This window comes from Salvelinus fontinalis, chromosome 11 (assembly GCF_029448725.1).
Source record: "Salvelinus fontinalis isolate EN_2023a chromosome 11, ASM2944872v1, whole genome shotgun sequence".
NCBI classification, from domain to species: Eukaryota; Metazoa; Chordata; class Actinopteri; order Salmoniformes; family Salmonidae; genus Salvelinus; species Salvelinus fontinalis.
In genome coordinates, this window is record NC_074675.1 from 27,947,333 (window position 1) to 28,019,421 (window position 72,089).

At 42.2% G+C, this 72,089-nt stretch overlaps 2 protein-coding genes across 4 annotated transcripts; both read right to left on the reverse strand.

The window, feature by feature from the left end:
* Positions 1-304: 304 nt before the first annotated feature.
* Positions 305-31,784, reverse strand: vax2 (ventral anterior homeobox 2). The gene is made up of 3 exons (XM_055938243.1): positions 30,686-31,784; positions 26,949-27,136; positions 305-9,393 (listed from the first exon to the last, which is right to left on the reverse strand). Exons 1-3 carry the CDS (start codon positions 30,936-30,938, stop codon positions 8,899-8,901), a joined length of 936 nt encoding a protein of 311 aa, XP_055794218.1. The 5' UTR covers positions 30,939-31,784; the 3' UTR covers positions 305-8,898.
* Positions 31,785-38,878: 7,094 nt separating this feature from the next.
* LOC129865437 (UPF0687 protein C20orf27 homolog) lies at positions 38,879-68,069 on the reverse strand. 3 transcript variants are annotated; one of them, XM_055938245.1, is made up of 7 exons: positions 67,416-67,621; positions 58,012-58,103; positions 53,826-53,916; positions 50,746-50,900; positions 48,937-49,075; positions 48,120-48,245; positions 38,879-40,572 (listed from the first exon to the last, which is right to left on the reverse strand). In XM_055938245.1, exons 3-7 carry the CDS (start codon positions 53,842-53,844, stop codon positions 40,472-40,474), a joined length of 540 nt encoding a protein of 179 aa, XP_055794220.1. In that variant the 5' UTR covers positions 53,845-53,916; positions 58,012-58,103; positions 67,416-67,621; the 3' UTR covers positions 38,879-40,471. The 3 variants fall into 3 exon arrangements, with proteins under 3 accessions (XP_055794220.1, XP_055794221.1, XP_055794219.1); XM_055938246.1 differs by lacking the exons at positions 58,012-58,103; positions 67,416-67,621 and adding an exon at positions 67,972-68,069; XM_055938244.1 differs by lacking the exon at positions 58,012-58,103 and having other exon boundaries at positions 67,416-67,620.
* Between the last annotated feature and the right edge of the window lie 4,020 nt (positions 68,070-72,089).

Sequence of the window (72,089 nt, forward strand, 5' to 3'; positions counted from 1 at the left end):
GCCTTGATATTTAACAGTGGGTTTTCAATACAAATGAAGTATTTTCTTTATATATATTTTTTATTTAACGAGGAAAGTTAAGAACAAATTCTTATTTACAATGATGGTATACACCGGCCAAACCTGGGCCAATTGTGTGCCGCCCTATGGGACAACCCAATCACGGCTGGATGTGATACAGTCTGGATTCGAACCAGAGTGTCTGTGGTGACACTTCCAGCACTGAAATGCAGTGCCTTAGACTGCTGCACCACTCAGAAGTCAAGTGTTGCGATGAAATACAAAGAAGAGACAGACAGAAAGATAATTACATAGACATATATTTATACGCATATGAATACAAATACATATACATATTATACAATATCTTGGCCTTTCAAGCCATAGAGCATGAAAACAGCTCTTTCAAACCAGAACACAAAAAAAATGATCTTTAAATAAGTGCAATTTGTTAGAGACAAAGAATTGTAAAACATATATAAAGTTATTTTTTCCATCATTCTTTTTTTTTTGTTTTGAGTAAAGATCACATGGTACGGACATGGAGATAGTTGTGCAAAGACCTATATATTTACATTGAGTTTGTTCTTCACTGTGAGTAATAGAATGTTGCCGGTTAACTCGACACGGTCAATTACAACTTTTACTTAGCCTGACCCCAGATCACTTTGTGCTTTTATCCAACAGCATGACAAATAATAGTTGGCCTAAGCACATACAGATCTGGAATTAGGTTATAACTTTCATGCCCAAAGGAATTACTGTACTGTATGGCCTATATACCCTTGGATGGCCTATATAACCTTAGTTGTGCGTAAAAACAAAACACTGCCTCTGTATAATAATCTTTTTTTTTCAAATAAAGAAACATTGCCACACAATCTCATAGGACTTAAACCATCAAACTCATGATACAATAGCACCGTGTAGATGGAGAGAGAGAGAGAGTGTGAGAGTGAGAACTGGGCCCATATTTATAAAGTTTCTCAAAACAGGAGTGCTGATCTAGGATCAGCCTTCCTACACTGAGATACTTTGGGAATATGGGCCCTGGAGAGAGCTTGAAGGAAGAGAGGGAACTACTGTATTCTCCAGGGTTGGGGTCAGTTTCATTTCAATGCTATTCAATTCAGAACCTAAAGCAAATTCCAAATCCAAATTGAAAAGCATTGGAATTATAGTCTACTTCCTGAATTGATGGGATTTTAAAGGGAATTGAACTCTGGTATTCTTTATTACCCCCAGTCAATTCTCTCTGGCATGGGTTTCTTTGTATATGATGCTGTATTTTCAGTGCTGCACGGTGTCAGGAGATTGCACATCACAAAATAAACGATTCCATTCAGTCAGTGAGCCCAGAGAAATAGAAAGAGAGAAACAGTTTGATGCTGAGCTATTTGCTATGAAAGCATTATCATCTTCGACCCAGTAAGGCCAAGGGCTAGATTTTCTTATGTGGTCCCTTTGAATGTTTTTTTTTTCTTCATATGAAGCGTTATGTGTTTTTGAACATGAGAATGGCCTCTTATTCAGGGTATCATTCACTATATAGCTTTTTAGTTTTGTGCTGCTTTTCCATGTGGTTACAACACTGCATTTGAACAAGTATAGCGTCTGTTGAACATGCAATACAAACACACGACTGACTGTACAGCTGCAGGAACGGGAGATGCTATTGAAAGGGATGGGGGTCACATGACAGTTACTTCTCTTCTAGGTTAGTTATTATCTGAGGAGGTTTTGAGGGGATGTGCTGGGTGAATATCGGAGTTGGATCCAGATACTGAGACCTGAAGAAAAAAATACCATTTGACATTACAAGAGGAAATGCAGTAATTATTTTAAGGAATACCCCAAACGAAACATAGGCTACTGTGTCTCACTCTCTCTGTATGAAGAGAGAATGCCTTGGGCAAAGCTGCAGGTGAGCAACTGAAAGAGTTTTGGGGGGAAAAGATAGAAAGAAACAAAATAGGAAGTAAAGTAGAAGTGTAAAGCTAGCCAGGTAGTAGAAGTGTGAAGCTAGCCAAGTCAGCCAGGTCACCCGTGATACAAGTCAGTATTCGACATCCATACATGTCCGAGGACGTTGGGAGATGACGTGGAAATCAGCCACAAGGGCAACAGTGAGCGCTGTTATCTTCAAATAGGCATTGGCCTCTGATTTCAAAGGTTGGAAATTCAAATCTAGCAAAAAAAGTTTTCATTTGAAACCTATCCCAAACCTTAACTCTGAATGGTTAAGGTAAGTGTTAACACCTAAACTTCACCCTAACCTTAAAAATCCAGAGTTAATGCCTAAACTTAACCTTAAACACTTAGAAATTTGAAGTTTGCAACAACTTCAAAATTTGATGTTTAGAAACATGGATGAATGTCTAATTGTAACGCGAGACTGTGAGAGCCAGTTGAGCCAAGTAGTAGGAGTGTGAAGCTAGCCAAGTAGTAGTGGTGCGAAGCTAGTCAAGTAGTAGTGGTGCGAAGCTAGCCGAGTAGTAGAAGTTTGAAGCTAGCTAAGTTGCTTCCTCTCTGCCGGCTTCGCTGCCTCTCAGGTCCATCTCTCCCTTCAATATTTGATGGAGGACGGTTTGAATTATGGATGTTGCTTATTGAAAAAAAACAGTGTTCAACAACAGCCCCAGTAGAACCACAGCAACAAGACACAAGCAAAGACGTTTCCACAACTACAAGACCCAAATCGGTGGTACACTACGGTAACGAAAAAGGGACATTGGCTTAGTGGAAACCCCCGCAGCACTCACTCTCCAGGTCATAGAGTGTGCATTGTTCAAGATGGATAAACAAAAAAGCAAGAACAAGTGGGGCACAAAAAGAGTGCAAAAAAGCTTTATCTGATCAAGCTCGTGACAAATTACAGAAGATAACCAGTGCTTGACTTGGACTGACATAGGCGCCGGTACTCAATTTGTATGCCAGTACTGTTTATATCTAGGTGCAGTAGCTCCACAATATCTTTGAGCTAATATTCTATAAGATGAACAGGAGCTCTAGAAGATTTGAGGTGCCGGTACTCAGCTCCGGTGAGCTCCTGACCTAGTCAAGCACAGGAGATAACCACATCAGCAAAGCTACCACCTCGCCCTCGACTGATGAAACACGATCGCAGGTGGAAGCTAGTAGACCTACTTATGCAACAGCTAGCTAGCACTAGCAGCCTCCCAGTCCCGAAAGAGACCTCACTGCCTGGCCCCGGCAATGACAGTAGCCTTGCTCCTCCTCTTCTTCTTCCTCCCCTCGAGAATAGTGACAGTTCCTCTAGTGAGAGTGCCGGCCCTGTTTCTCCTCCTTCTCTCCCCCCCAAAAACCAAGCTGACGACTGCCAGAGACCCAGCGATGCTCAAATCAAATCAAATTCTATGAGAGCAACCCACCTTCTGTGAAAAACTGGTAAGCCTACGAGTGATGAGACGGATAGCCCCGTCAGCGTGTAGGGTGAGTTCCAATGTGTAATATAAATAGGTTACCAGCTAAATACTGTATATAGCTATACATACTGGTTTCATAGACTGGAAGTAACATAGTAAATGTAAATCCAGAACACTCAAATTAGTATGATATGTTACATTTGGTATGGACGGTTGCATAAGGTTACTTAAGGCACAAACGAAGCGGATGTGGTTGGGTTAGTGCATAATGTGAACGTCAGCAACGCAAAGGTTTGTGTGTTCAAATCTCATCACGGACAACTTCAGAATATTTGCAACTACTTACTACTTTTTGTCTACTTCGCAGCTACTTAGCATGTTAGCTAACTATTCCCCTAACCCTAACCCTTTTGGCTAACCCGTCCCCGTCCCCTAACCTTAACCATTTTAGCTAACCCTTCTCCTAACCCTAACTCTTTTAGCTAACCCTTCTCCTAACTCTTTTAGTTAACCCTTCTCCTAACCCTTTTAGCTAACCCTCTCCCTAACCCTAACCCTTTTAGCTAACCCTTCCCCTAACCCTAATCTTAACCCTTTTAGCTAACACTTCTCCTAACCCTAACCCTTTTAGCTAACCCTTCCCCTAACCCTAACCTTAACCCTTTTAGCTAACCCTTCTCCTAACCCTAACTCTTTTAGCTAACACTTCTCCTAACCCTAACCCTTTTAGCTAACCCTTCCCCTAACCCTAACTTTAACCGTTTCAGTTAACCCTTCCCCTAACCCTAACTGGTGTGGCAGGTAGCCTAGTGGTTAGAGCATTGGGCCAGTAACCGTAAAGGTTACTCAATTGAATCCCTGAGCTGACAAGGTAAAAATATGTTGTTCTGCCCCTGAATAAGGCAGTTAACCCACTGTTCCCCGGTAGGCTGTCACTGTAAATAAGAATTTGTTCTTAACTGACTTGCCTAGTTAATTAAATAAAGGTTAAAAAAATAATCCCTAGTACTAGTAAACATTAGTTACAACAAATTGGAATTTGTAACATAATGTGTAATTTGTAACATATTAAATGGATGATGGACATTCACGAATTAATACATACCAAACATAACATATCATGCTAAATGGACTCCTGAGTGGCGCAGCGGCCTAAGGCACTGCGTCTTAGTGCAAGAGGCATCCCTACAGTCCCTGGTTTGAATCCAGGCTGTATCACATCTGGCTGTGTTTGGGAGTCCCATAGGACAGCGCACAATTGACCTAGCATCGTCCGGGGTAGGCAGTCATTGTAAATAAGAATTTGTTCTTAACTGACTTGCCTAGTTAAAAAAATTTAATGTCTTGGTTTTACGTACAAAACAGTACGAAATGCTCTGAGACCACATTGAGCTATTTGTAGGCTAGACTGCATTGTCTGCATAATGAAACAATCCCTAGTAAGCTATTGCTTTGACGGTGGACTGATTCTATTAACGCTCAATAATACACTGGTTTTAAGCAGCACAAACTTTTTACCCAAGCTACGAGAGAGCACAAGGAAGGCTAAGGTAGGCTATAAGACCTAACAGGACAGTTGTATATTCAAACAATAATTTATTGGTTACTGATTAGTGTGCTGTTGCATCGAAAAATTCATATTACAATCTTCAATGTTTGAATTTCCCACTTTAATTACTGAACAAGTAAATACATTATTGCCACCAGCCAGCATTCTAAATAGCAGCACTGCGACACTGTAGGCCTATAGCTTCGTGAAACATAAACATTAGGGATGCACGATATATCGGTAAGCATATCGGAATCGGCCGATATTAGCTAAAAATGCCAACTTCGGCATCGGCCCGATGTCTAGTTTAACGCAAAACCGATGTCAAAGCTGACGTGCATACCTATATAACGTAGGTAGATGACGTAATGACGCCGCGAAAAATACAGCGCTACACGTGCAACACAGCATTCCTAACCTAGCCCCAAATGTCTGCTGTGTGGATCTATTTTGGTGTTTCAAAGGAAGATAACAAAAAGGCCATATGCAATGTTTACGCTGCTATTATTTCCAGAGGGGAGAAAGTGAAATCGTTCAATACCACAAACCTAATTACTCATTTGAAAGTGCATCACCCCCAGACGTTCAGCGAAAAAAAGCTGGGAAAAAATAAGCGCATACTTCCAACAATTAAACTAATTCAAGTCAAGCAGTCATTTGAAAGAGTAGGAACATTTCAGCGAGACAGCTCAAAGGTGAAATCCATTGACGCCAAGATAATGGAATTCATTGCCCTTGACAATCAACAGTTTTCTGTCGTGGATGATGTTGGCTTTCCCCGAATGGTCGAGCACCTAGAGCACCGGTACACACTACCTTGTAGGTGGTATTTTTCAGACGTAGCCCTACCGGAGTTACACGGTATCGTTGAAATGCACATCAATGAGCTACTTGCTATGGGCGTCACTGCTATTAGCGTCATAACTGACATTTGGACCAGCAATGTCAGCCCCATGAGCATGCTTAGTCTGACAGCACAGTGGGTCGACGAGGATTTCGTACTGAGGAAAGCCGTATTGCATGCTCAAGAATGTGCTGGTTCTCATACCGCTGCTGCCATTTCAATGACATTTGGGAACATGTTTGAAACTTGGAAACATGAACACACTCCTAGCTCCATTCGAACAACTGACTTGAGAAATAAGCTCATCAACTGCCTCTGCAGCAGACGTGATACCCTCTGTCACGGCATTGAAATGCCTCCTCAAAAAAACTGCCGACACAGAACGTGGGGTTAAAACTTGAAAAAGTACTCTACTAGAGGCAAGCGATTCGGTGACATTCTCTCTGAGCCTCTTCCCTGTGTCGCCACCATGCTCGATGCTAGGTACCTGGACCGCTACTTCGATGCAGACAAGAAACAGGGCTTACGTGAAATGTTACAGACACAGCTGGACAAGATGGAAATGGACACAGTGACAGTGCGCACCGAGGAAGAGGACCCACGGACAGACAGAGCTGAAACTTCACTGCTTGACATGTATGATGAAATCCTGGTTGAGAATGAAACGACAGAACAAATGAACAAGGAAACAGCACAGCAAGTAAGTGAAAGAAATAGGTTTTGATTATGTTTTACTGGTAATGGGGACATACGTAAATGCCAACAAAATAACTTTTTGGTTAGTGTGTGTGTGTGTGTGTGTGTGTGTGTTTCAACTTTTTAACTGTACAAGAATGCTTAAAAGGCCGCTAAAATGTTAAATATCGGTTGTCGGTATCGGGTTTTTTGGCAAAGAAAATATTGGATATCGGTATCGGCCAAAAACGTAATACTGTATCCCTAATAAACGTTAGGCTTAACATGAGAAAATTACAACCAAACACTGTACCCTACCTCAGCGTTTATTTGTGAGGATGAGGTCGGCCATGTTTTATTGATGTCATCATGTAGCAACCAGGGAACTCACGAGAAGAAGAGATAGGGGGCTCAAGATGGCTCTATCTGTGTGGCCTATTGTGACTCCATGAAGAGAGTCAACTGACAATAAAAGCAAGCAGATATTACGTAGGGAATTAAATATGAATGGCCAGAGCATAGGGAAAAAAGTTGTCTGGTCACAGTCAATACGGCTCAGATCTTCAGGTCTCTTTGGGCAAAATCAAAACATGTGTCCTCCTGCTTCTGTATGTTCAACAACTGAATCCAGAACCTGTAACTAACTCTTAAGCTGTCTTTTTAATTTGACCAGACATGTCAGTTAAGAACAAATTCTTATTTACAATGACGGCCTAGGAACAGTGGGTTAACTGCCTTGTTCAGGGGCAGAACGACAGATTTTTAGCTCACGGATTTGATCTACCAACCTTGCGGTTACTGGCCCAACACTCCAACCAATAGGCCACCTGCCACCTCAATGGGTAGTGGGTAGTCCGAATACATTGCATTTAAAACTGTACCTATGGGAGAGTGACTGTTGGGAGGATTAGTAGTGCACTATATGGGGAAAAGGGTGCCATTTGTGATACAACCTGTGAATATCTGATATCTCAAGATCTCTTTCATGAGAACAAACTTTCAACCAGAAAAAAGGGAGAAAAATGGAGAAAAGCTTCTAGGAACATAAAGTGCTTTATATCAAAGGTAAATTAATGGAAATCAAACAATGGATGATTCTTGTGCACAGGAGAGTGTCTGGGAGGGAATAGCCAAATATCATTGTTAAATAACAACAAGAGAAGGGAAAAAGAAGCAACTGGCTTTGAAAGTACCAATCTGAGTAAAGATTTACATTAAAAACAGATAAAAAGCGATCCTGTGTATGTTGACCTATCAGAACATCACACACAGAGTTCCATGAGATAAGGAGAAGTATTGATATGAACCGGTTAGGAATTCTCTGTGTGTGTCTGTGTCTGTGCGTGTGCGTGTGCGTGTGCGTGTGTGTGTGTGTGTGTGTGTGTGTGTGTGCATGCATGTGCACCAAACCTAGGCGATCAACATTCAACCACAAGGGAAGGAGTGGTGAATACCAGGTGATGTGGTAGTATACGTACCAGATAGATGGGTTGCATCTTATGTACACTAAAAACAAATACACCACCCTCCCTCCCCCCATGATGATAAACCCTTTGTGTTCCAAAACATTCTGAGATTATCTGAACGGGGGTTGTCAGGGTAACCTGCTTGCTTTAATCTAGAGAGTAGTCTCTGTAGCCAATGGTAACGCATACTGCAGGCAAAGTGATACTGTTTCACTGGTGAATTACATATCAAGAGTTAATCTCATGGGAGGGGATAAAAGGTCAGTGGGTCAAGCTCATCAGGTTGATCTCGAATTTACTCCAGTTAATGGTACGACAAAACAACGTGAGGGTGTAGCGCAGAGCAGAGATGAAGCTAACAACGCTATCGCTAACCCGTTACTTTGGCGAGGACATATCCCCAGTACCTTTTCTTTTTACATTTCTTAGCATGGATTTGACCTAAGACTAGCTTTAGTTTACACACCATTTGTCCACATTTTAAAACACACACAGAACCAACCAAATAAAGAATTTACAGGAATCAGTGTTGGACACTATACAATACGAACTAATATTAGAAACTGCTAAAGTGTATGATTATTTTACTTAGAACGTTCTGGCAGAAAGCTGCCACACATGATGATTTTGCTGGGAAGTATGTAATGTATTGAAGGGGTAACTGGTTGCACTCCTTGTAATGTAATCTATAGACAATATTCAGTAGCAAGTAGCTGGAGAACGGGTGGGTACAGGGTGCAACCAATGACACAACACGGCAGTGCAAGGATAGCCCTGCTCCTTCTGGGGTGCACCTCCTCCCAGCTGTCTGTCTGTCCATCCTTGTCAGCCAATCTTGGACAATGATGTTGGTGATCCAACCAACGACGGACAACAATGTTGGTGTGTGGATAGGTGGTGGTAGACCAGAGGCAGGGATGGAGGGAGAGAGGGGGGGAGTCATCCCAACCCCATCCCAAAACCCCAAGTAGCCGCCCCTTAGGAAACTGTCTTCTTCCCAGTCAGATCGCCATCCTTGGAGATCCTGTCCAGCCGCATGTAGGGTTCGAACGCAGAGGACCCGCACCCATACCCGGAAGCCAGTTCATGATGAGCGCCCCCTAGCAGCGGCATGGAGAAGCACAGTGAGTGCAACGGCGGCACGCCCAGACGCGACGAGGGCGGAGTCCCACCCAGGGAGGGCAACGACAGCCCGAAAGTCCCGCCCACCCCATGAACGCCATTTCCCGGTGGTGTGCTGCTACCCGGCGAGGAGGAGGAGCCTCCGGGGCTGCCCAGTAGAGAGCCGTTTCCTGGGTGGTGGGTGCCCAATAGGGGGTTGGGGGGCTGGGCGGAGAGGAGGCGCCCCTGCTCAAGGAGGCGCAGGATGTTACAGGTGGCCAGCGACTCGGAGGTGGAGGAGGAGCGCTTGTCAGAGTCCTTGGTTGTGTCTTTCTTCTGCTTGGTACGACGGTTCTGAAACCACACTTTGACCTGGAAGGACAGAAGAAGGGAGAGAAATGCTAAAGAGTTAAAACATGGTTTTATTAATTAAATGGTTTGGTTCACTAAAACAGCTGACAACAGGGTCAAAAATAACTCTTACTTATGTGCAGTTAAAACCATACAAAACACATTATATTTTGTCACTTATCCAGGGCAGTTGGGGTTAAGGGCCTTGCTCAAGGGAACATTGACACATTTTTCACCTAGTTGGCTGAGGGATTCGAATCAGCGACCTTTTGGTTACTGGCTCAAAGCTCTTAACTGCTAGGCCGCCCCAGATTCTTTCTCACCGATCATCTTAGCCATCACTGGATTTCAGTTAATTCTGTTGCATGAAACTTTAATCCAGAAGTCCCATTGAGATTTAAAAGAGCACATTATCAAGGGAGTCTTTGTCAAGAAGGCAGCTCCAAATTGAGAGAGTTACCCAGTACATTACTAAAGGCTTTCAGTGGAGGCTAGGGTAAAGCACATGATATGCCCACAGTATGCACACGTTGGTGACACACAATGCAAAAGTGCCTCGCCATCCATACACCCACAGACACACACCAACATACATACAAAGGCAATCCCAAGTACACCTCATTGGATCAACACTGTTGTTTCTCTGACTGGGTTTGACCACGATTGGATGGTTTTACCCTCATCTCTCTCACTAAGGTGCCTGACAGAGACAGGGGGGAGGAGTCCGTGTGCGATTTGAAGGCAATGGTGACCTTGTCAGCCAGTGAAAGTTAGAGTTAGTGAATCTGTTTTTTGTCTATGAGTGCAAAGTATACAACACATTACCCAAGTACGACAATACTATAAGCACAGCAATAGCTTTGAAGGGTATATGGGGTGCTGGTGTTTCCTCAACCTGTTTCGACTGAGAGTCAAAGCAAGGGAAAAGTGACGTGTTGTGCTGTGGTAGGTAGGTAGGCAGGGCTACACAGTAGACTTCTCTACACAGCACACAGCGTGCCATTCGTGAGGATAGCTCACTGAACATTGACTGTCCTTGCTTCTGGATGTTTCATTGATGATGCACGAGTGCTTTAATATATAGCGTGTGTGTGGTACTGTCGAGTGTGGGGGCGGGGGGGAAAGGCATGTGCCACACACACAATACACAGGGAAAGGGGGGGTCAGTGGAGGTCAGATGCTTTTGCTCACACAGGTTATCGGGTGAACTTTAGCTCTGATCTTTGCATGCTCTCACAAATGATTGACCTGAATATATTTCGGATTGCCCTTAATTGATTGCACGTGTGTGCTGTGACTTGGAGATGTTCTATGCTTAATTGTGTAAACTTTTTTTTTAATCACCCTCCTCGTGTGATTGGAGCATCCCCTAACTATGCTCTCTCTTTCGTTGCAGTTTTCGCCCTCTGCCTCCTTTATAAGCTGGAGCAGGAGCACAAGACGGAGGCTGTCGGTCCAAACTGCGAAGGTCTGAGCTGCAGCACTCTGGTCGGAGCCAACTCTTTGAGTCAATTTATGCTTGATCCGGAAATGTGGTCGGAGGCGCCGTATGGATGGTGTGACGCAGGCCAAATTGAGCTCTATACCACGTCGCCGTGCGCCTCTCAAATTTTGTAACAATGCGGAGGGCTCCGTATAGCTCCGCATTTACATGATTGGTTGACGGTAGGTGAGGGCGGGAGGTCCTGTATAAACACAAACTCACTTCCTTGACAACTTCCTTCACAACAGCTCTGTGATGCTTGGCGAAGCGCAAGAAGTATGAATGTCCTGACTTCTGCAGAGACCATATCACCGCAAATTCTGCACGGCCAATGCAGACGTCGGATTGACCGTGCAGCGCTTTTAAGTGGTGTCTGACCTAAACATAGTTCGCCCTGCGTTCAGAACTGTCATCTATCATTGTTTTTTTTGTAGGTCTTGCTCCAAGCGTCACTCCCCATGCCCCCCCCCCCCCCCCCATGCTTGCGGTGACGGTGGCTCCGCCAGTCAGCTGTTGTTTATATTTCTTATCAAGTTTTGCCTGGTGAATTGTATTGCTCGTGACACCATCCAATGGGTGACCTGTCATGAACCATCCAATACGCAACCTGTCATGACACCATCCAATAGGTGACCTCCTCATGAACCTGTGTGTTTTATAGTGGAACTCAGTGATTTGTTGTACACTGCTCAAAAAAATAAAGGGAACACTTAAACAACACAATGTAACTCCAAGTCAATCACACTTCTGTGAAATCAAACTGTCCACTTAGGAAGCAACACTGATTGACAATAAATTTCACATGCTGTTGTGCAAATGGAATAGACAAAAGGTGGAAATTATAGGCAATTAGCAAGACACCCCCCAAAACAGGAGTGATTCTGCAGGTGGTGACCACAGACCACTTCTCAGTTCCTATGCTTCCTGGCTGATGTTTTGGTCACTTTTGAATGCTGGCGGTGCTCTCACTCTAGTGGTAGCATGAGACGGAGTCTACAACCCACACAAGTGGCTCAGGTAGTGCAGTTCATCCAGGATGGCACATCAATGCGAACTGTGGCAAAAAGGTTTGCTGTGTCTGTCAGCGTAGTGTCCAGAGCATGCAGGCGCTACCAGGAGACAGGCCAGTACATCAGGAGACGTGGAGGAGGCCGTAGGAGGGCAACAACCCAGCAGCAGGACCGGTACCTCCGCCTTTGTGCAAGGAGGTGCACTGCCAGAGCCCTGCAAAATGACCTCCAGCAGGCCACAAATGTGCAGCAGGACCGGTACACACAATTTCCACCTTTTGTCTATTCCATTTGCACAACAGCATGTGAAATTTATTGTCAATCAGTGTTGCTTCCTAAGTGGACAGTTTGATTTCACAGAAGTGTGATTGACTTGGAGTTACATTGTGTTGTTTAAGTGTTCCCTTTATTTTTTTGAGCAGTGTATAAGAATTTGCCCCAAACATAACGCTTTGTATTCAGGACAAAAAGATCATGCAAACAGGAGGCATGTATTGGAATATTTTTATTCTCTACAGGCCTCGTTCTTTTCACTCTGTCATTTGGGTTAATATTGGGGAGTAATTACAATGTTGTTGATCCATCCTCAGTTTCCTCATAATTCTCAAAACCATTAAACTCTGTTTTAAAATCACCATCATTTCCTTCTTCTCCAGCAACTGAGTTAGGAAGAATGCCTGTATCTTTATCGAGACTGGGTCTATTGATACACCATCCAAATCCTAATTAATAACTTGCTCAAAGGGATATTCAGCGTCTATGGTTTTATATTTACACATCTACCAATCGGTGCAAATCTTTGCGAGGCATTAAAAAACCTCCCTGGTCTTTGTGGTTGAATCTGTGCTTGAAATTCACTACTCTATTGAGGGATCTTACAGATAATTACGTGTAGGATTTTATTTTAAAAATCATGTTAACAATTATTATTGAACATGCAACTCGTGCAATGGAGATCTTCGTGGGCTATACTCAGCCTTGTTTAAGGGTAGTAAGTTGGTGGTCTGTTGACATCCCCTACAGTGTCTCCTAATAGTCTATGTGCCGGGGGGCTAGGGACAGTCTGTTATATCTGATGTAATTCTCCTGTCTGGTGTCCTGCGTAAATTTAAGTATGCTCCCTCTAATTCTCTCTCTCTCATCAGTCTCAACGTCAACAGTGAAGAGGTGACTCCGGGATGCTGACCTTCTAGGCAGAGTTCATCTGTCTAGTGTCTTTGTTCTTTGCCCATCTTAATCTTTTATAGGCCAGTCTGAGATATGGCTTTTTCTTTGCAACTCTGCCTAGAAGGCCAGGATCCCGGAGTCGCCTCTTCACTGTTGACGTTGAGACTGGTGTTTTGCGAGTACTATTTAATGAAGCTGCCAGTTGAGGACTTGTGAGGCGTCTGTTTCTCAAACTAGACACTCTAATGTACTTGTCCTCTTGCTCAGTTGTGCACTGGGGCCTCCCACTCTTCTTTCTATTCTAGTTAGAGCCAGTTTGCGCTGTTCTGTGAAGGGAGTAGTACACAACGTTGTATGAGATCTTCAGTTTCTTGGCAATTTCTCGCATGGAATAGCCTTCATTTGTCAAAACAAGAATAGACTGACGAGTTTCAGAAGAAAGGTCTTTGTTTCTGGACATTTTGAGGCTGTAATCGAACCCACAAATGCTGATGCTCCAGATACTCAACTAGTCTAAAGAAGGCCAGTTTTATTGCTTCTTTAATCAGAACAACAGTTTTCAGCAGTTTTCAACATAATTGCAAAAGGGTTTTCTAATGATCAATTAGCCTTTTAAAATTATAAACTTGGATTAGCTAACACAACATGCCATTGGAACACAGGAGTGATGGTTGCTGATAATTGGCCTCTGTACGCCTATGTCGATATTCCATAAAAAAAATCTGCCGTTTCCAGCTACAATAATCATTTACAACATTAACAATGTCTACACTGTATTTCTGATCAATTTTGTGTTATTTTAATGAACAAAAAATGTGCTTTTCTTTCAAAAACAAGGACATTTCTAAGTGACCTCAAACTTTTGAACGGTAGTGTATATATCTTATTTTTTTTTACATAGAATTAAGTTGATTGATTATGGCTCTAGATTGCAGGAAAAAAGCTGTTTCAGGTATTTGAAAAATGCTGAATTCTCCAGCCCCACAGCTATCCTCACATACTTTCTGCCCCCACAGACTTTTTGGGGTACATGCCGCCCCTGCATAGTATTCACATGCTCTGCAACCATCAACGCATTGCCTGTTTATTTTGAGAACCCTGCCATCTAATTCAGCTAAAAAGGGGATTGGGCTATTGGTACAGCAGACTGAGCACCAAGCGGCTTCCATTTTGCAGCTAGACACCATAAAGTGTTCATGTAATATTATTAACGTTTCACAACAATTTGCTGATTTGACAGTCAGGCAGAATAATGTTAGGATGTGGCTTAGAACATGCCATCTCTGAAGTCAGTGCACACGCCGTATAGCCTAGCCTACACACGGAGGGAGGGATATCATGGGTTGCTGTCACGTTCCTGACCTTATTTTCCTTTGTTTTGTCTTTGTTTAGTTGGTCAGGACGTGAGCTGGGTGGGCATTCTATGTTATGTGTTTCTATGTTGGGTTCATTGTTATTTAGCCTTATATGGTTCTCAATCAGGGACAGGTGTTTGACGTTTCCTCTGATTGAGAACCATATTAAGGTAGGCTGTTCACACCGTTTGTTGGTGGGTGATTGTCTTCCGTGTCTGTGTATGTACCACACGGGACTGTTTCGTTTGTTTAGTCTGTTCCTGTTCGAGCGTTCTTCGTGTTATGTAAGTTCTCATGTCCAGGTCGGTCTATGTCGTTTTTGTTATTTTGTAATTTATTCAAGTGTGCTTCGTGTTCGTCTTGTTTAAATAAATTCATCATGTATTCCACACAAGCTGCGTTTTGGGCCGATCCATGCTCCTCCTCAGACGAGGAGGAGAACAATCGTTACAGTTGCGTTCCAATGGCAACCTATTCCTTATATAGTGCACTAGAGAATAGGGTTCCATTTGGAAAGCATCAATGATGAGCAGGACCTAGATAACCTATATGACTATCAGCAGCATGGCAAGTACAGGACACACACAACATAATACAGCCATGAGGTGAGCTGCTGTATTCACATCACACACAGCAGTCACAGAGAGGTCATGTGTATATAAAACACACAACCGATGGCAACCACAGGACAGAAACCTCCCCAGTCCCCACCACAATTCTCTCTTTAGCATTTACTCACACACATAATCTCTGGTAACCTTGAAGAGAGAGGGGAAAATATTCAGACACTCTAGGAGGAGGACAATGGAGGTAGAATCAAGAAAAATATTCACTCAGTTAAAGAGTCTTGATCTGACTGGACAGGTGAAAGCTATGTGATAGAACTGTTGTTTACAGGGTTGGAGTTAATTCCATTTCGATTCCAGTCAATTCAGGAAGTACACTGAAATTCCAATTCTCTTCAATGCTTTTCAAATCAGGAAAATGTGGAATTGGAATTCAGTTACATTTCTAAATTTACCTGAATTTAATTGAAATTGACCCCAACGCTGAATAAAACTGTTGTTTACATCTGCGGTCCTGGTGGTTAGTTAAGTCTCAGGACTTCAGGTCACCATTGTCTCAGCGGTTCCATTTGTATGTGTATAATGAGATTGGGAAGGGATCTTCCCCCGCTGAGAAGGACACTGATGCCACATCTTAGACTTAGAGTAAAGACCTGGGCCTCAATCCACATAGTCTCTGTCTTGTCTTAACCCTCTTTATGTATATAGTACATCTGTCTAAGCTAATAATACCACTTCCCACACCAGGGTTTTTCAAACCAAAACCTCAGATGGAGTCTTGTGTCCCTAATGCCTCCCCATTGGGTGAAAACCCACAATTACCACTCTCCACCTCCTCGGTGGGGCGTGGCTTAGCCAGGGACTGAGATGCGGGGAGGCTGGAGTGAGCCGGGCCGTTCATATCACAGTCGTCACAGTTGAGGAAAAACCCTGGGGTTTACAGGGGACTACTACGGGAGGGGGGGGTGGAATTATGAAAAGAGAAAGAAAACAAATCTGTACCCTCTCGTACATATACACTATTGGAAATAAATCCATCCTAATGAGATCCAGGGTTCAGAGCTAGGGCAGAGATTACAGAGTGAGAGAGAGAGGGGGAGTGCTGGCCTGGCAATGACCTGGATTTGCCCTGCAGCTCTCCCGCTCCCCTCTGCTCTGCTCTGGTAGGGCACAGCCAGGGCAAAGCAGAGCAGGGGTGGGCAGGGGTGGTTAGAACAGAGATAGGAGAGGATAGAGCAAAAGCAGAACATTCTGGATAGCTGGACTGCTACAGGGTAGTAGGCCTGTGTCCACTACTACACACTCCATCTCACAACACAAGGGTTAGAGTAGAGCAGGTAGGGCAAGACAGAGTGTGCAGGACAGAGCTGGATATTCCTGAGTCCACTAGTACTAAACACTGCCAAACCACAACAACACAAGCAGGGATGGAGTGGTGTTAGTTTGAGCCACCTGCTAGGGCTAACTAACCCAGGGCAAAGGTCAACTGGGAGTCCATATGTGAGTCTACCGAACTGAAGCAGCTCAGGAGATGGATGTCACACTATTTAAAGTCACATCAGCAACGCAACACCGGCAATACATGCAGACAGATAGCCGGTGTCTTGAATAGTTCTGATTGTGTCTAATGAAGACATCAGACCTACACATCAGAATGATTCTTTAGAAAATGTAATGCTATAAAAAAAGATATATATATAGGATTAGGCTGGCCAAAATGGGGTAACACTTTTATCACCCTTTATGTAGGATGACTTTGTTCCTAAGCCTCCATATAGTTCTTATGAAGGCTTTATAAATGCCCTATAAAGCTACTAAAGGCTGTAGTTGTGACCAAATAATGGGGTGTACTAGTGAGAAGCTAGTTAATCTCTCAAAAGAGAGTCTGTGGGGTGGAAAAGCCTGGCTCCATTAAGCAGGACGGACACCTGCTGACAATATTTCGAACACTTTCTGTGACCCTGGAAGAGGCTCAACGTTCCCCCGCGACCCCGCTGATCCTGCACATGTGATGAACATCAGACCGCCTGGCCTCGGTCTAGGAGTACAATGACTTCGTTTTCTATAGCAAAACTGTATGACTGTATGGCCCTTTTCTATAAGGAAACTCAATGGTAACAATGACTTTCTTTTCTATAAGAATACTGTATGGTAGCAATTACAAAATGTTCTGTATGGAAACGGTACGGTAACATTGTACATGGATGAATATGACAAATGTTCCTTTTCCCTCACAGCCCTTCTCTCTCTCTCCAATCCCACGTTCTGTTCTAACACCTGGGACCTCATCCAAACGCGGCCCCAGTTTCAATTTATAACTCCTACCCCCTATATCTCCTACCTCCTATCTCGTCATATTTTTCACCTTTTTTCACCTGCTCATCCTCTCGCCCTCGTGCCCTGCTCCTTTGCCCTCATCCCTCCCTCCCTCAATCCCGACTTTGCATTACTGAAACACATGTCCAGGCAGGTTCAGCCAAGGGTCGACCCCATCTTAGCCACTCACTGGTAGATGTAGCTCCCTAATCCTCCTTAGCGTAAAAGCACTTGGGACTATTATTAGGCCCTCTGCTCCCCGCTCTGTCCACCTCCCCATCCCGCCCACTGCCCCGCCCCGGGGTGGGCCTAGCCCTTCGTCCTAAGGTCCCATGATGTCGAGGTTTAGATAAACCAATTCGGCGTGTTGTTCTTGCTAATCCAATGAGATAATTGCGTTACGCTATTTCCCGGTGAACGAAATGAAGGCCTTGCACGCATGCACACACACATCCTTCAAAGAGATTTGTTGCACAAAAAAATAAAAAAATGACAAAAGCGTTTTGGAGACAACAAACAATGGCCGTGTAAACGTTTTTGTGCAGATATTATCTCTGTTGTATCACAAAAAAGATCAGTTGTATCACAACGTTGTGTCAAATGTGTTGAACGTCAGTTTTACAACCTGAGACTGTACAAGGCCAGAGGAGGACATCAATCACTGTACATAAAATTCCTTAAACTCTTGATCACACTTTTAAAATAATGAATAGCCCTGCAATGAATAGACAATGCAACAACATTTGTAACTGGTTTAGGCCCACGTCTGTCTGTCTCCCTTCCTTCCTAAAAATGTGTCCTACTCTTTCAGCTTTTATACAATCCCTGCCTCTGTCCCGTCCTCTCTCTCATTCTCCTACATCTGTAGGACTACGTAATGCCCTGTGCCCTCCGTGCTCCAGACGACTAGCCAGACAATGTCTGGGAGTTACTGAGAACAATGCACAGCGAAGGACATTCAGAAACACACACATATACACTACATGGCCAAAAGTACGTGGACGCCCCATCAAATTAGTGGATTCGTCTATTTCAGCCACCGACGTTGCTATCAGGTGTATGAAATCGAGCACACAGCCATGCAATCTCCATAGACAAACATTGGCAGTAGAATGGCCCGTACTGAAGAGCTCAGTGACTTCCAACGTGGCACCGTCATAGACTGTTGTGAAGTGGAACGTCTAGGAGCAACAACGGCTCAGCCACGAAGTGGTAGACAACACAAGCATAGAGAACGGGACCGCCGAGTGCTGAAGCGCATATCACGTCAAAATCATCTGTCCTCGGTTGCAAAACTCATTACCAAGCTCCAAACTGCCTCTGGAAGCAATGTCAGCAAAATGTCTGTTTGTCGGGAGCTTCATGAAATAGGTTTCCATGGCCGAGTAGCCGCGTACAAGCCTAAGATCACCATGTGCAATGCTGGATTGATGTAAAGCTCGCCGCCATTGGACTTTGGAGCAGCGGAAAGCGTTCTCTGGAGTGATGAATCATGTTTCACCATCTGGTAGTTTGGGTTTGGCGGATGCCAGGAGAACGCTGCCTGTCCCAATGCAAAGTGCCCACTGTAAAGTTTGGTGGATGAGGAATAATGGTCTGGGACTGTTTTTCATGGTTCAGCCTAGGCCCTTTAGTTCCAGTGAAGGGAAATCTTATCGCTACAGCATACAATAACATTTTAGACGATTCTATGCTTCCAATTTAGTGTCAACAGTTTGGGTAAGGCCTTTTCCTGTTTCAGCATGACAATACCCATGTGGACAAAGTGAGGTCCATACAGAAATGGTTTGTTAAGATTGATGTGGAAGAACTTGACTGGTCTTTGGGATTAATTGGAATGCACACTGCGAGCCAGGCCTAATCGCCCAACATCAGTGCCCAACCTCACTATTGCTCTTGTGGCTGAATGGAAGCAAGTCGCCGCAGCAATGTTCCAACATCTAGTGGAAAGCCTTCCCAGAAGAGTGGCAAATCCATATTAATGCCCATGATTTTGGAATGAGATGTTCGACGAGCAGGTGTCCACATACTATGTGCATACATACATAAACACAGAGAGAGACAGAGTCCGAGAGAGAAGGAGAGAGAGACACACACACACTCAGACCCCTGCTTTTTGCATCCTTGGTGATAGCCCAAGACAACAAATGAAAGTCCCGACAGCAAAGCAATAACTGAGTGACAACAGCACAGACTAGTATATGTGAAGAATCTCAGGTTTTTTGTATTTTAACCCTTTTTTCTCCCCAATTGGTAGTTACAGTCTTGCCCCATTGCTGCAACTCCTGTTCGAACTCGGGAGAGGCGAAAGTCAAGAGCCATGCCTTCCCCGAAATATTTCAAAAACTAAAAGCATTGTACTTGAAACAAATCATTCACTAAACCCTAAACCTCAATTAAATCTTGTAATAAATAATGTGCACATTGAGCAAGTTGAGGATACTAAACTGCTTGGTGTAACCCTGGATTGTAAACTGTCATGGTCTAAACATATTGATACAATGGTATCTTAGATGGGGAGAAGTCTGTCCGTAAAAAAGTGCTGCTCTGCTTTATCAATAAAACAAGTCCTACAGGCCCTAGTTTTGTCGCACCTGGTCTACTGTTCAATTCTGTTATCAGGTGCCACAAAAAAGAGACTTAGGAAAATTGCAATTGGCTCAGAACAGGGCAGCACGGCTGGCCCTTGGATGTACACAGAGAGCTAACAATAATAAGCATGTCAATCTCTCCTGGCTCAAAGTGGAGGAGAGATTGACTTCATCACTACTTGTATTTGTGAGAGGTATTGACATATTGAATGCACCGAGCTGTCTGTTTGAACTACTGGCACACAGCTCTGACACCCATGCATACCCGAAAAGACATGCCACCAAAGGTCTCTTCACAATCCCCAAGTCCAGAACAGACTATGGGAGGCGCAAGGTACTACAAAGAGCCATGACTACATGAAACTCTATTCCACATCAAGTAACTCATGCCAGCATTAAAATTAGATTTAAAAAAACAGATAAAAATACACCTTATGGAACAGCGGGGGCTGTGAAGAACAAACGCACTATACACACATGTAAACATAGATTTTGTGTTATAAATATATGGTAGTAGAGTAGAGGCCTGAGGGCACACACTTAATATGTTGTGATTTTGTTTAATGTATTACTGCTTCAATTTTGCTGGACACCAGGAAGGATCCATAATAAATACAAATTTGAAAATCCCAAAATGAAGTCATTAAAACCACATACCCTTCTTTAAATGATTGAATTGGAATTTCAGTTTGCTTCCTGATTTGACTGCTTTTAACTCCAACTGAGCCCAACCCTGCTCTAGAAGCCCAACTGCTGCTGTTTAAAAAAAGAGACTCTGTACTACAGTATATATGGAAACTTTACATAGGCCCTGGAGTTATCCCTGGTAGGGTTATTCAATGTGGCTAGGGAAAACTCCTGGCCCCTGCATACATATGGCCACTTATGTACCCGTGGTGCACTAAGACGGTTACTGTGGGTCGGGTCTAAAGAGCTGAGCTCCCCAGAAGGAGAAGTGACAGAGGGATGTTTGTCAGCAGAGAAGGTATTAGTAGGGATGTGTGTGTATAGGATTCGGACAAGCTGATGTTTCAAAACAGAGGTGTTACGCATCTTTTTAATATGTCCTCGATCCTACCTCCTCACAGGGTTTTAGTAAGATTAGGATCAGATCCACTCTCTGAGTCTCTGCTCTCTGTCTATCTCTGTCTGTCAGTCCCTCTGTCTGTCTATCTCTCTCTCTCAAGCGTGAAAATCTAGGGTCAGTACGGCATAGAATAAATGACCCCTTGTTTCTACAGTTTGTTTCCAGCATTTCATATCTCTGTCTTTATCTTGCATTCAGTTGGTTGGAGGTTGGACACAAGTATCACAGACCTGCATACCACTCTAGACATGATCAATATTACACACACAAGCACTTACTGTACTTCACACACAAGTCTCTAAAACAAACGTGGTTGTGGAAGTTTTCCAGCAGCTCCTCAGCCCATCTGATTGTGCATGTTAGCAAGCTTTGCTGCCTTGAAAGATCAAAATACATCCACATGTTTGGCCATAGCTGCTCGCTAAAACCAGCTTTTGTCCAAAACTCCACTGAAACTACTGTGATTCCATGCATTTTGACACTTAGCCTTGTACCATTTGTCCCAGCCCAGGATTAAACCAGTTTTAAACAGCCCCTTCCACCATTAAATCCATGGTTTTTCCACAGATGGACAGCAGAGAACAATATATTGATACATTGCAATGTAAGTAAAATGGTCCCTGGTGATGGTAAACTCTGATAATGGCCAGACATCATGGTTGGTACAAGTTGGGATGGGAAGAGTGTTGGGTAGGTAAAGAGAGGTTTCTGGGCAGCTATATGCATAACTGTCTCATTTCCCCAAATCCAACCAGTTTTGAACAATAATATAACTAATGGTCATGTTGAAATAACATGGAAACTATGTTGACGCAACTTCTTTATGTCCAAAGGGGTTGAGAGCCTGTCAGGTGACAGATGACCATATCGTGTCATCATTTAGACAAGAGTAAAAAGATAAACCCTCATTCGCTTAAGTATTTTGTAAAACATAATTGTTTCAGTCTAGACCATCATTTCAGTCAGAGGGAAAAGTCATTTCAGTAAATGGTGCTAAAAATGTTGTCCTACCAGGTCCATCACTCACTAGTAAGACATCTCCATTCCTCCTATGGCCACCACCCACCAATAAGATATCTTCATTCCTCCTAGGGCCACCACCCACCAATAAGATATCTTCATTCCTCACATTGTAGAATGCATAGCTTATGTAGAGCCAAGTTCAAATTAAAAGGTAACAGAATGAAAGGCATTAACATTTCTCGATGTGAAAGGCAATCATTAGACCCTGTCTACTGTGTGTCTGAAATGGCACCCTATTTTGAATATAGTGCATTCCTTTTAAAACAGAGCCCTATGGGGTAGGGCCCCTTTATATAGGGAGTAAGGAGCTGTTTCGGGCACACTCTTAGACGATGGTGTTTTTCAAGCAAGCTGAAAAAGCCTACTCGGTGGATTGATAGACAGAATTGAATCACGTTTTAGCATTGGAAGAGAATGCAAGTGGACGGGATGAAAGGGCTCCAAATGGTATGGAGGTATTAACCGAGGGTCAACCCAAAATATACTTGTAAGCTTAAATGTAAAAACAAGGGTCTGAATAAACAATTGTCGAAAACCAAGCAAGCACCATTTTGGCATTCAGAATCAGAACCACCCAGAAATGTAATTTGAGTATTTTGTCAGCTGAGTAAGTCAGTGCTTCTAAACCGAAAAAGAGGAGTCACAGTCATAGCAGCTGTAGCAAAACCATTACCATGCCTTTATCAATGTATCCCCTGATATAATACGAATTTTCATAATGAAGAGGTCTTTGAAACACAACAGGTGAAGTCAGTGGATGCTTCATGCTTCACTGGTCTCAATCCCCGTGTTTCAAAGAAATGTTAGAATACTGATTTGCAAATGTTGAGAAACTTTCACCAGAGCTCAAGTAACTCCTCTAACTGTTAAAGTAACAGGTCTCCCCCCCTACAGTGCCTGTGAATCGGCGGCGTTTAGCCTGCTAGGAAGGTGCACCTGGCGTAGGCGATACTTAGTAGCCGCACAGGCATCCCCAAGACAACCTCCATAGCGTGCCAAGGGCGCGGGGCTCCCCGCCGCGTTACGCGTGAAGTGGGAGCCACCTGCTGGGCTCTGGGGAGAGGCGAGGTGTTTCCTGAGTGAGGGAGGATTTTACTTTAAATGTTATTCATCACCTCTCAAATAGTTTGCTTTCATGTAGCTCGTGTCTCTCAAAGCTTGAACTCAAAGCTTTTACGCACAACTGGTCTGGAAATAAACTTTGTTTTTACTGCGAAACTGTTTAGGTTGCCCGAAGCACATTGGCACCTCATTGAATAAGTTGTCTTACATGAGGCTGTATTATAAGGATGGCTTACTCATGTCATACCTATACCTAAACAAACCGTTTGATGTTTAGCCTGTCACGTGAACGAACAGCAAAATAAGGACATTATCTAATATCTTTCATGAAATTTTGGCTAAATGTAAATGCAGCATGTGGCTCGTTTTGATAGTTTTGATAGTGACCAAACATATTCGAGTTACACCTTTGTCAACGCCTGTATCCTGAAACACTAGCGCTTAGGAATCGGTCAACTTTGGAACAATAAACTATTTACGTGAATGACATCACATTCCCCACTGGGAAAAACGTTTTTTCAAGTCATTTCAACAACAACCACACAAATGATTAAATGTGATGAAGTTGAATCAATGTGGAAAGCAGATTGGATTTGCAAAAAGTCATCAATAAGGGAATTTCGTATATTTTTCACAACTTTTAACGTAAATCCAATTAAGTGACATTTAGTTGTTGATTTCACGTTGAATTCACGTTAGTTGGCAACTCAACCAAATGTAAATCAAACTAGATGTTGAACTGACGTCCGTGCCCAGTGAGTGCAATATCACAGGTCAACACCCATTGAGGTCTGCCTTTGATAACTTAATAAACATTATATAAATGACATGTTTTAAGCCCAACGAAGCCTATCGTAACCGAGATTTCGTGCTGGTAACACGGAATATAAAATAGGCCTACCAATGTCTAAATTTAGCAATTTGAGCTATGTGTTACAGCACAAAACATGCTTGGCTAAATTAGGCTACATGTTATTGCGTTGTTGGATGCACTAAGGTTCAGGCTAAGAGCCTATTACATTTATTCGATTACATTTTGATATTAGGCTATTATCTCTTGACAAATTAAGTAGGACCTAGTATAGCATTTGATGAATTCAATCATTTGTAATATCTACTTTATCCGGTCTTTTTTAATCGAAAGAAATCGACGAGAGCATGGGCATTTAAATGTCTCAGTAGGCGCTAAGTGAAGAGCCGTTTGATGTAAACACTCTTTGCAGTTACCAAACCATGCAGAGGCCCACATCTACATAGCTAACAGCAAAAATGGGATTTGTAATACCCTTGGGTCGATGTTTATTGGAATATTGTGCTAAACTAGATATACTAGATATAACATTAAACGTTTTGTTTAGTTGGATAACTTGGTGTGACTTTACTTAGAAATATATTGTTTGTTTGGTTGCCAAAGTGGACATGTTGACAATAGTAATAGGTGAACATCCTCCCCTCCAACAGGCCTGAGGCTGCATGGACACTACAGAATCAGAATGTTGTGGATACAATGTATAGCTTGGTGCTGTGAAATGAACGTGACTTTGACTGGAAATATTTGGAGGGGATGAATACGAATTAAGTTACCAAAACGCACTCAGAAATCAGAGTTTTTCCCCAAATGTGCATTTCAGTTCTTGCCCCCCCCCCCCCCCCCCCATGACCATCAAAGTATAATGTTGCCTTTAGTTAAGCTGAGTTAGTATTATAAATTATTCATAAAAGCTATTATTACTACGCTCAATCGTACATTTCACGACCACTCTCTCTCAAAACCGAATGGCAATGATTTAAAACACACATATAGGCCAGTGTACGTTGCGTAAGTGGACCTGAAAATCAAATGACTGGTTTGACTCTTGTTAAAGCCTTGAATATCAGCAACTCATAAAGATACAGCTAGAGCCTCGAGGCCTACTCGAACAAAGTGAAAATATAAACTCTGAAATTGAACTTCACCGAAACATAAAAAGTGAAAGCTTTTAGAAATGACAGAATGATTAATCGCCTAATGTGGTTGTTCTTTGTTTTTTGGGGTATTTTTTTATTTTAAATTTGTTGATTAGGGCCTATGCAAATTTGCTCCTGGGGCTGTTGAATGTGTAAATTATCAAAGCAAAATATATTAGCAGACGAAGTTCGCAATTTCAATGGAAACAGCTTCAAGAAATTGCTCTAAAATGCTACAACACCTTCTGGGTATTGTTTTTAATAGCCTCCAGATGAAATATTTTTTTTATTTGAACCTTTATTTAACTAGGCAAGTCAGTTAAGAACAAATTCTTATTTTCAATGACGGCCTAGGAACAGTGGGTTAACTGCCTTGTTCAGAGGCAGAACGACAGATTGTTACCTTGTCAACTCGGGGATTCGATCGTGCAACCTTTCGGTTACTGAGCTAAATTATGACTGACAATATTGACTATAGAAATATGGGAATTTTACAGTTTTAAACAATCTGAAAGAATGTCTGGGTAAGCTATAGGCCTTACAAACGATGCATTGCTGCCACCCAGTAGCCTATATACCCCATACGTCTTCTTTCCCCTAAAAAGTGGTAGAAATAGGCCCCTCCCACTGACAGCCACTACTATGCCCTGAAGAACATTGCATGAATGTGCCTGCGTCCCAAAAGTATTAGCTTTCTTTCTTCGTCTCGTCTCCTCTCCATCATTGCCATTGATCTGTAGGGGTTATCAATTCGCTGGACAATTGTCCATTTTTATCAGCTTTGTGTAGTAGTTGGCTACAGCTAGCCTATGTGTAATTGTTCCGTTTTTGCTGTATCTATAGAATATGTGGATTGTGTGTACATTCTTCGTTTAGATATTCAGCCTGTATAAATTCAGTTGTGGGGTTAGCACCATTTCACCAGGTCAAATTCCTAGTACATATAAATACGTGGCGAATAAAGGTGATTCTTATCAGTGGTCAGGGAGATGCGGTTTAACTGTAGGCTACTTGGTGTTGGACACGGTCCTTTCGACAATAGGGCCTATAGCGTATTTCATTCACACCAACCCTTTCCTTCTTTCATTTTCAGGAATGGATTTATGGACTACACATTGCGTTAGGTCTAGCCTACTAAATGTATTGTGGAAATGATGATAACTTGACATGTAACTAGTTTAGTTATATAAGCCACAACTCGTATAATTGGATCAGAGGCATAGTAATGCATCAGTTGACAAATGACAAATGAGGCCCTATTCTTTCACACCATGTTGTGTGTTATTCTCCATCCTTGCTCAATCATTCATGTGGAGGGCACTGGCTATAGCAGCCTAGACTACATCCATCTATCCCTTGTTACTGCTGTCTAGACTAAAGTTTGTTTTATAGGCTACAACCCACGGGTATCTACAACAAAAAGTTGAAATAACACAAATACCTATTATTATTATTATTAGGCTATTATTATTATTGAATACTTACTGTAAAGCACAGAGGTAGCTGTGTTGTTTGGTTTGTTTACATGAGACGTCTGGCGATGGAGCTACTGTGAATTCCCGCTAAGAAAAGTCAGCACTGACAATATGGACTTATGGATAGAACCCAAGAATGAAGCCATTGCGCCAATCCTAGCCTATATCATGATGACCATTGAAGTTTCCAAATCAAGACATTGGTTATGATGTCAGATGTACACGTCGTGCTTTCTCCTTAGTAGATGCATCTCCATGACAAAAGTTGGGTATAAAAACAGCTGAGACATTATATCATGTGACTGTGCACAGCGATGAGTTATCATGATAGCATACCTTTCAATCTAATATTTAAATATATAGGCCTACAATGGGGACTCACGGTTACGTATACAATTTGTCTTTATTGGCACAATAGGATATCAATATATTATCCATAACTCACCACTTCTGAAGAAATAGGCCTACACTGTCAAATGATGTATGTTTCTTACCTGTGTTTCGGACAGGTTCAGCTGCCTCGCCAGCTCAGTGCGCTCGCGGCCGACTACGTACTGGCAGCGCTGGAACTCGAGCTCGAGCCGGTAGAGCTGCTCGGCGGTGAATGATGTCCGCGTTCGTTTTGGCCTGTCGAGGTCCAGGCCCTTTGGCAACACGATCTCCCGGATGGTGCCCTTGGCATCTGTGGATATACAGCCAGACACCGTGTGTGAAATGTCCCATAGTCTTATTATAATTGCACACGCTGTAGTAGCCTACCAATGTCATTCTTTTTTGTACCGACCAGGAAGATATTGTTAAACATTGTGCTCCTACGCAATATAAGAATGATCTCTTGACGTGAGCATTGTTTTCAGTATGAGGACATTGACATCTAGTTGTCTTCCTTGGAAATATAGGCTAGTCAAGTTTGTAGTAAAATAAATAAAGAAGGGGAAGAAGTAATAGATGGATAATATATTGTAAGAATCACAATATCCGTAAATAAAACTCAATGCACCTTACAGAGATAACAGGCATATCCGTTCGTTAGATAGATATTACGAGTACAATGCCTTAGAATAGTTCTTCCATATTTTCAACTGAGGGTAGGCTATGCTGCAGTATGTAATGGAACTGGACATAAGTTAGGTATACCATTTGGATTTTTTTTATTGGGGAATAGGCTACCTCGGAGTTTCACACATTCACTATAGTAGCTTGCTTTTTTGCTGTGTTCGGGGAATATTCTCAAGAAGTTATAGCCAGAATAATGAGAACTGAAAGATACTTCCCTATCCCATTATTAAATTATAGACCTACCGGTACGTAATTGTCTGTCTCGGCGCAAGTAGGCCTACATTTTTGGAGAGCATGTTCTCAGAGTTATATTTCGAATTAAACCTCTGCATTTGCCATGAGTCCTAGAACCCATCCTGAAGAATATAGTGTAACCGGCTAGTTGACGCATCAGTACACAACGTTAAATATAGCAATTTATGGGACAACGTGAAATCGTTTTGTTCAGTAAAACATCATGAAATGTGTGTTTTTATATAAAAGTATGGAGTATGCCTAAGATGCTATTTATGCAATACCAAACACCTATTAATAAGTGCAAAACATATAGACTAACCAAGCTGGGTCCCACCATAAAATAAATATGTCAAAGGAGCAGTAGCCTAGATCTGTCGAATCATGTTGCGTCTAAATCTATTTCAATTCCTCAGCAAAACTTAAATTGAATCAAAGTTATAGAAGATATAAAAAATCTGAACCACCGTATACTATTTGAAGTGTTGTAGGCTATACGTAGGGCTTATGTGGTTCATCCACATAGGCCCTACAGCCTATATATTGCACATTTCATGGGGAAATAGCATCTATAGGGCCTATACGGCACGGTCTCTGCGTAGAGCTTGTCTAACTTCCATGCAAGCATCCAAGGTGTTAGCAAGAGCTATAGAGACGCGTTCCAACATTGTGCATATTTATCATTTCTAACTAAACATCTACTCATTCATGATACTCAATTTTAAAATCCTCAAAATGTACAACTTTGCAGCAGGGCCTTTCAAACGGTTTGCACGCACATCGAGACTTTGCACATAAGACAGACCGCCTGACCTTTCTCTGACCTCGGCTTCTCAAGCGGTACCTAGCGCATTCAATCATCAGCTTTAAAAACAAATAGTGACACCGGCTATTGCGAGCTTGGTGTCCCGAGCAACTCTGCCAAAAACGCTCAACTCGCCCTCACCACATCTAATCAATCTCGGTCTACCGCCGAGGCCGTTCACTTCTACAATTATGGGGCTTTCTGTTCACATTTAGCCCCGGGGCACGCGCAATGAATTCAATTATGTAGACCTTTACTGTAGGTGGTGTGTATGATTATCGTTGTTCAAATGAAAGGTTCATTTATACATTTGGTGAAAATCAAATGTGCACAAATAGGGGGGAAACTGTTTTTTGTAAGAAGAGAAATTAATAATATCAGTGTTTCTGTGGGCTAATAGTTTGGTGATTAACTGATATATGGTGTTACGGTATCCATGACAAATATTAATCTCACATTGGTGTGAAAACTATCCGGGTAAGGGGCATGGATATGCTATTTTAGAAATAAGTGTTCAACTTGAATATAATGAATAGGCCTACAAGTTCAAAAGTTTCAAAATAAACTGAAATCAAATGTTTTTTTTGCTGCTCACTATGACTATTTACTTAGAAAGCCATATTCATAATTTTGATATTATCTCAATAAGGTTTTAAACAAACAAACAACCCAAAAAAATCACCTGTATACTTTAGGGTTTGTTGACATTGACATTATAACGCATTTTACAGCCCTGACTAAAGAGCAGTGCAAAGAGATGTCATTACGCTCTGAACAAAATTATTCAGTTTCATTCAATGAATGTTATTCTAAGTCAGTCAGTCACATAGCCTACAACTACTATAGCCTATTTGACATGCAATAAGTATTTTATGTAATTTTGCACACACCTTTAACAATTTGACATGTTTTACAAACGGTTTCTTCTTTTAAATATAATTTATTTCTGCAAATGCATACTCCTGGAACTATTTTACTATATTTTAATACGCATTAGGAAAGTAACTAGTAATTTACCAAATATGGCATGGTATTGTTTTGTTATGAGAAGAGAATGTTCATTTACTACAAACTATTGAACCATCATGACCATCACGACACATACACTTACAAGATACTTGGACGTGGTGAAATAAACTATGGAGATATCAGTTGTGTAACTCATGCATAGAGTAGGCCACTAATTACACAATTATACATTTTGAAATTGAAAATAGTAACTTATGTTTTGTTTGATTCTCAACACATTTTTTTAAAGAATTTGTAGATCCTAAGAATCACAATATATATATTTATATTGTTAAAAAAACTCTTAAGTGAGTAGACACATTTTGGAGAATTCCATCCAAAGATGGCAATAGGCCTAGAAAGGTGGGGCTCCATTTCTTTTGATCAACGAGAGCACGGACAACATATTGCTTAATTTTTAGTAATAATACCTTAACTCAAACAAAGATAACAACATGACCATGAATAAACACACACAGAAGTACACATGATGGTTTGTGTTTTTTTTAAAGTAGTTTGTTTGCCAATAATTAAAACGTTGATTCATATAGTACAAAGCAGCTACTGCTATTATTATATGTTATTATTATCTCTATGCTCTACTGTACATTTTAATCTCAGATGTTCATAATTTTCATAAAAATTTCGCTCGAATATTTTTCTTCTAAGTATAGCAAATTTGTTCCAAAAAATAAAGCTGCTGTCAGTTTATAGGCTAGCTATATATTCATTTGTTTAAAGTATATTGGACATATATAGTATTATATCTTTATCTGCATATGAAATACCTTATTTTATTTACAATAAATCACTGCAACTATTTGCTTATTTGTAAGAGTAAAGGTATTATAGTAGTAGTAGCAGTGTAGTAACATGGCCTAGTTACCTAGTAGTAGTTGTTGTTGTAGAATTAGGCTATTAATAGTTGTGATTGCAATAGTGGTATATTTGCAAATGAATTAAATATATTACATGAATTTAATGGAAATTCTCAAATATTAAGAATGATAAACACCTGGTTTTGTTCAGTAACTTATGCAGACAATATGTTCCCTCTTTTTGCAATTTATCCTTCTAGATTTCCATTTTCGCAACAACAACAATAAATAATATTTCGTTACTAACCTCGAACTAAAATCCTCCGGCAGTAGTCTGGGTCCACTCCTAAAAGTTTATCATGTCCGTCTTCACTGGAGGAGGTCGGGGTGGAAGCCGATGTACCCGGGGTATCGGTTGTGCTCTGCACCGGCGACCTGCCCCCAATTTCGGTATGGCATTTGTCTATCCCGTCACGGCACTGAGAGTTGGATCCAAGGCGGTGGTCGTTGTTGCGATCCTCGGCGATCTCATCGCCCATATTCGTGGCTTGATCGAACATCGATTTGAATATTGGTGTATAGATCTTCTGTATTCTTCACCTCGCTATTGGGCAGTTATTGCTACTCTTTGCACTTTTAAGTCATTTGCAATAGTTCTCTTCAGCTGTGGTGAGGCAGACCATGCCCCAGAGTAGATCCAGTTACAAAACAGAACCCGTCACGCCGACCTGGGATGGAACCGAGCTGCACTGCAAGTGTCTCGGCATGTTTCAGCACTATCTTGCGATCCGAAGTACAGGAGAGAGATCGTGGATGGTGGTGAGAATGAGGGGGCCCTTTGGACAAGCCTAGGGTCCCTCCTCAGCTATAGGACCGCGCTAAATCTAACATGCATGTTGTACGTACAGTAAGTGTATAGTCTACAAGGAGAGACCAGATCTATGACCAACGAAGCTGGGAGGTGCTACATTTGCTCACCCACATATAAATAAAATGAAAGACGAGCGCGTAACCGGCAGAAGAACAGTCTCAGCCTCTGAACAGCACAGTCAGTTCACTCTCTGCATCCAAGAAAGGAAACTTGTTGTCCTATAAACCAGGCACCCCAGAGCACGGGCATGAAATCAGTTAGTTTACCACCGTTTGAGTTGTTGGTTTCGGTGGAGCTGTCTTGGCGTGGTCACGGATGTTGGGTTGTTGGTGGTCTGCTCGGGGTCTTCTTCCTTTGGAGAGCGCAATAATGTATGTGTAGAGAATGTTGGGGAGGGGCGTTCAAACAGGGGAAAGGGTCACATGAGGCAAAACAAACCAAGTAAGGCTTGACCGAGCCATTACCTGTGTGTAGCCTATACGTCTTGTATGATTGCTCAGATCATCTTGGTGGCGATCATTTTGCTTTGTCTTGACGGTGTGACAGTCATATGGACAATAATGTTGTGGCAGGGTGCACTTTAAAGAGGCTGTCACCAGCAACGTAATATCCGGTTTGCTCGTCTTTGATTGGTAAACAGACAGATCAGTCAGTCTACGTTCTAAGAAGTGTATACCGCCGAAGAACCCTTCACTGTAAAAAAAAAAAACTATTATTATTAAGTAACTGGTTCCACAGCCTTTTTTAGTTCACTCAACTCTTCGGTCCAATTGTTAACTGAACCTAAACAAAATATTTGACCCAACTTTAGAAAATGTAGGCAAAAATTAAATCAACTTAAAATTATGTGTTTTCTCAAATTGTATCATATGTTCATTCAACTAGAAATTATTATTTGGGCATTTTACCTAAAAAGGGCTGTGGAACTAGTTACACAAACACAGTGCTTTAACATACAATGTTTTCAATTGACATACTTGACACAAGTTAACAAAGGCTACATGATTACATTATGCATGTTAATTTATACAGTAATGAATATTCAACATGTTCTTGAAACAACTAGATTTGTATTTATTTATTAAGTTTAACAGTGTGCTTTTTATTCTAATAATAAAATAAACAATGGAACACAATAGAATTTTTTTTCAAACTAGTTTAAACTTAATTTAAAAAAAACTATAAACGAAACTTCTCGAAGCCTGGAATAGTCAATGGATGCAATGAGTTCAGTAAACCACGGTAAGCTTTTTTGCCATTATTTTGAGAGGAAAATCATGAAATTCCCTTTTACAAATCTGGAATGTATGGAAGCTTGTTCCTGCCAACAAAAAACCTAACGAGCTATGAGATAGTAAGTCAGAATAATGAGTCATACTTATGAGATAGTAAGCTGTTATTATGAGATGTTAAGTCATTATTTTGAAATATGAAAGTCATAATTAGGAGATAGAAAGTCGGAATAATGAGACACTATCTCCTAATTATGAATTTACATATCTCGTAATAACTTACCATCTCATAATTATGACTTAAGTATCTCATAATTCGTAATGAGATTTAATTTTTTTGGTGTCGGAAACCGGCTTCCATAGTATGGGCATTCCAAGAAAACAAAAAAATAGAGAGGATGCTTAGAGTTTAGGGAATGTTTGATAGGCCAATTACAGACCAAGTTGGTGTATAATGCACATTTCCTACTAATAGGATAATAGCATAGCTAAAACGTCAATGATAAAACAGAAGTGGCCACTCGTGGTAGGCCTATACACTCTTAGAAAAATGGGGTTCCAAAGTGTTCTTTGGCTGTCCCCATAGGAGAACCCTTTTTGTTCCAGGTAGAACTCTGTTGGGTTCCATGTAGAACCATCTGTGGAAAGGGTTCTACATGGAACCCAAAAGGGTTCTACCTGGAACCAAAAAGGGTTCTTCAAGGGGTTCTTCTATTGGGACAGTCGATGAACCCTTTCGGTTCCAGATAGCACATTTTGTTTTCGAAGAGTGTAGCCTAGGTTACATTTTGCTGTTCGCTAGAAAGGATTTGGCCAATAGGTTCACTTGCTTAGATCTATAGTCTACCTACACCGCCTAATTTCTGTAACAAAAATGCATCTATTTGATTACGCAACACATTTTCCACAACTCCCGGACAAGACCTTTGATGGTAATATATACTTTTGTCAACTAAGAGTTCCAACTGAAAGTTGCAGGAATCTATAAAAAAGAGACTTCAATATTGAAAAGTAGAACTACTTTACTGGATGGCTTCATTTAATGTTCATATTGTTATTTATTTCCCAACCGCGGGCCTATAGGCTATAACCACAGTTCTTCAGAAACACATTAACTTCGCTAAATTATTTAGCCTTGTTCCATCTGCCCATTAGGCCTAATATAATACAAAAACGTGGACTACCTCGCTCAAATTCACATTGAATAGCCATTGAATTTTTCCTATTGAAAAGGCTTTTAGTTAATTCGAGTTAATTGAATGCCTAAACCGTTGTTATGACTGCGCAGTAGGCCTAATTGTGCCTGTTGCTAATTGTAACTGGGAACAACTGCATGTGATTGTCTGTCTGTTGTAGGCCTACACAATTATAAAGGAAAAAACATCCACATTGTAAATGATTGGGATTACATAATAACAGTTTTGCCAGGTAGGAAGATGATAATTATTCAAATTGCTCATTATTCGTTTCAGATGTTGTAATCTGTCAATGCGTTGAATGGACCTGACAATCAGATCCTCCACTCAGCAGCAAGACAAGAGACGACTGATTGCCACAACAGCTCTGTGTGAGGGAGTATAAACCACACACACACGCACAAATGTACAAAATGTGTTTTGGTTATAATCATATACACCCTTCCACAAACGCAATCCCGCTTCCCTAGCCATCACACGTGATGAACTATACAACTATTCAAAATGCATCCCAAGTTTTCAAAATGTTTAAACACCCATTGCCAATCATCGTTTTTCCCTTTCCATTTCCACTGCAAATAATGTCTTAAGTTGAACATCCAATATGTTACCAGTCTGACAAGCATAGTTGAAACAACAACGAACGTCTATGGCTTCCCATGGGACCATAATTGTTTCAATCACATAATGATGTCTGTTGTATACTGTATTTTAAGTGGAGGGTGTTGGGTTAATATTTCGTCAATTGACTTGCCTTTCTTACTTTCCCCTGTGGGGATAAAGTTGAATTTAATTGAATGCTTCAATCTCTTCCCAGTCATCTAAACAGTATTATGACGTCTGTTCCATCCCCCCCTATATAAAGGCCCATTTCACACATCTGCTGAATCCTACTTAAAGCTGTGAGCAAGTGTTCATCTTCAAATCTTCACACACACCATCTGTATAACTATTTCGTACAATTGTATTTCCCATAACTCATGCCTGTTTTACAAAGTTCACAACGGTTAGGCTACCAAAAGGTTATAGGCTGCACATACAACATAGTTACAGGTAACGATACAGACTCTATAATGAATCGTTCGTTAGCCCATGTAAACTTAATCTAGCAGACAAATGTTAGTTTATATAGTGTTTGTGCGTCTGGTTCAACTCCCAGTGGACATGGATTCTATCAGTCAATCCAGATTACTGCAATCCATCGGGTCACTCTTGGGGTAGCAAGCCATGCAGTGTTCATATTCAACAGGCTTTACACCACCAAATCTTTAAAATCATTTTTTGCAAACAAGTTGTGTTGCGTTATAGGCTTTGCCAGGGGTTAGCCTCGAGCTATTTGAGTCAGATAGATGTATATATAAAATATAGCAATTTCGGTTGCATTCTCCGATACTGGTCCCCTGCCATGCTTGGAGTTGGTGTTTCTAAAACATAACATTGTTAAATGTTAACGATAACTAATTGCTATCTTGGGGGTGCGGGGCTTTCATTATTGTTATTAGTATAGTATCTGTAAAGCTGTTTATAAATTACTATCGACATTTGTTCCAGCATGCATTGTAGGTCATGACATTGGTTTTAGACTACATTTTTGCTAAAAGTATTACAGCTATATATTCATGTTCATACATCTTAATTGTCTTTACTAAAAATAAACATTGTTTATTTTAAAAATATATAAAGTTACTAATTATCATATAGGCTTATTCTTCAATTAAAAACGATCATGATGCTTGATTGGCATATCATTGTCTCTGCAATTCTTCCAATGTGTTACATGTTTTAAAGTAGAATGGACATTGGAACAGAGGGGTTCTGAAGAGGGGAGGGGGGGGGGGGGTGCACGGCAATTAGTGAAGACAGGTGTTCATCGTGGGTTTAGGCCCATGCACCAAGACCCGCAACTATAGCAACAACACAAGTACGTACAATACACGTTCATTGAAATGTGTTAACTCATTAACATAGGCCTATACAAATAAATATATATATCATGATTTTGTTGTAGGCTAAACTTTTATTGTAGCCAACCTTAGCCTATATTTGCGCTTTGCTCTGTGGTTGATGTCAAACAGATTCAACTCGTCAGAATAGAGATGAGAGAGAGTTTCGAACACTCTCGGTGGGTCTCGCCTATCATACCCAAATACAAGGCTTTGCCTCCCGGTAGAGCGAGACAATGTTCTCGGGGCATAATTCTATTCATTTCAGATATTTTAAAGAGAGAGAGAGAGAGAGAGAGAGAAAGGGTGATAATTGAACATGAAACATATTACCCATGCTGTCATGTGTCAAACTATTGGATTGGTGACGATTAGGCTTTAATATCCGATGCAGCAGTCCTGTTTCTGGAGCCAGAAGCCTGTAGTCTGGTGTCCCAACTGCATGAACCTCAACAGCGTCTGAATAGTGAAAATAATTGAGCCTACCTTTAACCAACTGTTGAATTGTATAGCCTATGCGTTGAATTAATGATAGCATTTTGCCTCATGGAACGGTAAGACCAATCATTCATCACTTAAATTCTAATCACGGATGAACTGAAATTATAAACTTTTTCTAAGATAACAGATTGAATATATTGTATTTACTAAATTTGCTTGCAATGTGTCTGTGGTGGTATATGATAAAGACAATATTTTTGTTTTACTGTTAAATCAAAGTTTATTTGGATGGTAACATTACTGTACCGTTTGTTACAGTAACTTACAGGTGGTTGGCGGCCGTTTACAGTGTAGGCAAAAAATAAATTTTCAACTAATATAGGCCTACATCTGCATGTCAAAGCATTAAAGTAGAATGGAAAGTTTGGTCTCCACCAAAAACTCTGATATGTAATGAAAGGAGAAATGTTTGGAACATTTTTCATTAACTGTATATTTTATTTGGGAAGATGTATAGGCTACATAATACAGGTATATAGATGGTATATCTATTTTGATATCAGGTCACACATGTCTTAATATTTATTTGTAACACAAGTCACAATTTATAAGTGATGTATACAAAGTCATAATTTCGTATGCATAAAATAGCCATTATAACCGTAGCCAACAAGTGATATGTCTTTAGGCTTTAATTGATGTCTACATAGGCTAATGAATGAAGATGATGCAAATCCGTCAATTTTAGCACGGATTTGATGACTAAATGATTTTACAAACAACTGTCCACAAAACAAAATAGACATTTTCGGTTGAGGGACCAACACCCGCTGTCTCTGCTCTGGTGAACGCTGTGAATTCAAGGCTCAGAATTGAGTTCAGACTGTATCGAAATGACGGTAGTCTTGTCTTGCGCGTTAAATGTGTATGCCTATTGGTTACGGACAGAGTAACGCTAGCCAAAAACGATGCACAGAAAATGTATCAGTTAAATGTTCAAATAGTCTACAAAGGCTCATATATTTAATATTATCTAAAGAACAGACGTTCAAAGTAGGCTAATGAATATTGGAGGTTGGCAGTCCTTTAAATCTTGAATCCAAACGGTGAGTTTCATGTACTTCTAGATTTAGAGTGGATGCATTAGACCATGTAGCCTACTATACTGACCTACTCTACAATAAATAAATCAAATATGACTCCTAAAATAGTTTAACAGTGAATGATAGCCTAATCAGAGGAAAAGTATACAAACAATGATTGGTTTCCTGCTTTGCCTGTACACTTTCAACAATCCAAAGTATAATAGCAGTGTAAGCTTGTTATTATCACTGCCATTTTGACATGGCAATCTTAATATTTCATTTAAATGACAAATGCCTTGCTTCTGGATCCTTCATTTTATTTTCCATATAGTTATCATGCGAGGTGGGTAGTTTACTTTGCACCAGAGGGGTGGCAAACTTCGATGCCTAGGAGGCCTATAAGTGAGTTCAGTGATGTAGACCTACTATTGAAGCAGTGACTGAAATGTATGGAGTTCGATCATCCTCTCAGTAACATGATAAATATTATATTCCTAGAGAAAGGAGAAACGGGTTAACAGTACACACTTTCTAATGCTGTCATTTAAATATTCTGTTTAGTGCATCATTGTCAATCATTTTGGCCAGTTGATAATTTTCTAAAAGCTCTTTTTAAGGTTGAGAGCTAATGAGTTGTTCCCTGAAAACTAGCACACCATTCTACAAGGGAGATGCTATTTCCCTATTCTCTACCCTCCTCCCAAAGTAAATGTGCACTTGCACACTCCAAGTCATTGATTTAAGCATCGCATTGGTGTAAGAATTGTTTGGAGGGAGTTACACACAATTGTTAACTTACATCCATGACGGGAAGCGTGCAAGTGCACACTTCGAGAGAAGGGTGGAGAACCAGGACAAAGATTCTAGAGAGGTCTTGCCATTTCTTTCCCACCCAGTCACGCTGGCCTCATGGTTATTGGCTGGGAATGAGAAGGAACAGGAACTAGAACCGAAATGAGAGAGACAGAGTACAGACAATGGAATTCTCTGTGATCGTGTCAACTAAGTGGACTGACTGTGAACAGTGTGTGTGTGTGTGTGTGTGTGTGTGTGTGTGTCAACTAGGGTACTACTGGGTCATGTTTACATCCCCTCATCCAAATGAAGGGATTGTGAAGTTACACATAAAACACATTATGCATTTAAAAAAATAAGTAAAGTCAATTTACATAAGGGGACTGGGTCATCTAAAAAGGGGACGGAATCGAGTCTTGTATCTGGGGTCTAACGGCTAGTTACGGTCATGATGGAACCAGAACACGAGAGGAGCCATGAGGTACTGGCCAGGCTTTTATAGTTGAGGAACAAAGAGCACACACACGCCAACCTAGAGAGGTCTTGACCATTTGTAAGATTTTCATCTGTGGTTGCAGCAGTAGGGCAAGTTGTGTCATGATTGGGACTGAGACAGGGACACACAAGGATGTGTGAGGTAGAGGGAAATGGAGGTGAAGCAAGAGGGAGACAAAGGCGACTAGGAAAACGGGTGCGTCAGGGTAAGGGGGGGGGGGGGGGGGGGGGTCAATTTTCAACCTAATCTATGGATCGGTTCCAATATCTAGACTACAGCACACCCATAGCCTATGTGAAACACTATAAACCTCAGAAGATAGATGTATCCTGTAGCTCCATTACAATCAACCGAACACAGTAAATGGTACAGTAAGGACCACACTCCAGCGGAAAATCAGAGTTTTGCTATAGTGAAACAAAAGCAGTTATACAAAAGTACTTATTTTTAAATACATAAACTTTATTATTTCATGGCATAACAAAATAAGAGCGATCACAACAACCAACATCTATAAGGGAACATGTATTGTGTAGTGTATTGACTGACAAAATGCTACACCCCTCCTAGTACAGTAATCCCTCATTACAGTAACCTAAGAACCAGGGTTGGGGTCAATTCTGGAAGTACAATGAAATTCCAATTCTTTTAAACGCTTTTGAATTAGAAATGTGGAATTTGGTTTACTCTCTGAATTGACATGGAATTGACCCAACCCTGCTAAGAACAGACATGATGCCTATCACAATGTGGGTGGAGAATATTATTTTGATCAGTCTGACTGCATGAACAATAGTGGCCCCTCTTTTTCTACTCTTAACCTGTCGATGGGACAAGATCGGATGGTATCCAAACTGAATCCACGATCCGTTTCACTATCGTTTGAAGCATGGCAGGGTTAGAGTCAATTCAGAAAGCAAACAAAATTCCAATTCCGAATGATCCACATTGAAAAGCATGGAAGACAATTGGAATTCCAGTGTACTTCGTGAATCGATTGGAATTTAAATGAAATTGACCTCAAACTGGGAGCGTGGATTTAGTATGGACACCCGATAACAAGGGATAACTTCAAGACATTACAGAGCCTATTATACACAAATATAAAAACAATTAAGGGCGAACACATTTAACACATGTAGATTGTCTGATTTGATAAAGAAAACAGGTTTAATTCCACTTAGCTATGTGAAATACAGAGATTGATTGTACTAGATATTCTTAATTGATGGGAATATTCATTTACAATGACTAACCATTGACAGTAAACAGTGACTAACTATACTTCTTACAAAGAGATTAGTTTGCAACAAGAGTATCAGTGCTCAGAGAGAACGGTGAGGGGTTTGGGGGAGGGAGGGCAGGTTAGTGATTGGTAGATGGATTATTTTGTTAAATTTTTATTTGATTTATTTAACTAGGCAAGGGATAGAAGGCAGTTGTTGATGGTAAAAGCTGTACAGCAACATAGGCACTTGCAATTGATTCATAGCGTATAATTATTATTATGAACTTAAAATAAGTCATTTTCAATCCCTCCATGTCAGATGGGAGGGATACATTTAGTGGTCTTTGTCGACCCCTATGGGTACTGTTAAAGCCAGGCTGGGTGAAATGGGCTGAATTGTTTACGCGAGCTTTGCTGCCCCCTATAGGTTTACTCAGAAAACATATTCAACAACATAGGGGCACGCAGTGGAAAGGCATGGGCAGTTGGATGACGTATATCATTGCAGTACTAATGACAATTAAAAAATAGTACCTGTTTCAATGCATTTCAGATGCATTAACTAACTATACTGGAGGTATGCTCAACAGAGATCTGATCACATTAGCCTTGCTTTAAAAAAATAACCACTGTCTATTTCCTAATTTCATCCTCCTTTTGGACCAAAACATCTTGAATGGATAGTTTGGAGTCGATGATGAATTCCAATATATGTGGCACTGTCTTTTTGTTTGAATGTGTGTGTGTGTGTGTGTGTGTGTGTGTGTGTGTGTGTGTGTGTGTGTGTGTGTGTCGCATTGCCTGGTCTAGTCAAATCCTTGCCAGTCACTCTGTTCAGAGTCATACTCCAGCTCCACACCCACACAACGCACTCCTTCCAACAACATGGGTGTACCATGGTGACGGTCTGGAAAACAGAGAGAGAGAGAAAACAGAGAAAATAAAAAAAGGGGAGAGAAAGAGAAAATACCATTAGGTTATTTCTCAGAAATGGTTTAGTCTACAACATCAGACCAGTGCCAGTCCTCTATTACAGTGTGTGCTAGTAAAGTAGAGTGAGAGAGAGGGTCAGTAAAGGCCAAAAGGATTTAAGCTGTGCGATCTGTTTCCCGGCCCCTTCACAAACACTTTCACACACACACAACATCCCCTTCCCTCCTCTGCCTGCCTGCCTGCCTACAGATGTAGGTACAGAGCGGGAAGGTGAACATGAACGTCCCAAATCACACCCTATTCCCTATGTAGTGCAATACTTTCTGGTCAAAAGTAGTACACCAAATAGGTAGTAGGGTTCCATTTGTGACACTGCATGTGAACACGAACGCTCCCATCTACCCATCTAACAAGCTCCCCATTTGTGTGATTCACTTCGTTTTACTCAAGTTACCACATTATTGAAGTCGTCAGTGATGCTTAACCCATGCTGTTCAGACTCACCAGGAGGTGGCAACAGCACACTACTACATAATTGATCTCAACCTATTATTCAAAAACGAACTGTTAAGGAGCAGTATCAGACTCCTAGGCGCTAGACTGTTACTCAATTCAACAACACTACACCATTGCCTTGCCTTGTTTGGGAAGACAATGACTCGTTGGCTACAGTAAAACTAGACGGACACACTCAGAAATAACTGACACATTTCGGTTGAATGCGTTCAGTTGTTCAACTGACTATGTATCCCCTTTCCCTTTCTTATTTAGAAATTATACACTGCTCAAAAAAATAAAGGGAACACTTAAACACCACAATGTAACTCCAAGTCAATCACACTTCTGTGAAATCAAACTGTCCACTTAGGAAGCAACACTGATTGACAATAAATTTCACATGCTGTTGTGCAAATGGAATAGACAAAAGGTGGAAATTATAGGCAATTAGCAAGACACCCCCAATAAAGGAGTGATTCTGCAGGTGGTGACCACAGACCACTTCTCAGTTCCTATGCTTCCTGGCTGATGTTTTGGTCACTTTTGAATGCTGGCGGTGCTCTCACTCTAGTGGTAGCATGAGACGGAGTCTACAACCCACACAAGTGGCTCAGGTAGTGCAGCTCATCCAGGATGGCACATCAATGCGAGCTGTGGCAAGAAGGTTTGCTCTGTCTGTCAGCGTAGTGTTCAGAGCATGGAGGCGCTACCAGGAGACAGGCCAGTACATCAGGAGACGTGGAGGAGGCCGTAGGAGGGCAACAACCCAGCAGCAGGACCGCTACCTCCGCCTTTGTGCAAGGAGGAGCAGTACCAGAGCCCTGCAAAATGACCTCCAGCAGGCCACAAATGTGCATGTGTCAGCATATGGTCTCACAAGGGCTCTGAGGATCTCATCTCGGTACCTAATGGCAGTCAGGCTACCTCTGGCGAACACATGGAGGCCTGTGCGGCTCCACAAAGAAATGCCACCCCACACCATGACTGACCCACCGCCAAACCGGTCATGCTGGAGGATGGTACAGGCAGCAGAACGTTCTCCACGGCGTCTCCAGACTCTGTCATGTCTGTCACATGTGCTCAGTGTGAACCTGCTCTCATCTGTGAAGAGCACAGGGCGCCAAAGGCGAATTTGCCAATATTGGTGTTCTCTGGCAAATGCCAAACGTCCTGCACGGTGTTGGGCTGTAAGCACAACCCCCACCTGTGGACGTCGGGCCCTCATACCACCCTCATGGAGTCTGTTTCTGACCGTTTGAGCAGACACATGCATATTTGTGGCCTGCTGGAGGTCATTTTGCAGGGCTCTGGTACTGCTCCTCCTTGCACAAAGGCGGAGGTAGCGGTCCTGCTGCTGGGTTGTTGCCCTCCTACGGCCTCCTCCACGTCTCCTGATGTACTGGCCTGTCTCCTGGTAGCGCCTCCATGCTCTGAACACTACGCTGACAGACAGAGCAAACCTTCTTGCCACAGCTCGCATTGATGTGCCATCCTGGATGAGCTGCACTACCTGAGCCACTTGTGTGGGTTGTAGACTCCGTCTCATGCTACCACTAGAGTGAGAGCACCGCCAGCATTCAAAAGTGACCAAAACATCAGCCAGGAAGCATAGGAACTGAGAAGTGGTCTGTGGTCACCACCTGCAGAATCACTCCTTTATTGGGGGTGTCTTGCTAATTGCCTATAATTTCCACCTTTTGTCTATTCCATTTGCACAACAGCATGTGAAATTTATTGTCAATCAGTGTTGCTTCCTAAGTGGACAGTTTGATTTCACAGAAGTGTGATTGACTTGGAGTTACATTGTGGTGTTTAAGTGTTCCCTTTATTTTTTTGAGCAGTGTATTATTAGAGAAAGAAGGGAGGTGGTTTTCAGCACTTGTGTACACAGTAAATTATGAGGGTTCACTGTACAGGGTGGTTCTCAAACCTCTCCTCAGGGCCCGCAGACATTTCCCAATTTAATTGTATCCTTGAACTAGCTTAAGTAATTCACCGATTCAAGGGCTTGATGATTAGTTGACAAGTTAAATCCGTTGGATTAGATCTGGAATAGTTCAAATACATAGAACAGCTGTGTGTCCCAGAGGAGAGGTTAGAGAACCACTACCTCCACAGAGCACACACAGCATGATACAGATACAACACAAGTACTCAATTTTAGGACGGCCAGATGGTTTGTAATCGCTCCAAGATGGCGTAGCAGTCGGCCGTGTGTTGTGTTTGTCTTTGTCTTATCCCGTGTAAATAGCATATTTTTTTTCTTCTCGTATATATTTTAATCTCATTTTTTATCTACGAACTAAATATACTTTCCTGCAACCCGCCTCACTCAATTTGGAACAGATCTGATATTTTTATTCCTTATAACTGGAACCTCCATCAGGAGCTAGCCAGCTAACTAGCTACCAGTCTTTGTTAGCCACAGCTAGCAGTCTTCACATTTTAGCTCGGACACCGCCAGAGCATATCGGACAGGTTCTCCCTACCACATCACCGGATTCCTGCCACTCTGGATCATTACACCGGATCATCGCAGCCAGCTAGCTGCTACCGAGTGGCTACTGTTAGCGAACGCCTCTGTCCCGAAGCAAGCACCAGTTAGCCTTGAGCTAGCCATGAGCTAGGCCCATTTTCCAGCTAATTCTAGGGCTACAATACCTCTTTTGCCAATTGGCTTGGACCCTTTGTTTCTGGACCCCTTAGCTTTCTAAGCGTCGTGTCTCCCACTCGCCTAGCCTAGTACTGACTACTGAACGGCTCCCTGACTCACCTATTGCTGTTCTTTGGACCCTATGATCACTCGGCTACACAGCTGATGCCCCCTGGACTGTTTCAATAACACGGTACCTCCTTTTGTTTACCTGTCGGCCCCAGCCTCGAACTCAGGTCCTGTATGTACCCAACTGACCCGCGCTGCCCATTCATCACCATTTACCCGTTGTTGTCTTAGCTCTCCCGATCAACACCTGTGACCGCTTTATGCCTCTTTCTAATGTCAATATGCCTCGTCTAGTCCTTATTGTGTTATTTCACTATATAGCCCTCAGTCCCGCTCACCTTGCCTTAGATAGCGCTTTTGTCCCACCCCCCATACATGCGGAGACCTCACCTGGCCTAACTGGTCCAACCAGAGACGAAATCTCTCTCATCGTCACTCAACGCCTAGGTTTACCTCCAATCACATCCTACCATACCCTGGTCTGTACATTATGCCATGAATCTATTCTACCATGCCCAGAAATCTGCTCCTTTAACTCACTGTTCCCAACGCACTAGACGACCAGTTCTTATAGCCTTTAGCCGTACCCTTATCCTACTCCTCCTCTGTTCCTCTGGTGATGTAGAGGTTAACCCAGGCCCTGTAGAACCCAGTACCACACCTATTCCCCAGGCGCTCTCATTTGTTGACTTCTGTAACCGTAAAAGCCTTGGTTTCATGTATGTTAACATTAGAAGTCTCCTCCCTAAGTTTGTTTTATTCCCTGTTTTAACACACTCCGCCAACCCTGATGTCCTAGCCGTGTCTGAATCTTGGTTTAGGAAGGCCACCAAAAACTCTGAAATTTCCATCCCCAACTACAACATTTTCCGCCAAGATAGAACTCCCAAAGGGGACATGGTCGCAATCTACTGCAGAGTTCTGTCATGCTATCCAGGTCTGTGCCCAAACAGTTTGAGCTTCTACTTCTAAAAAGCCACCTTACCAGAAATAAGTCTCACTGTTGCCACTTGCTATAGGCCCCCCTCAGCCCGCAGTTGTGCCCTGGACTCCATATGCAAATTGATTGCCCACCATTTATCTTCAGAGTTCGTACTGTTAGGTGACCTAAACTGGGATAAGCTTAACAATCCGGCAGTCCTACAATCTAAACTAGATGCCCTCAATCTCACACAGATTATAAATGAACCTACCAGGTACAACCCCAAATCCGTAAACACAGGTACCCTCATAGATATCATCCTGACCAACCTACCCTCTAAATACACCTCTGCTGTCTTCAACCAAGATCTCAGCGATCACTGCCTCGTTGCCTGCGTCCGTAATGGGTCCGCAGTCAAACGACCACCCCTCATCACTGTCAAATCCTCCCTAAAAGACTTCAGCGAGCAGGCCTTTCTAATCAACCTGGCCCGGGTATCCTGGAAGGATATTGACCTCATCCTGTCATTAGACGATGCCTGGTTATTCTTTAAAAGTGCTTTCCTCACCATCTTAAATAAGCATGCCCCGTTCAAAAAACATAGAACTAAGAACAGATATAGCCCTTGGTTCACTCCAGACTTGACTGCCCTTGACCAGCAAAAAAAACATCTTATGTCGTACTGCATTAGCATCGAATATCCCCTGAAATATGCCATTTTTATGGGAAGTCAGGAACCAGTATACACAGTCTGTCAGGATAGCAAAGGGCTAGTTTTTTCAAACAGAAATTTGCATCCTGTAGCACAATTCCCAAAAGTTTTGTGACACTGTAAAGTCCATGGAGAATAAGAGCACCTCCACCCAGCTGCCCACTGCACTGAGGCTAGGAAACAATGTCACCACCGATAAATCGACGATAATCGAGAATTTCAATAAGCATTTTTCTACGGCTGGCTTTCCACCTGGCTACCCCTACCCCGTCCAACAGCTCTGCACCCCCCGCAGCAACTTGCCCAAGCCCCCCCGCGCTTCTCCTTCACCAAAATCCAGATAGCTGATGTTCTGAAAGAGCTGCGAAATCTGGACCCCTACAAATCAGCTGGGCTAGGCAATCTGGACCCTCTCTTTCTAAATCAATCAACCCTCGATCAACCCTCTCTTTCTAAAATTATCTGCCGCAATTGTTACAACCCCTATTACTGGCCAGTTCAACCTCTCTTTCGTATCGTCTGAGATCCCTAAATATTGGAAAGATGCCGCAGTCATCCCCCTCTTCAAAGGGGGAGACAATCGATACTCATATCATAGACCTATATCCATCCTGCCCTGCCTTTCTAAAGTATTTGAAAGCCAAGTTAAACAGATCACCGACCACTTTGAATACCACCGTACCTTCTCCGCTATGCAATCTGGTTTCCGAGCTGGTCACGGATGCACCTCAGCCACGCTCAAGGTCCTAAGCGATATCATAACCTCCATTGATAAAAGACAGTACTGTGCAGACGTCTTTATCGACCTGGCCAAGGCTTTCGACTCAGTCAATCACCGCATTCTTATCGGCAGACTCAACAGTCTTGGTTTCTCAAATGACTGCCTCGCCTGGTTCTCCAACTACTTCTCATATAGAGTTCAGTGTGACCAAATCAGAGGGCCTGTTGTCCGGACCTCTGGCAGTCTCTATGGGGTGCCACAAGGTTCAATTCTCGGGCCGACTCTCTTCTCTGTATATATCAATGATGTCGCTCTTGCTGCTGGTGATTCTCTGATCCACCTCTACACAGACAACATCATTCTGTATACTTCTGGCCCTTCTTTGGACACTTTTAATAAACCTCCAGACGAGCCTCAATGCCATACAACTCTCCTTCCGTGGCCTTCAACTGCTCTTAAATGCTAGTAAAACTAAATGCATGCTTTTCAACCGATCGCTGTCCGCCCCCTCCCACCAGACTTGCATCACTACTCTGGAAGGTTATGACTTAGAATATGTGGACAACTACCTTGGTGTCTGGTTAGACTGTAAACTCTCCTTCCAGACTCACATTAAGCATCTCCAATCCAAAATGAAATCTAGAATCGGCTTCCTATTTCGCAACAAAGCCTTCTTCACTCATGCTGCTAAACATACCCTCGTAAAACTGACCATCCTACCGGTCCTTGACTTCGGCGATGTCATTTACAAAATAGCCTCCAACACTCTACTCAGCAAATTAGATCAATGTTCCATCGGTTTTGTCAGCAAAGCCCCATATACTACCCACCACTGCGACCTGTATCCTCTCGTTGGCTGGCTCTCGCTTCGTATTCGTCGCCAAACCCACTGGATCCAGGTGATCTATAAGTCTTTGCTTGGTAAAGCCCCGCCTTATCTCAGCTCACTGGTCACCATAGCAACACCCACCCATAGCACGGACTCCAGAAGGTATATTTCACTGGGCATCCCCAAAGCCAACTCCTCCTTTGGCTGCCTTTCCTTCCAGTTCTCTGCTGCCAATGACTGGAACGAATTGCAAAAATCACTGAAGCTGGAGACTTATATCTCCCTCTCCAACTTTAAGCATCAGCTGTCAGAGCAGCTTACCGATCACTGCACCTGTACACAGCCCATCTGTAAATTACCCACCCACCAACTACCTCATCCCCATTTTGTTATTTATTTTTGCTCTTTTGCACCCCAGTATCTCTACTTGCACATCATCATCTGCACATCTATCGCTCCAGTGTTAATATTAAATTGTAATTATTTCACCACTATGGCCTATTTATTGCCTTACCTCCCTAATCTTAATACATTTGCACACACTGTATATTGATTTTTCTATTGTGTTATTGACTGTACGTTTGTTTATGTGTAACGCTGTGTTGTTGTTTTTGTCGCACTGCTTTGCTTTATCTTGGCCAGGTCGCAGTTGTAAATGAGAACTTGTTCTCAATCTGGCCTACTTGGTTAAATAAAGGTGAAATAACAATAAATGTAAAAAAAACTGGTGACTACAAGTTTTAGTTGCATGAAAAGTGTGCAGGTGAACAGATCTCATAACGCCTGGAGAAGTGTTGAACATCTCTCAGGAACCACACTGACATGATACAGAAATCGTCTGAGATCTACACATGCTCACATCTCAAAGTCCTACTATCTAATTTTGGTCGCTAAACACTTCTCCAGGCATTGCGAGATCTCCTGCACAGCGTGACTGCAATAAAGACGACTTGGAACAAATTGGTTTTGTTATCATGGCTGTGACTGTAGACTTACCTGCAGCGGGGTGAAGTTTCCCCTTGGTACAGATCTAGGATCAGGTTATCCTTCCTCAATCCCAATCTTAACCATGAGTGGGAAAAAACAGAGTCTAGGGAAAACTTCCCCCTACACTTACCCATGACGCGGGCTTGAACCTTGACCCCCACACAGACTTCCACCTGGCTCTCACTGACCAGCATCACCTCCTCACATACCACCCCCTCCTGATGGGCCATGTACTCACACGTCACTCTCAGACCACCTGGGGAGGGGGGAAGAGGAGAGGAAGGGAGAGAGGGAGAGAGAAAGATACTTGTTATGACTGCAATAATTGTATTGTTTGTGTACTTTTCCCTCTTTCTGTATTTCTCACTTCTTATTGTTGTTTCTCTTGAATGGGTAGAGTGGATAGAGATGCCAGACTCACAGGGCCAGGGGAGAGAAATGTCAACCAGAGTGGAAAAACTCTCTGGGGTCAAGCACATTAACGCAGCTGGCCAACACTACAAATAACACACACACACAAAAGTAGAAGGTCATGGTATCCCAGCAGATGGTGGAATGGAACGACGAACTAAAGTCAACGCTAGAACAAACTACTGTAGTGAGTGGGTGGTAATAAAAACCCTGATTACGAACTACAGAAACCCCCTGGGGGATGTTAGCAATCTTTCACTGTTTCCTGTACATATTAGATGTCCAGCTAATATAAAGAATGACTGATATGAAGGTCTGGTCAACTGGAGACTGGACAAAGACCAGTGGATTTCAAAAGGGTTTGGATTACGTCTGGGTGTAGGGAAAAGGCTGTATCTGGGGGTTGGGCTGACAGCTACGGTAAAACCGAAGCATGGGCTAGTAGGTCGAGGTAGCTGGGGCTGGAGTCTGGGGTTAGATGGACGGGTGGGACAGGGACTAGGGCTGAGGCCGGCTTGACCAAGACTCTGACATACCCTCTGCTACAGGAGTGATATTGGTGATGCAGATGTGCTGGTTGGGTACAGGAGCTGGACACACAGCCTGCCCCAGTGACGGAACCTCAGGGAGGTCGAAGACAATCTCATACTTGTGCTGGGTCTTCAGAAAACCAACCTGGGGGGGGGGGGGGGGGGGAAGAGAGAGAGAGAGAGAGAGAGAGAGAGAGAGAGAGAGAGAGAGAGAGAGAGATGGACGGGAGACAGAAAGAGACACTAATTCATTCACCATATACACAAATGCCCAGGAAAGGCATTTGAGCAATAAAAGATCAATTAGAGCTACCCTGCAAAGAAGCTTCCGGTTTTGAACATGCACATCCTTAAGTTTCATCTGATGACAAAAATTGCTACAAAAAGAAACTTGCTTCTCTCTCTCTGATAAACATCCTGTCTGGTTCATGTGACTTCATAAAAATGACACAATGCAATTTAACAACAGCGAGAAAGAGAGAGTGAAGATTAAAAAAATATAAAAATAAATGGCGAGCAAGCAAAAAAAAGCTGCAAGAGAAGAGATAAGGAGGGAGAAAAGAGCAAGCCAGAGGAAGAGAGGAGCCAAAAGATAACCCTCAGCACTTCCAGTGAGTCTCGAATGCCTCAAACAAGCAACCCAAGCCTCAAATGCCCCTCTAGCAACGTCAAACAAAACACAGAACAAGTGAAGAAGATGGAGAGGGAAGAGTGTGAAAGAAACAACAAACAAACCCAGTGCTTTGACTATGCAGCGTATCGTCCATCTCCAACCACCCCACACACTACAGCCCACCACATCTGGCTACGGTTGGTCCCCCCCCCCCCCTCCCCTCCCCCCCCTGCCCGTCCCCCGTCCATTTCCATGGCAACCCCGAGGTTCCTAGTGGGTAGATGAGAACTTCAGACACACTGGCACATTCAACCCTGCCGTCTGTCTGGTGGATCCCGCTTCCCACACCAGGGCAGTGGAATAAAAGGGTGGTCAGAACAGCACAGTCATACTGCCCAAGCCTACTGTTACAGTGCTGCAGAGACTACAGAGGTTCTCTGATCCACTTCAATGCCTGGTTCCACATCTCCTTGTGCTGTATAGCCAACGTGGCAATTTGCAGCACAAACAGATCTGTGACCAGGCTAACGGCTCCTCAAACAGTCAAAGAAATGTGGCTAGCTACTAGCGAAGTGTAGATTAGTTTAGTTTACTAGGATCCCCCTTAGCGTGTTGCTCACGCAGCAGCTACTCTTCCTAGGGTCCACTAACTATGGAGCCCAGGAAGTGTAGCTGAGGTTTTCTTGCACAGGTCACATGGTCAGAATAAACTCAGAGCCCTCACGTGAACAGTTGATGGTTGGAGAGCTATGGGAACAGGTAGTAAGGAGAGATCTCTGGCATAAGTGGAACTCAACCTTAAAAACAGAGACCAGCAAATTAGAAGAGATAAGGAGGGAGAAAAGAGCAAGCCAGAGGAAGAGAGGAGCCAAAAGATAACCCTCAGCACTCCCAGTGAGTCTCGAATGCCTCAAACAAGCAACCCAAGCCTCAAATGCCCCTCTAGCAATGTCAAACAAAACACAAAACACAGAGAAAAGCTTGTCTCCTCCCCTTAGTTGTCATACAGGGTCGTAGTTTAAAATGGCAACACTGGCTGTATTGACTTTTACAAGTAAAGAAGGGTGACTGTGGGACCACTAGAGATTTCAAGGGGTACGTTTCAGAGTATCCTAGCTCTCTGGGTGTGCCGTTTATGTCAACTTATGGTCATTGTCACGTCAGACATGACAATGACCCCCCCCCCCCAAAAAAAAACCCACCTTGACCATGAAGTTCCCATCGGGCTGAGGAATCACCATGACGACAGAGTCGTGGAGCTTCTCGTCAAAGTGGACATGGGAGGGGGTGCCGGCGGCAGCAATAGCGGTGGCTGGCTCTTCTGAGAAACTGACGGCCCCCGCCTTTGCCGCAGAGCCTGAGGAGAGAATAACTACCTCAGTATACATAAACAACAGCGTTGACACACACCTTCAGTCACAGTACTGACACAGTCACACACACACTTTTACAGCACACACACAAATCACACACACATTGCAAGGGCCTCTGGTACAACAGCAATCTATTTTCTTATTCCTGAGTGTCACTGGCATAAGTCATAAAATAAAATGGTTTTCTTTACAAGCGAGAAGAACATGGCAACTTGAACGTTTTGATTAGAAACCCACTTATTTTCTGCCTGTCTGGGGTGCGTGTCATTCTGGTGCCTTCAAATGTCTGGGAAACTCAGATCCCTCTTACACTGAACAAAAATATTAACGCAACATGTAAAGTGTTGGTCTCATGTTTCATGAGCTGAGATAAAATATCCCAGAAATGTTCCCTATGCACAAAAAGCTCATCTCAAATTTTGTGCACAAATTTGTTTACATCCATGTTAGTGAGCATTTATGTTTTACCAAGATAATCCATCCCCCTGACAGCTGTGGCATATCAAGAAGCTGATTAAACAGTATGTGCACTGTGTGCTGGGGACAATAAAAGGCCACTCTAAAATGTGCAGTTTTGTCATAAACATGGCTACAGATGTCTCAAGGGAGCATAGAATTGGCATGCTGACTGCAGGAATGTCCACCAGAGCTGATGTCAGAGAATTTAGTGTTCATTTCTCTACCATAAGCCACCTCCAACGTCATTTTAGAGAATTTAGCAGTAGGTCCAACCGGCCTCACAACCGCAGACCATGTGTATGGCATCGTGTGGGCGAGCGGTTTGCTGATGTCAACGTTGTGAACGGAGTGCCCCATGGTAGCGGTAGGGTTACGGTATGGGCAGGCATAAACTATGGACAACGGACACAATGGCATTTTATCGATGGCAATTTGAGTACGCAGAGATAACATGACGAGATTCTATGGCCCATTGTCGTGCCATTCATCCGCTGCCATCACCTCATGTTTCATGATAATGCACAGCCCCATGTCGCAAGGATCTGTACACAATTCCTGGAAGATGAAAATGGCCTGCATTTTCTCACCAGAGCAAAATTATGGTAACTTCCCAAAGTTCCCCGGTTTTTCAGAAATCCTGGTTGGAGGATTCCCGGAATTCCTGCTTATACTCTAGTGATTCCAATCTTCCCATTTCTGGAAAACTGGGGAATTTGGGGAAATTTGCAATACAGAAGAACAGAACTGTTATGGAAGTGTGATGTATAAGTCTTGCGACGCCCCAATCATCTCTCCTTCCTCCCAAAGTGTACACTTGTTCCCTTCACCGATTTGAAAGGTTGAAACTCCCTCTACCCCATGCCTCGACCAACCCAATGCTACAAGATTCGTGGGAGGTAATGAATGTGTACACTTCAGGAGAAAGGAGAATTATTGGAACGCACCCTCTGAGTAGCTCTGTGTCCACTCCAGTATGAAGCCTAGCTACTAGGATACACTAAATTTGTGGATTCAGACAATGCTAAGAGATCCACAGCCCTTTAAACGAGACCGTTTGGTTAATCCACATTCTCTGGACACAAGCCCAGACAGTACTTTGGAGCATTTAAGTGAGCCTGCCTTGGGACTATTCCATTGCGCCAGTCAACGTCCTTCCAGGACTCTCTCGCCCTCCATTCTACATCCCAGACACATTAAAAATACATTGAGGTGAAACCAAATCGAAAGTCTCTCATTCAGTCTGTAGCTTAAATGAATCAAAGTGAGGACAAAGACCCAGGGAGAGATGAGCTCTTTGTGTGCAGAAACAAAGACCCAATCTCCTCGGGGACGGTGGTATTAATGACAGTGACCCGTCTCCCAGGTGGTGTTCTCTTGCTGTGCTTCGACGAGGTTCCCTGAACAATTCCTGCTCATCTGTCATGTGCATCATATTCATTCACACTGTCGCTCACACACAGACACACTTCAGGCTTAATTCAAATCAAGCCCACAGTGTGGTTTCGCCCACAACTAGACTAGCTGGATAATTGTAGTTCTCAGAATAAAGACGTAGTATGTGTGCATCGTAAACAAAGATATTGCATACGTAAACATCGCCATCTAGGGTTTGGATTGAATTCCAGCCACTGTCTCCCAGGTCTTATTCTCTTGTCTCATGTTGCCTGTACCCTGCCTGATGATCACTTCTTCAAACGACACACTTACTAAGTATTTGTATACTGTAGTGCGGTTATAACATAGGGGAGGGTGAGAAATAAAGAGGGGGAGAGCCTTTACCATCTCCATGCCAATACCTCCCGTGTTGCTGCTACAAAGCCTCCGAAATAACAAACAAAAAACTATTACAGGTTTGAGTACCGTGTGCTGTTCGATCAGTGAAAAAAAATGATTTTGGGGGCTTTATTTTGATAGCAAACTTAAGAGCAGTGATGGAGCCCTTGGAAACTGGGCCCATAGGCGTCTAGTCAGAAGTAGCGCACTATCCCAACGCCGGTCTTCGAGTACCCCAAACAGCGCACACAGAGTACCCCAAACAGCGCACACTTTTGTTGTAACCCCAGGCAAAAACACCTGATTCAGCTTGTTAAGGGCTTGATGATTAGTTGACAAGTAGAATCAGGTGAGCTTGACTGGGGCCACACCAAAAATATGTACTGTTACTTGAGGACCGGCGTTGGGAAACACCGATCAAGGCAATAGGGTACAATTTCGAAAAGAGACAGTATAAGGGAGACTGATGGGAGCCTGATCCAGACGTCGACAATGTCTGACAAGCCGTAGAAGAAGAATAAAGAAACGTATTAAAGGATTTAGGCTAAGGTTAAGGTTCACTCAGCTGCACCATGTTTTGAATTTGAACACACTTTTGAAATACCAATTCTTGCAATGAACACCACATAATAGGGAAAACACAAATCTCAGAGCAACAAAACAAGGACGATACTTACTCTTCCTAGCAGTAGCCATGCCAGGGTCAATCCTATACAGAATCCACCCGTCACAGCCTGGTCATCTCTATGGCCCAGCCTCAAAACAACCCTGAGAGAGAGAGACAGACAGAGAAATAGGATAAAGGACAGGATTCAATGATAAAGTATGAAAGCTGCCTCCCAAGTGGTGCAGTGGTCTAAGGCCACTAGAGAACCTGGTTCGAGTCCAGACTCTGTTGCAGCCAGCCGTGACCGGGAGACCCATAGGGCGGCGCATAATTGGCCCAGTGTTGTCCAGGTTAGGGGAGGGTTTGGCCGGCAGGGATGTTCTTGTTCCATCGCGCACTAGCGACTCCTGTGGCCAGCCGGGCGCAATGCATGCTGACACGGTCGCCAGGTGTACGGTGTTTCCTCCGACACATTGGTGCGGCTGGCTTCCGGGTTAAGCGAGCAGTGTGTCAAGAAGCAGCGCGGCGTGGCTGTGGTTGTGTTTTTCGGAGGACGCACGGCTCTCGACCTTCGCCTCTCGAGTCATTACGGGAGTTGCAGCGATGGGACAAGACTGTAACTACCAATTGGATACCATGAATTTGGGGAGAAATACATAAAATAAAATGTAAATAGCTAGAATCCATAGTTGCTACATCCATTTTGGACATATTAATGATATATACCCATTGATTCTTGAAGAATATAACTTAAAAATGCCTCATAAGCATAATAAACTGTCGTACCCCATCAGAACCCAAAACTTGTGCTTGTTTTACACCAATGGTGTTCAAACAATGTAAAACAAACACTGTATAGCTGCAAAACGAGGGCCGGGACAATGCCAGTATCGCGGCAAGGAAACAAAACACAAAGCGGATTGAACTTTAAACAGCCCTAATTTATTTATTTTCCAAGCTATAGCACACAATATTTTTTTTTAACATACATCATGTTATTAAAAGGTCCAAAGAGTTTAGTCTCCTTTGTGTGTGAATTTTGGCATATAAAAAAAATATTGCGATAGTACTCAAAACATGGTTAGAACTATAATTTTTATATCGTGGATGGTCACTCCTTGCGTCCATAGCTCAGTCTATCAATTTAAAGAGTGGTCACATTTGTCCAGGCCCATATCTCAGCTTTTTACCAAAACAGAGGTGGGGTGCCGCTTTGTTATTGGTAAGGACTCTAGCTTTAACACAAGTAGGGAGGGCAAGAAAGAAAGAGCTAAAGGAAGAAAGGAAAAAGTGACGTAACAGTAATGAAATCAGGAAATAAATGCTCCTGAAAGACAAGCTAATATTTGCCTTTAATAAATCCCAGCCCCAGGTTACTAATTCTGCAGGTCAAACAACAGCACCCAGCTGTGTGTGCCAGGCTCCATCTCCAAGGGAGAGGAGAGGCTCCTGACTGTGACTTGAATTAAAGAAAAACAACAAACATTCAAAGAGGATTACATGTAAACCGAGGAGATTAAGATTGTTTATTATTACATTTTCAGGGAAACTTCTCTCACAGGTTTCTGTAAAAGAAAGCACTAAATAATACCCGAACAAAAACCAAGGGAGGCAGGCATCTTAAAAGGTTGTCGAAGGACGCAGCACTCTTAGTGATTGAAATTGCGTCAAGTGAGGGTCATAGAAGGGTGCTGACATACTATGAAAATTAACAAGTTGCTCTGACTAACGGTATAACCAACGGCCTGAAAATAACTTAAGTAGGTTGAGGTGACCAATGACTAGTTTGTTTCACCATATTGCTTTTGCCTATTCAGTTGTTTCAGATCAGTCAGTAGCTACAGCAAGAGGTTGTTGTATTGTCCGTTGGGATTAGCCACTATTGGAAGAGTACCATAACAAGATGTGCTTATACAATGCACCTCTAAAAAATAAAGAAGCATTAAATAATGGATTGTGTGAGTGATCTACATCGAACATTTTATATGCTATGTCTTGTGGCTAAGCTATTTTTATCACGGCAACAGAGGCCTGATACGTTCTAAAATTACTTCTGCACCCTCACAAATTTAACCACGTGAACAGTGAGAAATAGTAACTCTGTCAGAAGTCAAGGGACCAAAAACCGCTGGAGGTTTGAACCAAGTTGGTTCAAAGATCCTGGGAAAGAAACGATTAAAAACATACTGACACTCCTTCCTTTTTATCCTGCAAAGAAGGAAGAAGCATCCATGAGGGAGGTGATTAAAGGAGAATTATTTTTTTTTACAACCAAATCTAAATTTATGTAAATGGAATGTTATAGAAGGGCTCAGACACCTTTTTTGTGATTTCACATGAGAAACTTACCCAAAACAGCAAATCCCTTCCTCATCCTCGTTGTATAGTATGGGGCCCCGAAAAAACATAAACAAAGGCTCAAATACCTCCTTTTAGAAACGGCAAAGCTCTCAGTATAGTGATGCAGGTCTTAAGATGTTGACCACATGAAATTGTGTCCTTACGAATTTTATCTACAATGTTATATTCCCTTTTGCGCTGCTTGAGCCATTTCCCTTATCCAGCTGTTCCATTCTCTGTGTAGCCTGCTGCTACAGGTAACTGCCAAAATAAAGGAAACACCAACATAAAGCTTCTTAATAGTGCGTTGGGCCAGAGCAGCTTCGATGCGCCATGGCATAGATTCTACGAGTGTCTGGAACTCCCTGTGTGGAAGCACCCCATGCTTTCAATATACTTTGTGTCCCATTTACTTAAGTGTTTCCTTTGTTTTGGCAATTACCTGTACAACGGACGGATCAGTATCGCTCGAGTCACAACAAAATAGAATATTACGTTGCAGATACAGTTCAGAATGACACAGTTTCATGTGTACAATAGCTAAAGACCTGCGTGACAATTTCTTTTTCCTTCATAACAAAACGGAAGATTCTCAACTAGAGGTAACTTAACTTTAGCTAGCCTAGCTGGGCAAGTTAGCTAGCTAGTTAACGTTACAATCCCGTACTGAACTCTGAAAGCCATCAGCTAAATCATATAGCTATCTTTTGGTATACACACAGTCAAACAATTTCACCTACGCCATGGTAGTCACTGCTAGACTGGTAGCTACCGTCAGCAGAGTAAACATATTTGTTTGTTTATTCTATCTTTGACTGACGTTAGCTAACGTAAGCTAACTTATGTCACCAAATAAAGAGCATCTCTTCCACCTTGTCTGGAAAACACTCCGTTACTAAAATTAGAATTGTTGATTTAGCTAAATCACTCTCTGTGTGTTGCTAGCAATGATGAATGTGTATAACATTGTCTCTGGTTAGTTAGTTGGTTCTCAGAGTCTCAAGCTGGCTAGCAATGTTGCTGCTAATTTAGTGATGCTAGTTAGCTAAACAGCAAGCTGACAATATTGAGATGTCCATGTTGCTTAGTCTAAGAGATACAACGCACAATTTAACCAACCCACTAATTGTGTATTTTGTTGTAGGTGGTACAGAATCTGATTCCACAAACATGTGCTTCCAACCCCTAGTGCTGCACAAGGTGGAGGTATATTGGCCAAAACATTTACAAGCTGACGGTTAAGATGACACAATTTACAGTAAGCACGGAATAAACATGAATTGGGTAGTGTTTGTATTGTTGTGTTATGGGGTTACAGGTGGATAGAGGTAGCCTGAGTGAGGACCGCAGAGTACACAAGCATGAGGGAGCGGACATACCTTGCGGTTATGGAGCACATCAAGATTGTGGGGCAGATGGGACACGGAAAGGTAGAAAATCAAGACTACAACAGTCATGAAACAATCACCTCATTATTCTCTCTGCAGATTCTCAAAACGCAATACAAAGACATGTCTACAAAAATCCCCTGTGAAGGCCTGCTTAGACAGTACATTTGTGTTTTTCTCAATCTCCCATACACAACCATTCATACGGTGTAAGAACTGCCTTCTTAAGACTTTTCACACCTTCTTCAGCCATCAAGCCCATGCACTTTGTTGACTGCTCTTTATTTTCAAAAGCAGCTCCCAATGTCCCCTCATTGTCCCTAAACCAGCCTTTCTTAAAGTATGGGTCGCGGCCCAAAGTGGGTCACGGACCTGTTAATGGTCTCAGACTACATGTATAATTGTTTCATTAATTACTGGAATTGATTTGGCCAAGTACAACTGCACTCTCTGTTTAGCAGCGGTGTCCCTGCTCAGTTTGGCAGCTGTGCAAGTGGGCAGGAGATGCCCGTGTGCTTTGCCGTTTACCGGATATTTTTTCTGCCGTTTTCTTGAAGATCACTCCACGACCCACACACTGCAGCAGCGCGATCATCAGCTAGCAAGGCATTGTTGTCATTCTATAACAGGTGAGGATAAGCAGAAATAACGGATTACCGTCACTCATAGAAACTTACATCGACAACTCTTTCAAACAATCCCATTGTACACAGCTAATAGCTAGCTAGCTAACATTAGCCGAAGCAAGCTAGTTAACTATTAATAGTTCAACCATAAGTAACAATACAAAATGAATATGAAAAAATGATCAGGCCTACTGTACATCTTACTGTAGAAATGATTGTTGAAAACAAGTCTAGGTTGGAACGGTTGTTGTTAAAATACAAGTAATAATTTTTATCCTGACCTGGAATAAACTGATTGAAGCAAGATGCTTTTTGAGGCAAAAACACACAGTTCTGGGCTGCTCATCTACAGCAGGAAGAGGTCTCCTGCCAGACTGAGAAAGCAGTAGATGTTATGATCCATTTTGGCACTACATACAGTAACCAGTCAAAACTGGTGAATGTTGAGTTGTTTAAAGGGTCTCACTCACATCGGCGACAGAGAGCGTGATCACAGTCGTCCGGAACAGCTGGTGCTCTCATACATGCTTCAGTGTTGCTTGCATCGAAGCACGCATATAAGTAATTTAGCTCGCTGATAGGCTCGTGTCACTGGGCAGCTCGCGGCTGGGCTTCCCTTTGTAGTCCATAATAGTTTGCCAGCCCTGCCACCTCCGACGAGATTCGGACGCCAGTGTAGTAGGATTCAATCTTAGTCCTGTATTGAGGCTTTAGTTGTTTGATGGTTCGTCGGATGGCATAGCGGGATTTCTTATTAGCGTCCGGTCTACATATGTGTGATGTGATCAATCAGTTTATTCCAGTTCAGAATAAATTATTTATTGTATTTTAACAGCAACATTTCCAACCTAGACAGATATGTAATTGTTTTAAATTGGGAAAAATAAACATGAATTGCTATTTATATGGTTATTTCCAGTGGTGTGAAGTATTTAAGTAAAAATACTTGAAAGTACTACTTAAGTCGTGTTTTGGGGTTTCTGTACTTTACTATTTTTGACTACATTCCTTAAGAAAATATTGTACTTTTTACTCCATACTTTTTCCTTGACACCCAAAAGTACTCATTACATTTTGAATGCTTAGCAGGAAAGGAAAATAGTCAAATTCACGTACTTATCAACCGAACATCCCTGGTCATCCCTACTGCCTCTGATCTGGTTGGAGTGTTCCCGTGGCTTTCCGTAAATAAATAAAAAACAAGAAAATGGTGCCACCTGGTTTGCTTAATATAAGGAATTTGAAATGACTTATACTTTTGATAAAGTATTATTTTAAAGCAAACACTTTTAGACTTTTACTCAAGTAGAATTTTACTGGATGACTAACTTGTCATGTTCTAAACTCTGCAAAAAAAGAAACGTCCTCTCGCTGTCAACTGCGTTTATTTTCAGAAAACTTAACGTGTAAATACTTGTCTCAACATAACAAGATTCAACAACTGAGACAAATTGAACAAGTTCCACAGATATGTGACTAACAGAAATGGAATAATGTGTCCCTGAACAAAGGGGGGGGTCAAAATCAAAAGTCAGTATCTGGTGTGGCCAACAGGTGCATTAAGTACTGCAGTGCATCTCCTCCTCATGGACTGCACCAGATTTGCCAGTTCTTGCTGTGAGATGTTACCCCACTCTTCCACCAAGGCACCTGCAAGTTTCCGGACATTTCTGGGGGGGGGGGGGGGGGGGGGGGCCCTAGCCCTCACCCCCCGATCCAACAGGTCCCAGACGTGCTCAATGGGCTTGAGATCCGGGCTCTTCGCTGGCCATGGCAGAACACTGACATTCCTGTCTTGCAGGAAATCACGCACAGAATGAGCAGTATGGGTCATGTCAGGATGAGCCTGCAGGAAGGGTACCACATGAGGGAGGAGGATGTCTTCCCTGTGACGCACAGCGTTGAGATTGCCTGCAATGACAAGAAGCTCAGTCCGATGATGCTGTGACACACCGTCCCAGACCATGACGGACCCTCCACCTCCAAATCGATCCCACTCCAGAGTACAGGCCTCGGTGTAATGCTCATTCCTTCGACGATAAACGCAAATCCGACCATCACCCCTGGTGAGACAAAACCGCGACCCGTCAGTGAAGAGCACTTATTGCCAGTCCTGTCTGGTCCAGCGACGGTGGGTTTGTGCTCATAGGCAACGTTGTTGCCGGTGATGTCTGGTGAGGACGTGCCTTACAACAGGCCTACAAGCCCTCAGTCCAGCCTCTCTCAGCCTATTGCAGACAGTCTGAGCACTGATGGAGGGATTGTGCATTCCTGGTGTAACTCGGGCAGTTGTTGTTGCCATCCTGTACCTGTCCCGCAGGTGAGATGTTCGGATGTACCGATCCTGTGCAGGTGTTATTACACGTGGTCTGCCACTGCGAGGACGATCAGCTGTCCACCCTGTCTCCCTGTAGCGCTGTCTTAGGCGTCTCACAGTACGGACATTTCAATTTATTGCCCTGGCCACATCTGCAGTCCTCATGCCTCCTTGCAGCATGCCTAACGCATGTTCACGCAGATGAGCAGGGACCCTGGGCATCTTTCTTTTATTGTTTTTTAGAGTCAGTAGAAAGGCCTCTTTAGTGTCCTAAGTTTTCATAACTGTGACCTTAATTTCCTATCGTCTGTAAGCTGTTAGTGTCTTAATGACCGTTCCATAGGTGCACGTTCATTAATTGTTTATGGTTCATTGAACAAGCATGGGAAACAGTGTTTAAACCCTTTACAATGAAGATATGTGAAGTTACTTGGATTTTTACAAATTATCTTTGAAAGACAGGGTCCTGAAAAACGGACGTTTCTTTTTTTGCTGAGTTTATTAAGCTATCTTTACTTACTACAGTTTACAAACTGTCAAGTATGACAGTTTGGTACTTTTTCCACCACTGGGTATTTCATTGCGATTTGTTTTTATCTAGATTGCATTTGTTTTAGGCATAAACTAAATTAAATGTACCGATATTTATGTATAGTTGGATGTTTTCATAAGCTTGGGTCCCAGGAAAACACAGAATTTCTCATTTGGGTTCCAGGATGAAAAAGTTTAAGAACTCCTGCCCTAAACAATACGCTAGATGGTCCCATTCGGGTGATACCTTGACCAACAAAGGCGTGCTGACCTACATCCCTTCCACAAAAAGTGTAAAATGCTAAGACCACAACAATGTCTTCGCAGAAGACGTGCAGTACCAGCAAATCTTTTGCAAGAGGACCAAATAGTTGATGGTTAAGAATCCGTACACCGCTTTCGGAAGAGTCTTATCCAGCTGCCGTTCACCGCAGACAGGACAAGCCCATAGCCATAAGCACAAAGAGTCTCAGCTTCCCCAGCCCACCATTGCCAGTGTACCAAAGCCGGATAAACGATTATGACTGTGTTTACACAGGCAGCCCAATTCTGATAAGTTTTTCTTACTAATTGGTCTTTTGATCAGTTCTGAAAAAGATCTGATCAAGACCAATTAGTGGAAAAAAAATAATCAGAATTGGGCTCCTTGTATAAACTCTCAGCATAAGACCATACCGGTGCATCCAACCCTGTTCCTGGATAGCTATTTTTTCCTCCAACCCCAGTTGTAACTAACCTGGTTTAACTTATCAACCAGCTAATTACGTGAAATCAGGTGTGCTAGATTAGGGTTGGAGTGAAAACCTACCGGATGGTAGCGCACCGGGAACTGGGTTGGAGAGCCCTGATGTAGAACCACCATCAAATAAATATGGATATTTTCTATCAATCTTTAAAATTTGTCTGCCCTTATGGATTCACAGAAGATATTTATATAAGCTGTACAGGGCTCTGTAGCATCAAACAGATGCTAGACATTCAGATATCCAAAGAATGTTTGTTTATTTGTCAAAATCTAAAATACAAGAGAGTATACACTATTTAATGCTAACTCAAGAGAACTGGGTATTCAACAACATTAAATTGTAAAAGTAATGGTAAAAGTAACATACTATTATTTTTTTTGTATGAACAGTGTAGTACAGTTCAGTGCGTCTCAGGTGTAGCGAGACAAGTGCAGAAAACTGTAGTTACAACAGATAATGATTTACTCAAATATTTGTGCCGACATCTTTATTTCAAGTCTTCTCTAATTGATAGAGACAGGTGGGTGTCCACCCCAAAGTGCTGCATGTAATGATGACAGAGACCTGTCTCGATCAACGAGTGAGAAGACTTGAAATAGACAATGGCGGAGCACATATTGTTAATTTCTTTATGGACCAACATTTATTATAATAAACGGAGTATTTCATAAATTCAAACTGACCCCCCTGCGACTGGATACGGACATTTTATGAGACTCCTTTTCCCCCCCGAATCGAGGACGAAGACGGCATCACTAATGTTGGTCGAACATTCTCTGTACTACACAGTGGTGGAAAAAGTATTCAAATTGTCATACTAAAGACAGCTTAATAGACAATGTAAAAGTGAAAGTCACCCAGTAAAATACAACTTGAGTAAAAGTCTAAAAAAAGGTATTTGGTTGTAAATATACTTAAGTATGAAAAGTAAATGGAATTGCTAAAATGTCCTTAAGTGTCAAAAGTATAAATCGTTTCAAGTTCCTTATATTAAGCAAACCAGACGGAACAATTTTCTTGACGGATAGCCAGGGGCACACTCCAACACTCAGACATAATTTACAAATGAAGCATTTGTGCTCAGTGAGTCCGCCTGATCAGAGTCAGTAGGGAGGACCAGGTATGTTCTCTTGATAAGTGTGTGAATTGGACCATTTTCCTGTCAAAATGTAACACGTACTTTTGGTTGTCGGGGAAAATGTATGGCGTAAAAAGTAGATTATTTTCTTTAGGAATGTAGTGAAGTAAAAGTTGCCAAAAATATAAATAGTAAAGTAAAGTACAGATACCCCCCAAACACAGTAGTACTTTAAAGTATTTTTTCACCACTGGCTACACCAAACAGTACCTATCCTTTAACTACCAGTAATGGATAACAAAAATCTTTGGCTAAATCACATTATCTGGTGTAACAATCCGTAGCTAAGAGAACTGGTGATCAGATTATGGGAGAGGTGGTCATGATGAAATTGCCATGCCAAAGAAAACTACAGTAAGTTCAGGGAATACTTGTAAAGCTGTGTTTATTATGAACAAACTGTCAACTCCTCTCGAGTTATCTGCTTGAAATCCAACATAATGTCTAATCCCTCGAGGGGGACACAGTTCACAGGATACAGTTCTGCTACAATGACACGCAGGGAAAGGAATTCTATTTCTGTATCTAGAATCCTCTCCAAGAAGTCCAGGCACCACACGGTATTGTCTGGATACTCTATTGTACAGTTTGAATAACAGTTGAACCGTGCCAGCATAACATCAACATTAGGATAGTTGAACATGCGTGCACAGGCAGAGATATCTAGCCTAATAGAAAGAAATATGACATAACTCTCAACCTTTGCACAGTAACCAGGCGATACGAATATAAGTATAAGTATGTAAGCAGACAGTGGATACCTACAGCCATGTCTATCAGGCATGCTCAGGGAAATATTTTTATAGTACAACCAGCTTCCGTTTTAGAGATTTACAAATGTTAATTGTATTATTGTTTCTCCTCACTGTTTGCTAGTGAATTTAGCTTGCTGGATATGCAAAACTTGTTACTCTGTTTGGAATCCTATCTTGCGTCATGCCTATAATTTTGTGAGATTGAAATGCATCCAAGGTCATAATTACAACCAATGTCAACCTTCATCAATGACATTACATAGCTAGCTGGTAAAATTATTTACAGTTGCTGATGTTACATGTTTGCTAACAAGTTACAAAATGAGAGGCGTGGCTAACTTTTGCTGGTAAACCTAGCTTTAGGTGGCTGGTTGTAACATTGTAAGTTGCAGTTTAGTAGCTAGCCATATCTATGACTAAAAAGAAGAGGTTTCACAATCAAGATACAATCGGCAATCTTTTGTAAAACCTCTATTTTTAGTCATAGATGTGGCTACTGGTAGTTGTGTACCTAGCTAGCTAAATTAGCAAACAGAAAAATACATAGATTTCCCCCCACTGTATCACAGTATTATATTTGCCAGCAATACACAATATCGGTTTGAGTAGATAAACTAAAGTTAGCTTTGTGGCTTGCAGGAAAAATAACTCAGCTAGGCAATGCATTTGTCATCTGCCCTCTTGGTGTTGGTATCAGTAGTAACGTTAGCTGAGCTTCTAACGTTAGATAAATCAAAATCTTTGTTTCTAATCATCTTCGCTATATTCCGGTTGAAACATGTGTGGTTGAATCATGAAGCTAACAGATACTCCATCAAATTCGTGTTGATGAGATGAATCACTTGAAGCCATTGTGTTTGGTCAGTTCTTTCCGTTTTGCCCAAAGGATTGTTGTTAGTGTCTGCCTCATGTTCAAAAAAAGCACGGCTTGGGGGAGGGACAGGTGCCAGGGCATGAAGCACCGCCCAACACAAGTTGTAGTCTTTCAAAGACAGGAAAACATGTGTATGCTTAAATACTTAGCAATGAATCCATCGATAGGGACAACAAAAGGCGTCTAATGGCTCTATCGAACAATGAAAACCATATCTACACCCAACCTATAGTGTGATCAGTATAACATAGAGCCTTTGCGAAATGCCACAAAGCAGGACAACATTAATTTAATCAATACACCGGAAGCCATCATAGGGTGTATCATTCAGCGCGCAAAGCGTTGACCTCCCTTCTGCCTAGGTAATTATGTGTGAAACACATCTCACAGTCCTAGAAATGCTTCAGATATGATGAAAACAAGCTCAGATTCCCACAGGGTGAAATTCCCCTTTAATTCTCTGTACTGGCCAACAATTATAAAGGCGATTCTGATCCAACCATAAATTAATATATTGTGCCCCTGGCCTGAGAGGGTGGAAGTTCAATATGTAGCTAGATGTGGAAGGCTAATGTTAACTGGCTAATGTTGCCCTTGAAAGGAAGTTAGGCTAGCGAGCAAGCATCTTAGCCAAGTAGCCTAGGACAACAAGAAAATAAATGCGTGTACTGTATGACAGAGTCATAAACCATTTCAACAACATGAAAGAGAGGAGGATGGCATTTCTCTACAAGTAGGGTGAGTCAAAATGTTTTTTTTACTCGCACGCACACCATATTTAGCTTATGTTGATTGGACAAAAAATGTTTTGGTATCTTTTAGTTGTCACTGTATTAGACTAAGCATAGGTCATTTGATTATGTTGAAAATGTTGAAGTTGAAATGGTGCTGGAATAGTGAAGGCAGCTCCTGTTTTCTTTGCTCTCCAGTTTTGTGATGAAACACAGGTGTGGTTTAACTCATTCAACCACCGTCTTCTTATTGGCTCGGTCTTAGTTCACAGGCCTTGCAACCGCAATATATAGGCCTAACAGTCAATGGTGTAAAGTACTTAAGTAAAAATGCTTTAAAGTACTACTTAAGTCGTTTTGGGGGGGTATCTGTACTTTACTATTTACAGTGCATTCGGAAAGTATTCAACCCCTTGACTTTCTCCACATTTTGTTACGTTACAGCCTTATTCGAAAATGTATTAAATTGTTTTTTTCCGCTCATCAACCTACCCCATAATGACAAAGAGAACAGGGTTTTAGACATTTTTGCAAATGTATTCAAAATAAAAAAACATATCTTATTTAAATAATTATTCAGACCCTTTGCTATGACTCGAAATTGAGCTCAGGTGCATCCTGTTTCCATTGAACATCCTTGAGATGTAGAACTTGATTGGAGTCCACCTGTGGTAAATTAAATCGATTGGACATGATTTGGAAAGGCACACACCTGTCTATATAAGGTCCCACAGTGCATGTCAGAGTAAAAACTAAGCCATGAGGTTAAAGGAATTGTCTGTAGAGACAGGATTGTGTTGAAGCACAGATCTGGGGAATGGTACCAAAACAATTCTGCATCATTGAAGGTGCTCAAGAACACAGTGGCCTCCATCATTCTTAAAGGGAAGAGGTGAACCACCAAGACTCTTCCTAGACCTGGCCGTCCGGCCAAACTGAGCAATCGGGGGAGAAGGGCATTGGTCAGGAAGGTGACCAAGAACCCGATGGTCACTGACAGAGCTCATCCCTACTGCATCTGATCTGGCAGACTCACTGAACACAAATGCATCGTTTGTAAATGATGTCTGAGTGTTGGAGTGTGCCCCTGGCTATCCAGCAAGAAAATTGTTCCATCTGGTTTGCTTAATATAAGGAACTTGAAATGATTTATACTTTTGACACTTGAATTAATTAGCAATTCCATTTACTTTATTTTTTTTTAATTAACTAGGCAAGTCAGTTAAGAACAACATTTTTATTTACAATGACGGCCTTTCACTTTTACAACTTTCTATTTGGTATCTATACTTTTACTCAAGTATGACAATTAGGTACTTTTCCCACCACTGATCCCAGATTATAGCAAAAACAATTATTACAACACTTAAGTTGTAATATGCTGTTTTTTGGGGGGGGGGGGCTTGGATTATGATTTTTACCCCCACAGACCGCTACTGCTTATAGCTAACTAATACAGTATTCCATTCAAACCAATTTAATAATGAGATAGATGTAGGGCCCAGGACCGAGTTTGGGAAACCCTGGCCTAGAGCAGATACACTTCGAACACACCGACAGCCTCATTGCGCAAAATAGTATGGCGCATCATCTGGATATGTATGCAACAAACGTTCAATATTAACTTTCTATTATAATTTCTGTCAAGCCGTTTACGCACACAGTTTGACGCATACGTTCGATAAATCCAACGTGTGCACCACATCGAACGCACTGCAGCTGCCTCTGCAACGCAACGATGCAAGGCAAACGCAGCGTTTCATTGGAAATTAATGTAATTCTGGTGTACTAAAAGCCAAATTCACTGTCGGTGTGTTCGAAGCGTTTAACAAATCACCTACGCTACCATTGACTATTGTGGGTTCTAAAAAGGCTCTCTCACTTGAAATAAGTTTAGTCTACTAGTTAACTGAACCTTTTGGTAGATTTCCGTAAGTTAATGTACATTTAGTCAACTACAAAAGTAAAAAATATTATATTTATGTACAAAAATTAGATTATAGTCTGATATTTCTATAATATGCGGCTACGTCCTGAAACGAGTTTTCGCCTGCTGTCTTGACACGTGCGGTCTCTTCGGACTTGAAGTTTACGACAGTGCTGAGCGCTTTGGCAAGTGGCAACCATAAAATTACTAATTTAATATAGGATCTCTATGGTAGCAAACTCAGTTTGGAAATAATTATCACCGTATTTTGGTCTCCAAGAACTCACCTTGTAAATTCTGCAATTGAGGTTAAATTCGCACACAGTGCAGTTAGTGTCCTTATCGGTTGTGTCCAAGTCACCGAGAGACAAAATAATATGGAACCTCAAACAACGAAGAAGGATGAACAAATGATGCATCCACTCCACTGAGCCACGATTCAACTCCCCTTTCGCTGGATTTCGACCGGCGCCAACTTCCGCATCTGTCACGTGGTTTGCTATCCAATTTAGGAGATAGTAGTAGCTATGCTCTACAGTAAATTACAGCGTTTGCCTATGTTGTTTATGTATGTATACGATCAGACGTTAAATTCACACAAATAAAGTCTACATTAAGAACTATCAAAGGTGCATCGGTCGATAAAGTCTTTCCAGCCACCTACATTAATTGTATTATGTCGCGCCTTTGTGGCCGCTTCTTGTAACTGACGTGAGGATGAGATTCAGCAATTTGGAGGACAGTAGAAATGGATCAAAACCAACTCGTCTCTAATCTCGTCAGGGTTTTATATAGTGATGGGTGGTTCGCGAATATGTAAACACAGCCTGTAGCTGCACTTACCTGTCAATCACCCTGCGTGAAAGTGCATTTAATTACAAGTAATATAGGCTTCATTCTTGTCGAAAAAGGACAACCGTGCAGGCACAGGTTGAACCGGGCTGTGGGTGAGCACTGGAGATCTAGTGCCTACTACGAGCACCTCTCCCTTGGGGTCCACTCCCACATTCGCCTCGTACTAGCGGAGTGCAAGCATAGGACGCACTGCACCCTCCCAGCATAGGACGCACTGCACCCTCCCAGCGCCCCGGAGACACAGCACGCAGTGCCTGCGCAGGATACCCTGGACCGAAACGGCTACTGGAGACTAGACACGCTGAGCAGGCACAATACGCCCTGGCTGGATGCCCACACTCGCATGACACTTTCGGGGGGCTGCCCTATAGCGCACCGGGCTATGGGCACGTACTGGCGACACCCGTGCGCTTAACCACATAACACGGTGCCTGACCAGTCACGCGCTGCTTATAATAAGCACGAGGAGTGAGCTCAGCGCTCCAACCTGACTCTGCCACACTCCCCGTGTCCCCCCCCCCCAATAATTTTTGGGGCCACCTCTTACACCTGTCGCACTGCCGTGCTGCCTCCTCCAATCGCCGCCGCTCAGCTTTCGCTGCCTCCAGCTCTGCCTTGGGGCGGCGATATTTCCCAGCCTGTGCCCAGGGTCCTTTACCATCCAAAATCTCCTCCCATGTCCAGGAGTCCAGAACTCGCTGCTGCCCGATACCACGCTGCTTGGTCCGGTTGTGGTGGGTGATTCTGTCACGCTCGTCATCCGAGGAGAAGTAGTTGGAAGGATCGGAGGACCAAAATGCAGCGTGGTATGTGTTCATCATGAATTTAATAAACAGAGACAACTGAACAAACTAAACAAAACAAAAACGAACAAGAAGCTATATAAGAAATGTGCTGACACAAGCAACTAACATAGACAATCACCCACAATGACAAAACAGGCTACCTAAATATGGTTCCCAATCAGAGATGACTAACACCTGCCTCTGATTGAGAACCATATCAGGCCAAACACAGAAACAGACAAACTAGACATACAATATAGAATGCCCACTCAGATCACACCCTGACCAAACAAAACATAGAAACATACAAAGCAAACTATGGTCAGGGCGTGACAGTTTCGCTGCACATGTGTTAGCAGTCATTTGAAGTCTGGTCTAGGACTACACCTTTTTGTCAGGGAACCATGTAGGCATATTAACGTTAGCTCAATATTTGATTATAATCTAGTTTGCTGTTGTATCCTGATGATTTCTTGCATTAGTTTTAGCTTCTTAACATTATAAGAATTGAATATTCATTGTGATCTTGTAGAATAAGTAGCCTACAATTATCACAAGTCTGGATAAATATCAGTTTTATTGTTAAAAGCAAATAGACAGGACAAAATTGCAGGTAGGCCTAATGGTAAAATGTAATGCTAGGGTATAAGGCCTCAAAAGGTTTTTACAATGTAATGCTAGGGCACCAGCACTCAAAATTAGCTTATAAAATTGTAGGTGATGATACTATGTAATACAATTTATGTGTAGTGCATCTTATAGCCTTACTTAGTTTGACACAAAGATACCAATTGATGTTATATTCTGCTTTCTGCATCTATGATGACACATACAGTAAGAATAAGTAACACATTGACTTAGGCTACATACTTTTAACAGGCATGAATGAGGTTGACTGAGTTTCCTCTTCGTAGTTTATAGTGTTTCACTGTTTTGCTCTCATCCAGTATTTCCCCTGCAAACAGAAGTCATCAAACCAACCTCTTTATTATTAAAGAAAGACAATTTCCATTCATATCGTAGTATACAATACTTTTACAGCTAAGTGTTTATCTGCGAATTACCTAGCCTATGTAAGATTCTCATTACCTTGTTCTACATCGGTCAACAACAAAACAACAATCCATATGAAACAAACAACTGGCGTACTGCTTTAACTCATAAGGATGCGTCATGTGGATAGTTAGCCTACCGTTGTAAACAAGCTTCATTGTGCTGCTTTTCTTTCCTCCCTGTTGACATGCATTTTCCAGCAGAACTGCTACTCTCTCCAGAGGGAACACGTCTATGTCCAAGGTCTTTCCCGCACACCTCACAAGGACATTGAACTTGTCCACATCCTCAATGTCGTCATTGGCCTTAATGAAAAAGAGCACACAGATATTTAATCATCAGAGAAAAACGGGGGTTATATACAAGTCAGAATGTATCTTTTTAAAAAGCTTCATATTGTGGTGATAATATATAAACAATAAACCCTTAACTATTTCCCCTAAATGTTAACCCAATCAGCTGCTTTGATTAGGGGGGGAAACCCCACACTCGTAAACATCATTTCCTTGAGTTGGTCTTTGTTTCAGTCAAATACAGAGTTGAGCCTACTTACACCTAAGGCACTTGGTGATCCCCCCAGGAAATTCCCTGTGTTAGTCTTATCACCTCGTTGCTCTGGTGACCTGGGTGGACAGAAACCGATGTTCACTTTTCAAAGCAATAGTAAAAGAGATAATAAGGCTTAAACCAGGGTATTTACACACACACACACATGTTATGTCAAATTAATTTCCATTCAGAATCCTATTTTCCCTAACTCTAAACCGAACACTTACCCTAAGCTTAACCCCTAACATTAACCCATAACCCTAATTCTAACCCTTAACATAACCCCTACACTTATAATAGCCCTTGTCCAATTGGGACGTGGGAAATGTCCCCATGAGGGAGACTTTTCCTTGTTTTACTATACATGTAGGGACTTTGGGGAATTTTAGGTCCGCACAAGGATAGAAGAACCCCCCCCCCCCCCCCACACACACAGAGGTAAACAAATTTTAGACTGTCTCCCCTCCCTGTCTGAGCTCTCTTATTGAGGGCCAACATGGCTCTTCCTTGAAGGCTGGGAATCCCCTGTGTTTGTCTTATCTCTTTGTTGCTCTGGTGACCTGGGTGGGGATAGGGGAAGTTTAATTATAGTGAAAGTGAAAGATAGACAGGGGTGTTTACACTTTGGGGTTTAGGCCAGGTTACTGTGAAGCACTTTGTGATATCTGCTAATGTAAAAAGGGTTTGTAAATTAATTTGATTGACTTGACCAAGGAGAGAGAGACTCTAGGTTCTAGGCTCACCTGTCTGTGTCCTGATAGGTCTCTGTCTGAGCGACAACTGTGATTTCCCCTGAAGACTGGGGCAAAACAGACTTAAGTTAGTTCACTCTAATTAGTGAGAAGTAATCATACAGGATTTCCCCCTCCCCTTATATTTCCTGATCATGTATCTCATGCGACAAATAATGCATTGAAATGTAAGTCTTGTATTTTATGGTTTGGAGAATGCATAGGTTCATGCTTGCGGCACCTTGAAATTATGAAATTGTGGATGTTCTCTCAGAATATTGCAAAATAGATTTCAGATTACAGACTAGTTGCCAACAGAAAGGATCTTAGTGAAGAAAAAACATAGTAAGAATAGTCAAATGTCGGTTACTTACCTCTGGGTAGAAATAACTGTAGATTCCGCCCATTTTGTAAATGTAAGAATCTGTCTGATATAGCTTATTCTTCTACTTAGTCTTCTTCGAAGTTGAATGGTGGTACTCTGCCTCTACCCATTTATATGGCTGAGTGAGCCCTTTATTGCTTTCAGTTCAGTTCACAACTTTCACTTTGGGAAAGCCTGGTCTCAGACTAGACGTAACATATTAAATGTAAATCCCGAACAGTAGTATGATATGTAACATTTAGTATGGGTACTTAAGACTGATGGTTACTTAAGGCAAAAATGAAAGTAGTTTGACTGGTCGGGTGTATAACACGAATGTCTAGCATCCCAAAGGTTGCGAGTTCGAATCTCGTCAAGAACAACTTCAGCTAAGTAGCAACTTTTCAACTACTTACATTTTTTTTGCTATTTTGCAACTGCTTAGCATGTTAGCTAACCCTTCCCCTAAACTTAAACCTAACCCATAGCCTAGTTTAACATTAGCCAGCTAGCTAACGTTGGCCACCTAGCTAGAATTCATAAAATATCATACGTTTTGCTAATTCGGAACATATTGTATGTTTTTCAAATTCAAAATATAAAATGAATTGTCATTTGTAACCT

Excerpts from the sequence above, each read along its gene's own strand:
- vax2 (XM_055938243.1), bottom strand. The coding sequence starts at position 30,938 with ATGTTCGATCAAGCCACGAATATGGGCGATGAGATCGCCGAGGATCGC. Across the intron at positions 27,137-30,685 it reads CCGGAGGATTTTAGTTCGAG|ATGCCAAGGGCACCATCCGG; the intron begins GTTAGTAACGAA and ends GTATATCCACAG. Across the intron at positions 9,394-26,948 it reads TGAACCTGTCCGAAACACAG|GTCAAAGTGTGGTTTCAGAA; the intron begins GTAAGAAACATA and ends CTGTCCTTCCAG.
- LOC129865437 (XM_055938246.1), bottom strand. Across the intron at positions 49,076-50,745 it reads ATGGGAACTTCATGGTCAAG|GTTGGTTTTCTGAAGACCCA; the intron begins GTGGGTTTTTTT and ends CCCCCCCCCCAG. Across the intron at positions 40,573-48,119 it reads GGTTCAAGCCCGCGTCATGG|ACCGTCACCATGGTACACCC; the intron begins GTAAGTGTAGGG and ends TCTGTTTTCCAG.